The 71625-nt window shown below is 42.9% G+C and overlaps 3 protein-coding genes across 5 annotated transcripts in view; 1 reads left to right on the plus strand and 2 right to left on the minus strand.

The window, feature by feature from the left end:
- Positions 1–3944: 3944 nt before the first annotated feature.
- Positions 3945–23882, minus strand: DECR1 (2,4-dienoyl-CoA reductase 1, mitochondrial). Its single transcript, XM_015406063.1, has 10 exons — positions 23544–23882; positions 19985–20184; positions 15920–15977; positions 15387–15473; positions 14559–14706; positions 12491–12590; positions 10456–10528; positions 5325–5471; positions 4606–4668; positions 3945–4503 (listed from the first exon to the last, which is right to left on the minus strand). The coding sequence occupies exons 1-10, from the start codon at positions 23619–23621 to the stop codon at positions 4444–4446; spliced, it is 1014 nt and encodes a 337-aa protein (XP_015261549.1). The 5' UTR covers positions 23622–23882; the 3' UTR covers positions 3945–4443.
- A 401-nt stretch (positions 23883–24283) lies between these two features.
- NBN (nibrin) lies at positions 24284–41261 on the plus strand. The gene is made up of 5 exons (XM_015406059.1): positions 24284–24444; positions 27365–27498; positions 34213–34361; positions 38563–38572; positions 41097–41261. Exons 1-5 carry the CDS (start codon positions 24408–24410, stop codon positions 41259–41261), a joined length of 495 nt encoding a protein of 164 aa, XP_015261545.1. The 5' UTR covers positions 24284–24407.
- A 19821-nt stretch (positions 41262–61082) lies between these two features.
- Positions 61083–71625, minus strand: part of TXLNB (taxilin beta) — a 41296-nt gene continuing 30753 nt past the window's right edge. For all 3 annotated transcript variants that reach the window (XM_015406069.1, XM_015406067.1, XM_015406068.1), the window contains 4 exons: positions 71047–71121; positions 66349–66441; positions 63817–63912; positions 61083–62422 (listed from right to left, as the gene is read on the minus strand). In XM_015406069.1, coding sequence (XP_015261555.1) covers positions 61841–62422; positions 63817–63912; positions 66349–66441; positions 71047–71121 — 846 coding nt within the window. In that variant the 3' untranslated portion in view covers positions 61083–61840. The remainder of the gene's footprint in view (positions 62423–63816; positions 63913–66348; positions 66442–71046; positions 71122–71625) is intronic.

The following is a 71625-nucleotide window of genomic DNA, read 5'->3' on the forward strand; positions in this document are numbered from 1 at the left end:
CCAGTGCTATGAATCTTTGGAAATCAGGCCAGTGCAGAACAACAACCATTTCAGGTTACTGCATTTACAAGTCACCTATTAAACTGCAAAGACAGAAGTCACAGAACGCTCAACAGTGGCTCCAGCTCATACAACCAAGTGGAAATTCCCTCTCGAGGAACACAGTTCATTTAGAATGCAATGTGTCACAGGAAGCCTCGTCATTCTAATAGGGTCTCTTGTTACTGTAGGCGGGAGATGGGGCAGATTTAGTTCCCAACACAATGATATCTCAAAGGCATTGCTTTACTTTTGTCCTTTAGAGGTGAATAGCAGCCTTTCAGTTTGCTAAGAAACACAAAATGAGCACACTTGAGTATTCTAGTGAGATGGGATCTAAATGTGCTTAGGTGTCTCCTGCCCAGCTGAGTCCCAGATCACAGTCCATTTGCCTTCACAGGTATAATGGAGGTTGTTGAGTCTACCCCTAGCTACCCAGTTCACATTAGGCTTTCCCATTCCTGGTCATGTTACACAGCAACAAAGCCAGCACACAGGAGGGTCCCACTAAAACAGAGATCATCCACAGGGCCCAATTAACTCAGCAGGAGCCGATTCCCAATTGACATGCATCTTCAAAACCATCTTCGCCATTGACTTGTGCATATCTTACTTTCTGCCACAACAGAACACCTTCCCATCAAAGATATATGCCACAGATTGTTCCATGGCATTATCCAACGTGCAATCCATGAGGATGCCTGAATCAAAATGGGCTACTTTTGTTCCAGTAAATAATCTTGCACTCTCCCCTCCCCCCAGGAATGGCACTTGAAAGACACACAGTTTAGAAGATGCTTCGAGCAGATCGATTTCCCCTTCCGCGTTTTACTTTCTGAGCCTCATGAAGTGCAATGAACCCTTCTCTATGCTTGCCCAGAAGTGGGGAAGACTTTTTATATGTACAAGCAGAGGTCATTTCGGGGGGGGATCACGGGGGGTCGCAGTTCCCCCGAGTGAGGTATGGGGGGCGGGGCACATGACGAAGCCCCACCCCCCTGCTTCCGGCCACCCCGCCTCCGGCCCTCATTCAGCCAGGAGGAGGCAGGAGAAGAGGGAGGGTAAGTTGCTTCCTCCCTGCCTCTCCCCACCCCTGCCTGCCTGGGGCCAGGGAGGGCCTTCGCGGGGCTTCCTTGCACTCCCGCCGGCCGCAAATGCTAATGCGTTATGCTAATGAGTTCCCCTAGCTCTTTTTCTACGAAACGACCCGTGTACAAGCATTGTGATTAGGAAATGAGCACCTTAAAGCATGCATCCACAGTCCTAACTTTGCCTTTGATTACATGATACAAATGGTCTTCTCCCCCTTCTCAGTTTCAGGGAAGTTTTTGTGTGAATTTCTTCTGCCCCGCACACTATTTAATGTATTTGAGACCTTAAAAACGAAACATTTTCTGGCCTGAGGAAATTAGGATTAGGAAATGCACACCCCACATCTGTAGTCTGTTGTGGCTTCAACAATCCTCCTCCTCCTCCTTTTCTAAGAGCAAAAAGCCTGCTCTGTCCTCGTCAGGTTGCTTTGGGGAATATCTTCTTTAGTGTATGAAACTAATATCCAGCAAACCCCAGCTATGCAAAAATCTGTTATCTGGTCTGCAAGTGGTTCCATTTCATTGCCTTACTGGTAGGCCTGGGATCATCAAGTCTGTGTGGAAGCGATGATGCTGGAATAATTGGTGTGATGGCACCACCAGGTGGGCACATAAAAGATAACAGCACCTGCTCTGAACATTTTAAGTATGACTGAAAAAAACAAGTTGCCACCCTCATTTTGAAGATTACAGCACAGTTTGAGCTGCAGTCTCCTTCTAAATATTTGCACTCTGTGCACACGAATTTCATGCGTGCTTGGATCTGTGATCTGGGACATTAATCCAATACAGATGTCAAATGACAAGCAGAAGATAATCTGTTCAATGCCTCCTTTAAAGCAGATGAAGGCAAACAGTAGAACAGCTCTTCCTAGGATGCTGGGGCAAAGGGAGTATAGTTGCCTCCAAGAAAGCAAGCAAATCAATAAATGCCCTAATTTGAGGATGTTCAAGCAACCCAGTTCTCTTCTCCCTGTCTTGCGTTCATTTAATCCAGAATCTCTCTCGGGCTAAATATCACTGCGTGTTCTACTAAAAAGCCCAGTATGATGAACTTCAATGAAAGCCTGTTTCAAAGGCAAAGCTCTGGAGCAAGGGAATGAAGTGTGTTAGAACCGAGGATGAGTGATTGTCCAGCAAATCCATTTGGTTTGGAGACAGGAATGTGGTTATAATGGCACACTAGCATAACACTGTATTTTGTATGCCAGAATAACAGTGTATTTTGCTCAGCACTCAAGGAACAATTTGATCTCTGGACAGATGTCTGCATTACATCAAAAGGCACTTTCAGAAAGTCAGTGAACTTCCCTCGCCCATCCTAAGGCAAAAACATTATCAATTTATTTATTCAAAAATGTATACACCACTTCTCCTTCTGGCTCAAGATCCAATACATATTTTGGCATCTAATTCACACCAAGCTTCCTTGTACTAATCACCTGTAACTACAGATATGCTGATCAGCTCAACTTGGTAATTTAAGAGATATAATATTGCCTACACATTTCCCTTTAGTCCCACTATCCTTGGCTGTTCAGCCCTTTGCTCAACCATCGACTTCTCTTGCCTTTCTTTTTTTTAGGGAAGGGTGTTTCCTGCTACTCAGAACAATGCCAAGTTTCCTGCAGCCTCTATCACTGGCCTTTCCTTTCCTTAAGGTCATTCTGCCTTCACTTAGGTCATGCCTGCTGCTCACCTTCCTTTAGGTATCTGCCTCCGAGATCTCTTCCCACTTAGCTTTCTAGTACTCACAGCGGCAATCCTAAACTGGACAATCCTAAATCCTTTTGAGTCCACTGCTTTGGACTGTATTATTAGACTTCCTGTCTATCTCTCTCTCTCTCCCTGTATTCTTGTTTCGAGGTTCAGCATACAGTATTTCTGGCCAAGTTCACCTTTCCCTTTCTTTCAAGAAGGTGTGCTAGTGTTAGCATTCTTTTGCTGATGCCATCAGTTTCATGGAAACTCCATCAATGGTTGTGCAAGAGCCACAGGAAAGTTTAGGATTGTGTGCTGTATTATCAACAATAGTGTGTGTGTGTGTGGGGGCTGTGCTGTATTTTTTGCCTGCTATAACTCAGGGATGCAAAATGAGTTTATTGCATGTGCTTCCACGTACCCATCTGTGAGGATGCTTCCTCAGGGACACTGAAAAAGGCATGACATTGTGATACTTCTCTAGGGTGCACCCCCCCCCCTCAACCATCTGTACTGGCCAGACAAGGTATTTTATATTCTAAATGCAGAACGGAATGCTAACATTAGTTATACGGTACTGTGGAATAATATTTTTAAAAGCCCTTCATGAGCACATGAAGAGCTGTTTACATAATTGTATTACATTTATTATTTATAAATTACCAACCTTTGTGTTTCATGAAGGAAGAAGAGGAGGAGGAGATTGGATGTATACCCTGCCCTTCACTACCTGAAGGTGTCTCAGAGTGGCTTACAATTTCCTTTCCCTTCCCCTCCCCACAACAGACATCCTGTGAGGTAGGTGGGGCTGAAAGAGCTCTCCCAAGAACTATCCTTGAGAGAACAGGTCTGAAATAAATTGTGACTGATCCAAGGTCACACCAGCAGCTGCAAGTGAAGAAGTGGGAGGGAAATCAAACCTGGTTCTCCCAGAGTCCACGCTCCTAACCACTACACCAAACTGGCTCTCAGTGATTAAAATCACTTGTTTTATTTTTGCAAACCTACAGATACTAAAGTCTTCTTATTGCAGTTGCAGGGTTTAGTAAGAAGAGGTCTTAGAGAAGTCCACAAAAAAACGCCACACAACATTTTGGAATCAAACCAGGCCACTGTTTTTATTGAATATAGACCAAGGAGCACTGACAAAGCATGGGGCTGGATCCTGGAGAATCAAGCGACCTGCCTGCCGCTCAATCACAACGTCCTGCAACCCGCCTGCTGAGGAAAACCCAGGGGTGACAAATATTATTGGTATCACAAGGAGATGGTGGGTGGGGATCCAACAAGAATCACACTGCCGGACCCTACCAGCAACATGGCTTAAATCACTCCAGGCAGGCTCTACGTCACCGCTTTTCAGCGCCTGCTGAAATTCAAACTGGCCAACTGGGCTGATTCCAGATGACACGGGGCCAGCCAATGTAGTCGCCCAAGGCTCCCGCCTTTGCCGTCCATTAGGCAAAAAGAGCAGGGGGGAGCCTCCTCCAGCCCTCTCCGGCCCGCACACGTAAGTCTTGACCATGTTTAGTTTCATTTCTGTATTGAATTAACTGATTACAGTACTTTTGAAAAAAAATGGGCAAAAAGTAGTAACCCCATCCCCTCCAAACTATGAGCCTTTGGTTTTCCTTATCATCTCTTCCATCACATTCCACTGCTCTTTGGTAACCTAGAGCACAAAAAAGGAATTTTTAGTAGCAGGAATTAAGCATATTCTGAGCGATTGAAATCTTGGCAGGATTGAGTGCAAAGCATCAGATCAATTTTTTACCTTGTGTAGGTCATTGAACTCCCCAGCCATGAAGACATATTCGCCACCATCCATTCTAATGACCTGCAATAGAAATGTACAAGATTACTAGCGGCAAGATTAGTGTTGAGAACCAGGGTGGTACAGTGGTTAGAGTGCTGGACTAAGATTCCAAAGACCCAGGTTCAAATCCCCACTTCTGCCCTGGTAGCTTGCTGGGTAAACTTAGGTCAGTCACACACTCTCAGCCTAACCTACCTCACAGGGTCGTTGTGAGGATAAAATGGAGAAGGGGAGAACAACATAAGCGGCTTGTGTCCCTACCAGGGAGAAATTTAAGGTATAAAGGCAATAAACAAAGAAATATGTTTCCATATTTTAGGACTGCACTGCATGTTCCACTTATCTTAACCCCGGTAACAATTCCAACTGATTTTGTTCAACATCTCTGATACGAATTTTAATCAACAGTGCTAAAAAATTATGATCAAATTAAAAAAAATACCTTTGAAGGGACTAAGTTCTCTATTAAGTAAAACAGAATCCAAGGCATTAGCTGAACTAACATTTGTCCCAAAATATTTCATAACAACTTAAAGAATCTGCATTAGCTCCACTTGGCCTCATGGAAATCATTTCTATTAAGCGACATTGCATGCTCATAACTGGGATGAAATTAATTCCTGCCTTCTAGAATCAGCCAACAGCTGATGCACGTATCAACTAGAGCTAGAACTTACTGCTCCGTTAACCCAGCTCGCATAATCACTGCAGAGATAGGTGGCGAGATTGGCAATTTCTTCTACAGTTCCCAGGCGGCCACAAGGAATCCTCTGAATCATCCCTTTCTCAAATGAGCCAGTTGGGTCAAGACGAGAGAAAGCTCCCTAAGGAAGAAAAATGTTCAGCCGGTCATTGCTTCTGGAACTCCTCTAGAGAGCAGAGGCCCTCTAGAGAACTCCTCTAGAGAACAGAGGCATCATATAGCAGTCAAGGTAAATTCAGCTTAAATGACAGTATATGACACACTTGGGATGGGTGGGATTTATGTGATTCTGGTGCATCTAACAGGCTGAAAAAACCATCACTTAACAGCATTCATGAGCAAAAAATTCAAAAAAAAATCAAAAATTGTTTTGAAAAGACAAAGCAATGTGTGCACAGGAGATACAACTTGATACACTGTTCTAACTGAGCAGAACTTAGCACCACAAATAGGAAGAAAGTAAAATACACAGGAGAAAAGTTGAAGGAGAATTACATCCTCCAAGCTGAAGGAGAATTACATCCTCCAAGCACCACCGACCCATGCAAAAAGGATCCATCCCAGGGGTGGAAGGACCAAGCTTGTAGCTTCCTTCATGGCTTTGGGCTGAAATGTGTGTGTATGAGGGAGGGGATCTGAACTCGGTCACCTCTCATTTTAACCCGGAAGCCTTTGCCAGAGCTTATACCAAGCCAAAGCAGAAAGGGAGCCCCTCGCTTCCTGTCAGCCATGACAATTCTAAGTCCCACCTGGGTAAGGGTTGGTGCCTCTGTGGTAGTCTATGCTGATAGGACATTCCCTGGTGGCATAAAGAAAAGTGAATGACTCTTTGGCTCCACCCATGGTAGGGGTCTGAGATACAGGCAGGAGATTGTTCCTATCCTGATATTTTTCTAAAAGGGTAGGATGTGTCTAACATGGGTAGAATAGGCATCTGGAGTTGGTAATTGGACGTTGTGGGGCCAATAAACTGAAGCTCAATCCAGACAAAGACTGAGGTGCTGCTCATCAATGACAAAGCTGCTTGAGGACTGAGGAATCAGCCTGTTTTGGAGGAGGTTGCACTCCCTGTGAAGAAACAGGTTTTGTATCTTGGAAGCAGGGGTCATTTGGGGCCAGAGCGGGCCGGACCATCGCTCCGGCAGCCCAGGAGTGAGCACAAATGGCCGTGGCGGCAAGCCCCACCCCCACGTGGAGGGACTAGGAGGGAGGAATTCCCCAGGCTACCCGTGGGGGCCAAGCCAGCTGGCTGAGTGCTCTCTGGCCTGGACGTGGCGCCTCCCTTGGGCAGAGGTGAGAGACTCAGGACCAGAGCTTCCCGCCACCCGCACCCCGCTGGGCCCCCACGGCCTGTGCAGCGGCCGGGCACACCCCCGGCAGCTACCCTCCCGTCGCCAAAACAGATTCCCATGGGCTAGCCCCCCCGGGTGCTGGAGCGCTAAAGCTGCCCCCCTGCCCTGGGGCCAGACCCCACGCCACCGCTGCCTCCTCTCGTGGTGAGTCCCACTGCGCCTCTGGCATGAGCTTCCCGCGGCCCCTGTGCCGCTCCGTCAGCCTGCGCTCAGCCCGGACCCTCCGCCTGGTGGTGGTGGGACAGAGCGCTGTCAGCAAAACAGGTACTGGGCACCGATCAGAGGGACCAAGCGAGGGAAGGAAGGAAAGGCGGGCTCTTTGGCCACCCGGTCGCCGCTTCCCAGGCCCCAAAGCACACCTCCCCCCACTTCCCTTTCTCCACATGCCTCCTTCCTCCCTTGGCCCCGGCGGAGACGCTCCATGGTGGACGGGGCTCCCAGGCGACATACCTACCTCCCAGGCCTGCCGTAAGTGGGCACCCTCTGTTGTAGCCAAGCCCCTTTGCACCTCCCCAGCCACTTCTTTCACCTCCAGCGCACCTGCCCCTGCCTCCTTCCCCCCTCCCTCCAGCCCATGACTGGGTTGCCAGCAGTTGTGAGAATGCAGCCTTGGCCTTGCTAGTTCCCATGGCCTGCAGGAACGGCAGCAGCAGAAGCATCAGCTGCAGGGTCAGAGCCCCAAGTGTCGTGCTTGCGCCCCGTTCCTTGGGCTGTGCCTATAAGGCAGGGCCGAGCAGGTGGAAGGATGGGAAATGCTCCTCCATTGCCCTGGCTCCCAGGAAAAGCGGCAGCAGAACTTTCTGACTCATGGTCACGGACTCACAGGTGGTGGTGGTGGGGAACAGTGGCTGGGCCAGTTGTCGTCGCTCAGCCGAGTTGCCAGCTCCCCGGACTCAGCCGCCTTTCTGCAAAGCACGGCCTGGGACAATGCACTCCAAACTGATGACCCTACAGCGCCAAGTACCTAGCAGACTGACTCAGTGTCCCATGGCAGACAGTATGGAACAGGCCTGGGGGGAGAGGTGCGTCCTTGGGCTCCTGCGAGGGAAGGAAGGGCCGCCCTGAAGAGCCCAAGCATAGAGTAGGGTAGGAGGTAGGGGTGCCCCATGACTTATTTCAAAGCCCCCCCGAGTACAAAAATCCTGGCAATGGGCCTGGCTGAAGTTGGATGATATCGAGGAATTCGAGGGTGCCAAGGAGCTCGAGGTAAAAGGCGTTGTGGATAAACGTGTGTTAGAATTGCCAACAGAGGCTTAATATGTGGAAATTGGGAGGTTTTTGTGAGAAGGCAAATAATACCCTGTTAAGCTTGTACTAAAGGGGCAGGGTACTTTTTCTCAAGTCAGTTAGTAGCCCTAATGTGAGTTGCTTGGAGACAGCGCTCTCGAGCATGTGCAAAGCACCCAAAGAGACCAGCGTGAATCCTTTTGCATGCAAAGCGGACTCTCTGCTAATGAGCCACAGCCTCGCTGTTGCATGAACCAAATAAAACAGGAAGCTGATGCTGGAATAAATTTTGTTGGTCTTTAAGGTGCCACTTGACTCCTGTCTTTCTTTGTATAGAAAAATGTTTTGCTGCTTCTCCCAGGGACCTACTCAAGGCAAGTTTTATTTTCCTGCTAAAGACTAATGTGTCTGCCCATCTGGCATTAATGAATTGTTTCGGCTTATATTCCACCCTCCCTGCAAACAGGTTCAGAGTGGATGACAGCAAAAGTTAAAACATTTCACAGATGGTTTTATCATGATGAGTTGGTTCTTCTTTTACTGACCTCATCATCTGGATGACAGTCCGGAGTTATAAGTACATTGATTTTATTCCATGTCTCTTAAGACCATTTGTTGAAAAACTTTGGACAACTTGACTGTATTAGAGTTTCCTTTGAAACTTACTTGGGCATGTTTCTTGAAGCATTTGTGGTGTTGTTCTTTTTTCCTTTTTGTTTTTTAATTTTTGTTAACCACAACAGGTTTTAAGTACTGAATATGTCAGGCAATGTGCGAGTTGTGCAAAGAGAGCAGAGTGCCATCCTGCACACTGCTGTCTCTGCATTACTGGCTGACATGAAGCTGCATTTGACTAAGTAAGACCCTTGGTCTGTCAGGGTCTGGATTGTCTCCTCTGAATGGCAGTGGGTCTCCAGGATTTCAGGGAAAGGTATTTTGCATCACCTCCTACCTGATCCTTCTAACTGATGGTGCCAGGGATTGAACCTGGGGCCTTCTGCATGCAAAGCAGATACTCTGTCATGGAGCTATGGCCTCTTCCTTAAAGAGGTTCAACAAAAGACTTAAAATTTCCAGGGGTGGAGCCTGAGCGGTGGGTGTTGCCTTCTGACACACTTCCGGTGATGTCAGGGGGTGTGGCATATGCAAATAAGTTATGTTAATGAACTCCTGCACCTCTTTTTCTACAAAATGACCCCTGCTTGGAAGTATTACTGGATTCTGGCCTACAATTGGAGGCCCAGATCTTTTGTGTGGCACACAGTGACTTTTATTAGCTTTGGCTGATACGCCAGCTGTGCTTGCTCCTCCAAAAAGCTATCTGGCCACAGTGATCCGTACTGTTTTCATCCATGTTAGATTACTATAATGTGCTTTATGTGGGGCTGCCTTTGGAAACACTCTGGAAACTTCCGCTTGTTTAAAATGTAGGAGCCAGGCTATTGTCCGAGGTAAAATACACAGATCGCATCATTCCAGTGCCGGAAGATCTGCAATGCCTGTATGGTTCCAGGCACAATTCAAAATGCTGGTGCTTACCTTTAAAGCCTTAAATGTCTTGGGGCCAGAGCCCTTGAAGAACCAGCACCTCCCATACTGTTCAGTCTGCTGGTTAAGGTCTGCCTCACAAGCCCTGCTGTCTGTGGCCCGACCTTCAGAAGTGAGGTGGGTGGCAGTCAGAGACAGGGCTGTTTTCATAGTGGCACCTCACTTAGTGAATGCTCTTTCTCATGGGGGTCACCAGACACCTAAGTTGCTTTCTTTTAGGTGCCAGGCCAGAATGCTTTTGTTCACCCAGGCTTTTACTCAAGGGGTTGAACTTTTAACACTATTTTAACCTGGAAACTGTCACTTCAAGCGGTCACTAGTCTGTTTTATGGTGTATGTTTTTATGCGGTCCTGTGTTTTTCAATGTTAGATTTTAATTAATATCTTTCAATCTTTTTGTTTTCATTATTTTTATATTGTTTTTATTATTTTTATAAACTGCCTCGGGGAGGTTCCTGGAGAGGTGACATAAAAATTCTCTTTACATTTGGCCACAAAAACGGGAGAGGAAATTCTGAAGATATGTGTTTAGAAAAAGCCATTAATTTAAACGGATCTGAGCTGTGACCAAGTGTCATCATATTTAGGCCTGTACAGCCAGTCTCGGAAGTGAATAATGTGTGCTGCTTCACGGAGTGCAGTATGATACCAGCAAAACTGATGGCAAAGCTAGTTCATTAAATCTGCCTTTGTCTTTAATAATAGCCCAGCCTATCCTGATCTCGTCAGATCTCCGAAGCTAAGCAGGGCCAGCCCTGGCTAGTATTTGGATGGGTGACCTCCAAAGAATACCAGGGGCGCGACGCAGAAGCAGAAAGTGGCAAACCACCTTTAAATGTCTCTTGCCTTGAAAACAAATCTAGTTCGCCATCTAGTGGCACATAATGCTAAAAGAACTTGAACTTCTGGCTGCCAGACAATCTTAGGATCTTCTGGCTATACTACACACACTGCCATAAGATTATTATTATTATTTACCTTTGTCTTTATTGGGCCTGGTTGGATTATGTTGAATCTCAAGCCGTATCTACCCCATTCAGCTGCAAGAGACCTACAAATTCATCAACAGACTTGGTAAATATTCAGCATGAACAGAGGGCAGATAAAACTAGAGAAAACAGGGTTTTTTGTGGGGTTTTTTTTTTAAGTTTTTGGGTTTATGCATAGTTTTCTTTTCACTTGTGGCTGCTGCCCCCTAGAAACATTGATAGATTTGATGTTTGTTTAGTTATGTGCAAATCTTCTCTGTTTTCCCCACCTCATTCCTTGCATGCATGAAGTCCTCTACCAAAATTCTACCAGTTGGAGAGTAATGGTTACTGACAATAACTCTTTCCAGGTGTTATGCTTCTGGGACTCCTATCACATATAACTAACGTGAGCTGTGCTATGTGTAATCTCAGTACACGAAACAGCCATTTTATCTGAAAAGGGGAACACATACCTTTGTAGCTTCGGTGTGCCTATACGTGTATCCCCCCAAATTCTGGTTTTCAAGTAGCATGTACTGAAACTGAAAATATGTGTTTTGCCCCTTTTCAGACAAAACAGTGGCCATACAGACTGGGTTGATTGCACGTAAAGCACTATCCCAGCACCCATAATAAGCAAAGTGTGCATGCACATGAAGAAGAATGTGCATGCACACGAAAGCTTATACTATGAATAAAATTTGGTGCCTCTACCTCAAAAAACAGACCTCCATATACCTCTGGATAGACTCCATATTATAGCCTATGGGGATCACTGACCATAATGGTCCCTGTAGGCTATAATGGAGTCAAAGGCATTTAAAGATGTTGCAGTCCCTTCAAATGTGTTTGTGAAGCTGCAGCTTCACTTGGAATAGCATTTAAAGGGAGTGCACTCTCTTTAAATGCTGCTTAACTATGGCTATCCTGTTTACCTGGGTGATCCCGAATTGGCTATTTTCAATAGCTTAAAATACACCCCCCTCTATATCCAGCTGAAAGAACAGCCAATAAGGTATTTTCTGGCTATTTTTCCAGCTTGGATAGAGCTGAATCACACCCCTAGTTGTCATATATATGTGATCATATGTTGTCATATATAAATGCAAAAATATAGAAGCTGTAATGATGTACAAAACACTTATAATCTCACAATAATGATACAAAAATAAACAGTCAAATTGAAAAATATTAATTCCCAACAGGTATCAGAAAGATGGACGAACTTCTCTGGAGTTTTGGCATTCGTTTCGTGAAGAACTTCTTCCAAACATCAAGATGTGCTATACAAAACATAATATACAAATGATATACAAAATGTGTACCATTGCACAGGCAGTGTCTAGGCAATAAATATCTCACCCTGAAGATTTTAAATTTCTGGTATTGGATAGTTTATGTAAGAACATGTTCAACATATAGGGTAAGCATGTTAATATTGTTGTAAATTTTAAAATATAAAATATTTAATAATGATTGAAGGTTATAATAATTGCTATTTTCATTTTAGATATTAGTATCTTTGTATTGGATTTACACATTACGGAATACGAAGCAACACTATATATAATTGTATTGGATTTACACATTACGGAATACGAAGCAACACTATATATAACAAGCTTTATACAAATATTTATTGCCCAGACACTGCCTGTACAATGGTACACATTTTGTATATCATGTTGTATATTATGTTTTGTATAGCACATCTTGATGTTTGGAAGAAGTTCTTCACGAAACGAATGCCTAAACTCTGGAGAAGTTCGTCCATCTTTCTGATACCTGTTGGGAATTAATATTTTTCAATTTGACTGTTTATTTTTGTATCATTACTATGAGATTATAACCGTTTTGTACATCATTATAGCTTCTATATTTCTGGTTTTCTACACTAGCTGTAACCCCTCAGTTTTGTTGGTCATATATAAATGAACTGCAAGCATCCTTTGAGATTAACCAGTCCATTGGAATGTGAGTAAATCACATGTTAACCCTAGCCTGGATTGTAATGACTGAGAGGGCTGACATACATTACTCACTTGCACAGTGCTTCTACGCCTGCTTTGGCAGAGGCGCTTGGTGATACAAATCCAGACCCGCTTTCTGCATAGATAGTTGTAATGGCTAGGAATGCTGCCCCTGAAAGAGGCAGGAAGACAAACATCAAGTACCTGCTGCATCCCTTACCCTACGGTTGACCTCCCCAGTCTGATTGTTCTCACTGAAACAGGAAATTAGGAGTGTTTATAATTCAGACCCTAAAAAACAAAACAAGATCTAACAGAAAATGGCATCACTGTTTGAAGATGGACCCTCTGCATCCTTTACACCCATGTAAGAAGCCTTCCTCCAGTGCAACAGGTAGAGAAGAGATTTCCATGGCTTCTTCTTCCTGCTGTTGTCTTTCTGGCTTTTTATCCACATGAATCCCCCAATCCATGGCTTCTGTTTATTGGCACTCACAGGTAGGAGCTGGGGGAAGGGGAGGAGGAAAGGAGAACAAGCCACCTCTGCTAGTACCTTTCACTGATGCTGCACGGAATCTAACCCCATATAATTATATCATATATGTTTTCTTTTGCAACCAGGGATTCATTTGCCATCTTGCTGAACAATGGGCTCAATCTCAGGTCTTTATTTGCAACACCGTCTTAATTGCACAATATGCAATTTCACTGTACGCAGTTTATAAGTAGGCTACCACGTGTATGCGGTGATTAAAAAGCTAATCAGTTTCCAGGTTTGCTTTTCACATTGCCAGTAATAACTCCACAAGGAACAGTAACTCCAAAGCTTGCATAATGTCCTCAGCCAATGGCTACCAAAATGATTCAGAAACAAAATAAGTGTAGTCTGTTTCCCACAGTTGTATCCAGCTTTGACTTAGTGCTTAAGTAACTATCGCTAAAGTGGCACAAACCCCATCCAAGGCTTCTGTCATGTTAAGTGATGGGGTTCCTGTACTACTTTGAAGGATTTGCAGAAACACAACACCTCATAAAGGCCCAAACTGGGACTTAATCCAAGTGCAGGGATGGCCGACATGGAGGCTGCCAAAAAATTCATATAGGTAATATGCAGGCAGTGTTCCATTTAGGAGGCTCCAGAGATATAGAGAACAGGATGCTTCATGGATGAGCCAGTGCACAAGCTAAGGACAGCCCTTTATGGCTCCTCTGCAGTGTTGCTCTTTCTTTCAAGGCTAGAACAGCTAGATTTGAGTCCAGTGGCACCAGAGAGACCAAGAAAATTATTGGGTTATACGCTTTCAAGAGCCAAAGCTCCCTTCACTGTATCTTGAAAGCTTATATCCCAAAACTCTTTTTTTTTGACAGTTTTTATTAGTATAATTTCAACAACATACACACATACGGATCCTTCAAAAAGTACATTATTAATTGCTCTGGCCAAAAACATAATATACCCAACATATTTTAACTATTTAACACAACTGTATTATTTTTCTCCAGCCACGTATAAAATTTTAACCAAATATTCTTAAAAGCATCATCCTCTCTCCCTTGTAACCTCATTGTCAAATTGTCCAATTCTGCTATTTCTGTAAATTTCATTATAAGATCCTTCGTTGATGGAATAGTTTCCTGTTTACAATATTTTGCCAAGATCATTCTTGCTGCAGTGAGCAAGTGACTAATCAGATGTTCATCTATTTTATCTAAATTATCAGGCATTATGTTTAATAAGAATATCTCAGGAGCATAAGGAATTGACCTATTGAGTATTTGTACAATGATACTATGCAGTTCTTTCCAAAACTTTTGAATTTTAGTACATGTCCACCAGGCATGAAAATAAGTACCTTTCTCGGTTTTACACTTCCCAAAACTCTTGTTGGTCTCTAAGGTGCCTGAATCTAGCTCTTCTACTGCAGACCAATATGGCAACCCTCTGAAATGGTTTTTAAGGCTAGGGCTCTGAAGAGGCAGCTCTCTCAAGGTCTTTGGCTCTTTAGGCTCGTGTTTAACAATAATGAAATCCACCATTTAAAATAGCTTTGAGGTCCCAATAAAAAGCAGCCAAACAGGCTCAGACAGCGATTGCTGCCCAGCCTGCAACGAAAGTTATGTCTGCATGAATTACACTTGCCTTTTTGTGCTTTAATCAGTTCTTTTCCTATTTCCAGAGTTACATAGGCTGTCCCGTTAAGGACGATATCAGTGATTGTCTTCCATGCATTTGCAGAAAGGCGTTCAGAAGGAGAAATAAAGTTTCCAGCTGCGTTATTTATAATAACCTGAAATGGAGAAAGAAAGCTTAAATTCATACTGAAATTGGGGCCCGGCACATTTATGAAACTTGACAGCATTCTGAGATTCCAGAAGACAAATGCCATTTATCAAGTGCAGCTTCTCCAAAAACACACCACCACCCATGTTGAGAAAACAGAAGCATAAAATCTTTCAAGTAATAATGTTTGTTTCTTGAGACTGTTTAGTACCTATTGCATGCCCATTGCAACATGTGAACAAAGCAGTCATACAAGTCGGTTGTAAGTAAGCCACAATATACTTCTTTGTATTGAATTCTGTGCTTGTTCTGCTTGAATGAAATTTCACCCCAGTTCTGCCCTCTTCCTGTAGGTCCCCCATTCTTTTCCTGTGGCCAACCCACAAGAGCAAGATTTGGGGGAGGCCACAGAAGGAAGGAGGAGAAGGGAACATTCTATTCCATGAGCGCAAATATTCTCACATTGCACAATATGCAACCCTCTATATCCCCTTCCAGAAATTTGGTTTTATGGCCGTTTTCAGTTGCTGTGAACATGACAGTGAAGACTATGTTTAAAAATGTAACATAATATAGCACTTTTTCTAAATGTTTGCTTTTCTAACGTTATAGAATTGTTTTCAATACAACACAAGTTATTTCCAGTAATGATTAATCAAATCCTTGCTTTACAAGTAGAATACTCACACTGGGATGTCCAGCCTCTTTAATTAACTGTGAAACTGCATTGCTAACAGAATTTGGGTCCCTCACATCACACTGAACTGCATGAACCTGTGCAAAGACAGAGCATCAATGTCACTACCAGCAACAATAACAAAAACAAAAAGCAGTAAAAAGCCCAGACCTGGATAGCCCAGGCAAGCCCAAATTCGTCAGATCATGGAAGCTAAGCAGGGCTGACCCTGGCAAGTATTTGAATGGGCAACCTCTAAAGAATACCAGGGCTGGGAGGCAGAGGCAGACTATCAAGCCACTTCTCTGAACTTCCTTCATGCCCCTGTAGGAGTCGCCAGAGGTCGCATGACTTCCAGGCACAGGCACACACATACAGACACAAATGCAAAAATACATATATATGTATGTATATTAAAAACAAACAAAAAGCAGTAAATAAAACTTCTAAAACATCTGAGGAGCTCAAAGTACATTCTTGCATACATAAAATTCCTAGATTTAAAGATCATGCTGAATATCAGGAACAATTGGTAAGCAAATACCTTATTTCCAGTTTTAGAAGAAATTTCTTCTGCAGTTTGTTTCAATACATCAAGTTTCCTACAAAAAAAAGGGCACACGTCATGCGCTTATGTATCACGTTTTGATCTAATGTAAGACGTTTGAAGATTTTGCACCTACAAACAACAAATAAGTTGTTTTATAACAAAAATGCTTAGCTGATCCTTGGTTTAGTTCCTTGTGAGTGGAATTACAATGTCCGTTTATAACACGGTAATCCAGTATTGCACTTCTATTGATCTCATCAAAGTGGCTTAAAAAAAAGACATCCCCTTCTGAGGCAGAGGAACCTCATTAATCAGGTTTTTTTTTTAAAGACTAAAACAAAACTGCACAAACTCCAACTGTAACATTTAAGACAGCACATGAAAATGGGAATTCAAGCAGGCATAGAACAAAATACCACATAAACTAGAACATCTGCAAAGGGAGAAAAAGAATTTTTACAGGTATCACCCCAACTACTCTGAAAAAAGGCAATACAAAAGAGAAGCCAACAAATTCTCCCTTATGTTAGTAAATGGAAGAATAAAGGAGCTGATGCTGCCTGCACTGAAATTTCCTCCATGATAACTGTAAAATTTGAATAAGGATAATTTAGGAGATGCCAGGATATTTTCTACCAGCTCTAGTTCCATCTGTCTCTGCCGCTCCATCTCCATGGATGGATAGAACATGTCTGAGTCATGGCTGTCAAAGTTTCTGGTCCATCAGATCGAAAAAATGAGTTATCCTGAGCCAGAGTTATTTATTTATTTATAAATTCAATTTATAGCCCGCCCTCCCCGCAAACGCGGGCTCAGGGCGGCTCACAAATAGGCATAAGCCAACACATAAAACATGTTAAAACCATATAAAATAATTACTACAATATTACAATGCAATAAGTGCTCTAGATGTTCCAGAATGATCTTCCATAAAGATGACGTCTCAAAGATGGTACACCCAATCAATGCTGTCAGTTCCATGTGACACTGTCGGTCTCTCTTCCCAGGGCCAGATGCTCATGATGGTAACGTAATGATGGTACAATGATAGAACGCCTGGCGGAAGAGCTCCATCTTGCAAGTCCTGCGGAACTGTGCAAGGTCCCCCAGGGCCCGGATCTCCTCCGGGAGCTCGTTCCACCAGGTAAGAGCCGCCACCGAAAAAGCTCTGGCCCTGGTAGCAGCCAGCCTGGTCTCCTTGGGGCCTGGCATCGTCAGGAGATGCCTCACTCAGATGCCTCACTTTGCTTAGCACTTTTCCCAATAGGAAGATACATGGAAATGCAAATAGCAAGCTGCTGGATCATTGCATTGACAGAGAATACATTACCACTAGTTTTCAGGAACTGATAAACATCTCAGATCACCCCCTGGCAATCTGCTTGGAGGTGACCACGCTAACAGTTGGCAGGTCCCTCGATCTACTACTACCTGCTAGAATGCACGGGATGGATTAACCACTCCTTCAGCACTTTTCCCGCTAAACCCTTCTAGAAGCCTTTCACCAATTCTGCCAAAATGGATGCCACCTTGGCTTCACACCCTTCTGGCAGCTGATGTACATCTTGTTGATAACGTTTTGTATGTGAATCAGAAACTGCTTGTCCTACAGAATGTGTGCAGTGGTGAATTGCTAACCCTGACACTCTGGGTTGAGTCAGTTTTGCAAGATGTTTTGGCTGCTGACCACTAATCTGGGAAGGACCACCAATCACAAAGATTGTTGAAACCAGAGTTCCCTCTAAGCCAAGTTAGCTCATAGTTTTTTAGCCTCTGGCTCACACATTTTTGTCTTACCACAGGAAGGATGGCTCCAGAGCAAACTAATTTATGCAGTAGCCAAACTGCTCACTCATAACTTTAATGCCAGCAGCTCACAAAGTAGAATTTTTGCCCACAAGACTCCACATCTTAGAGGGAGCATTGGCTGGAACTACAGAAAACAATGAGGCATATCAGAGATAAGTTGCTGAAATTGTGGAGCCCTTACTCTCATCCTCCTGAGAGCCAGTTTGGTTTAATGGTTAAGTGCACAGATTCCAATCTGGAACGGGTTTGATTCCCCACACCTCCACATGCAGCTGTTGGGTGACCTTGGGTCAATTACAAGTTCTTTCAGAGCTGTTCTCTCAAGGGCAGTTCTCTTTCAGTCCCACCTACCTCACAGGGTGTATGTTGTGGGGAGAGGAAAGGAAGGAGATTGTAAACCGCTCTGAGACTCCAAGTGAAGGGCAGGGTATAAATCCAGTCTCTTCTTCTTCTACTGACTGAGGCCATTCGCCTCTACTGACCCGGGGGGGGGGGGGATGACCTAACAGCCCAGCTTGCAATCTTTATTACTGGAAGGGAGCAAGAGTCCAGAAGCACCTTAATGACTAATAAAACTTATGGCAGGGCACGAGCTTTCACAAGTCATTGCTCACTTCTTCAGGCACAGCAAGAATGTGAGTCCATCTGTCCTTTTGTCTTGGAGAGTGAAGTGATTTCAGATGCCAAATGACAATAGCAAGCATTGGCAATGAGAGAAGAAACCTAGGTTTCAATTCAGTCCAGGAGGATGCACTGTCTTGAGCTTCATTATCAGTTGCAATTCAGCAGTCTCTCTAATCTCCCTCTGAAATTCCTTCGTAAGAGAACTTGTACTCTTAGATCAGCAACTGAATGTCCTGGAAGATTAAAATATTCCCCCACTGGTTTTTGAATCCTGTGGTTTCTAATAAAAGTAAAAAGAGTAAGAGGGCAGTAGCACCTTAAGGACTGACAAAATTTGTGGTAGGGTATGAGCTTTCAGGAGTCATTGCTCACTTCTTCAGACTTATTTCCATTTATTCTTTGCATCCTCCTGGACTGAATCCTCCTGGACCAAACTGAGACCAAGGTTTCTTGTCTCATTACCAATGCCAATATCTCCATGCCTTCTACCCCTCTGCATATCACACCTAGAGATGTAAAATTTCTGGAAATTTTGAAGCTCGGGAAAACCTAAAATAATCTTTATAAAGTTTGTATCTCTGGTACCTTGTGTTACATTTTATGGCTCATGAGGCCTGGCCCAACAAAGTGACATTTATGTCAGATCTGGCCCTCATGACAAATGAGTTCGACACCTCTGGGTTAACCCATTGCTGCCTGCTCTCCAGTCCCATGACCCAGAGTTAGCTGGATTCAAAAATCACATGACTAGTTTGCACATGCCCAGTAGTATTTTTGATGCTCTTCCAAACAGCATCTTTCCCCATATCATTCCCCATTTATTTTGAACTGAGGGAAGATTCTAAACCAGAGTTAGATATGCAATAGGGGAGAGAGAATCTACTGAACATACCGAGAATAGTTATTAGCCTGTATGTCTTGTCTCTAAACACTGGGTTGGATCAAGCCAGCTTTCCTGCTGGTGAAAAAGGTAGAAGAAGGTCCTACTGTGACTACCACCATAACTAGGGATCATAGGACCTGCAATGGATAAAAGCCATGTCCAACGAGGGGTGGAAAGAAATTAGGTGAGACTGAGAGAAAAAGCTGGCCAGGTCCAGTCCACTGTTCTGATATGATGAACTACTAGCCTAAACAAGAGCTATTTTAGTATTACCTAGCAAAAATAATCATTAAAACAAAATTATATTTGGAATAAAACTAGGACATTTAAAAAGCACTGTCAGAACAGTAAAAATCAAACACACTGCATGTATAACCTGAAATGGAGAAATCAGTCAACCACACTCTGAATTCAAAGCCTGGGCTATTTCTGGGGGTTTCAAGAAAGGTTAAAAATTACCTTTGCCCATTCAGGCTTCTACTCCCTAGTCCAGTGAAAATGCCATCAGTTCAAAGTTTATTTGACGTAGCAGCCAAGCAAATTACACTTCACATAAGCTGTAGATATCTCAAACATTGTGTGCAATACGCTAGCATCATCAAGTGACCCAGCCTATACACCAAAAAATTAAGAAGAACTGAATATACAGAATCAGAATAAAAACAACTCTACATCTTTATACCATGTTACAAAACTAGACTTGATTTTCATTGCAAAGTGAGTGTCTATAAAACGGAATTTACCGGCTTGCTATAACACATTCTGCTCCCAATTGAGAAAGAACAGTTGTAATTCCTTTGCCAATGCCTGTACCTCCACCTGTGATAAAGGCCACTTTCCCTTCAAAAGCATTTGGTGGCAACATTACTTTCTGAAGGGGTGAAAAGAAGGCAGCCCGAGGAGTATCGCTTTGATACATCACTTTTGTTCCATGGCTCAAAAGCTGAAAAGGAAAATATACATAGTGCTGATTATGTCTTATCTTGTATAGCATAGAAGCAATTTTCAACTACAGGACTACTAGAGACATAAAAAAATACTTCATAACCAACAAAGCAGGAAATAGATTCAGGTGGGTAAGCCGTGTTGGTCTGAAGCACCAGAACAAAGTTTGAGTCCAGTGGCACCTTTAAGATCGAAAAAGTTTTATTCCGGGGTATAAGCTTTTGTGTGCATGCACAATACCTGAAGAAGCATGCATGCACACGAAAGATTATTTTCGATCTTAAAGGTGCCACTGGACTCAAACTTTGTAAAGCAGGAAACAGTCTTATTTTCATGCACACATTAGAAATATAACTTTTGGCAACCCCATTTTTGTTAACAAATCTTTTGGAATTTCTGACTTGTTTTCCTTTGAACAGTTTCACCCTCTTGCCTCAAGCATGCCCTATCACAAACTGCATTTAACACTCTTATCAGCCCGTTATGAAGTTCAGCAGAGTAGGGCCTTTTGTTGTTCAGTCGCACAGTCGAGTCCGACTCTTCGCGACCCCAAGTGTGATCCCCTGGAGAAGGTAATGGCAACCCACTCCAGTATCTTTGCCAAGAAAACCCCATGGACAGTATCAAAAGAGTAGGGCCACTGTTCCAAAAAACCTTAAGACTAAAGTTGCCTTGGGCTTAAAATTGGTTTCATGGTTATTTGGCTGATCATCAAATATATTTAGGATTAGGGATGCAACATAGACTGTGAAGTATACCAATGTAGCAAGTATTTTCACTTGTTTTATATGTATATAATCTCATGAAAGCTGAGTTTCCTAACTTAATATGAACAACAAAACAAACAAGTTTGAGCAGGCAGCAAGGGAAGCTTTCGAAATGCCAGGGACTACAAAGGTTTTTCAGTTATGAATTGTCAGAATGCTTTTTCAGTCAAAGCTCTACCTCTTCAAAGTTTAACTGCAATGCAAAGCTGCACTTTGGACAAGAAGCTCTATCTGCATATGAATAGCTGGAGTTAACAACTGCCGCTCTGAATGCATAAAGTGAATATTTAGCCCAAACGTTTATTGTGGTTTATGGTACTGCAATTACAGAATACAAGGTATATATTGTACACTCATTAAATTAATGGTGGTGCCATTTAGGCCAATTTAATAAGAAACTTTCCAGACATTTTAAAAAGATTTTCTCTGAAGGCTAAAATGAAGCTTTGAGTCTGGACAAAGAAAGACTGTGTACTTTGCCAGTGAAGGAATGTTTGTACTGAACAGGAAAGGGGAGATATGAGACCGAATTAAAATAGGAAGGCTGAAAATATTGAGAAAGGCCAACATGAGTATCACTCGGGATCAGCAAAGCTGCTTGATTGCTAATATTTGCCAAAATTTTGATGAAAAGAATTCTGATGAACTCCAAGAGTATGACTTTATGGATTTAAAGTTTAACTCTTAAGATAAAGCAAAGCAATACAGGATTAAATGGTAACTGAGCAGGTTAGTGGAAGAGGATGAAGTTCAAAATTGCTTCATAATCAGAGAATACTATATGGGGGAAAGGTGAAGTTACAGATCTGAAGGGGATCTACAAGGAAAGCTTCAGACAGAGGTCTATTTTCTTGGTGGTTGACAAGCACTAATCCAATGCACTTGACCTCCTCAAACCCAGACACCTCCCCAATGGCAAATTCCTCCCGGATTATGCTCCAATTGACCCTTACAACTTGGTACCTCTACCCACCATCTTCACACACTTGTGGCAAATGATCCTGGGAGCTACGTATAATCTCGGCAGTACCGAGGAATCTGTGTACTGCTTTCTGAAAGAAACAGAACTACCAAATAATACTACACAATTCTGTGAAGTGATCTGCAGTCTTGATTGTACAAATATTCTCACACCACGATGACAACGCTTTTTAAGAAACTAATCTTTTTACTGATGACAGAGAACAACATGCTCAACATTATAAGCCCCTGGAAACAGTGATTCTTGAACCCATTTCCGCATCCTACACAAGGGACCACACTGGGGGCAGAAGAACTACTCTTGTTTTCTGTTTTTAACTTACTTTATTTATAGCCAGCCCTTTTTTTCTGAGAGTGAAGATGGATTACACAGTATAAGACAATGGAAATATGGCTCAAGGGCACCATACAGTGGCCACTAAGTTTTCTAGTGCCTGTTTGCTTCCTGAGTTTTGGAGATAAAATCCAACAGTGTTTTTCAGTTCCATTCAGGACTCTTTGAAATTTATCCCTGAGATTCTAACTACACTCAGATTTGTTGCTGTGTAAGGTGTGCAACAGTCCTATAAAGTCACATATTGCATAAAGCTGTTGTTAAGAAGAGATTGGGGTTATACCCCACCCTTCACTACCCAAAGGAGTCTCAGAGGGGTTTACAATCTCCTTTCCCTTCCCCTCCTCACAACAGACACCTTGTGAGGTAGGTGGGGCTGAGAGAGCTCTCTCGAGAACTGCCCTTGAGAGAACATCTCTGAATGAACTTGTAACTGACCCAAGGTCATACCAGCAGCTGCATGTGGAGGAGTGGGGAATCAAAACCAGTTCTTGAAGATCATTGGCCACGCTCCTAATCACTACACTAAACTGGCTCTCGTTTAGCATAAAGCTGTTACTTGACACTTGGCAAAAAGGGAAGAATGATAAAGTTTCCATGAGGAGAAACAGCAAATTACATCCTGGTGTATGCATGGTTCAACACAATGGGAAAAAATTAACAAGGTCTCTGTAGGCAAGTGAGGTACCTTATATTCTGTGAGAATTCAGATGGATCTAAACACACCGCAGAATTCTAAAGAACAGGCTGTGTGTCAAAGAGTATATATTCCCCTAACACACTGATAACTTCAGAACTAGCACGGTTATACTTTTGCATAGATTTTCGTGGAGTACAGCCCAGTTCTCAGCTGAAACTTCATATATCTGATTGTGTCTAGTCCGAAAAAGCATACACTAGAGGAAAAACTTATTCACCTTTAAGGCGCTGTGAAATCAGTGGGTTGAGACTCGAATGCACTATAATCAGAGCAATTTAACAATTAGCACAGCTAGAAGAGTGTTAGTTAGGGTTAGTTTTATAAGTTCCTTCCGGGGGGGGGGGGAGGAGAAAACGACATGAGAATGCTAACCCTTTGCAGTTTAAAGATGCACAGACCACCGTCTTACTGGGCTGCATACAGATACAGTCCACTTCGGACATAAGCGTCAAAAGAGAGAATGCGTTGCAGTCTGCACGACACACACACTCTACACGGATGTTTCTGAAGTTATACTCCTCCTCTTGCTGACTATGAATGCATGAAGCGTCAAGGCACGGTCGTGAGAACCTTACCCGTGTGGTAGTGGCCGAAAAAAACTGCGGAAACAATTTCATCCACGACCCGCTCCTCACTCCCAGAGCCGCCGCCATGTTTTGCCGGAGAGGGGCCAAAAAAGGGGATGTGTGCAGATTCCTAAACAGGCCCTACTCTGTGTACAAAAGGGTCGGTATTGGGCGGAGCCATTTGATGGTCTCATGAAGACACGCCTACTCAGAATTCCACCGTGAACGAGTGCAAACGGGCAATGCCTTCTTCCTCGGTTATTGTCGTCATTGTGTGGCGGCTGGATTTCTCGGTTACTTTTAATGCTCTCATCCCCGCTTGCAGCCGGGTAAAAGCAGCCGCTGCCCAATCCAGGTTTTTAGCCTGGCTATGACTGGCTTTCGAGCAAGGGAACCTTTACCTTTTTATGCTATACAACATATTAAGACAGATTTAATGTGCCTTTCGAGCAAGGGGACCTTTACCTTCACACGCTATACAACACATTAAAGACAGATTTCATGTGTCCTTTCTAAACCACGTCTTATTACTTAATTCGTGTGGAAAATATGACTTTCTGAAGTTTTAAAGCATTGCAACACCTGACATTTCAGCCATGGCAACTTACTCGTTTCCCCCTCTCCCCCGTCCTTTCCCTCCTCTCCCTTTCAGTAGGTGGGAAACGAAACCGGAAGCCAGGCAGTGTCTTGTGTCTCGATGGTCACGGGGGCGCCAGAAGGGTAAATGGCGCATGCGCGCTGGAGACGAAGACGAGGAAGACGGCGGGTTGTGTTGAGATTGGTCCCTGCCCTGACTCGAAGGGCGGCCAGGAATCCGCGCCGTGAGAGGGCGGAAAGGGAGCGAAGGAGACGGTTGTCGACGTTTCCCTCAGGATGTGGAAACTGGTTCCAGTCGCCGAGCCCAGTCCAGGTGAGGGGGAGGAGATGGGAAGGGCGGTCGTGCGCGGTCTGACTCTGGTTTCACGCATGTTTGAAATGTGACCTTTGCTGCTCTGGGGAGATGAGGAAAGGAGCACCAGCCCCGTCCTGATGAGGGAAGAAGGTGTGTGCCTCGCTTACACGGAAGCATGATGCCTGTTGCATTTGTTTAAAATCCTTAGTTTAGCAGAGTGCGCAAAAGGCTTGCAACGCAGCAGAAACCTATCTGGTCAGTGCGTGCTGGTAAGAACAAAGTTATGCACGGAGCCTCTTTGTATTTTTCAAAACTAATATGAGCCCTTTATTTAAGGAACTCCATTTCTAGACAGTATAAAGAAGAGACAGTTTCTAATCTAGTCTACTAACTAGGATGGGTGGAGATTGCAAGACATGTCCTGCTCTTATGGCGCCAAAATGAAGAGATCATGGCATCGCCTCTTGTAAGCCGCCCTGAGCCCGCTTGCGCGGAGGGCGGGGTAAAAATACCTAAATAAAATAAATAAATAAATAAATAAAATTGTTTGTTGAGAGAGTGGGAAAGACGGAAGGAAGGACGTTTCTCAGAGACTAGCAATCTACACATCAGAGGGGTAGTAGCAGAATAGAAAGAGAAAGGATGCCCTGTGTCCTGCCCTCTCTACCTCTATAGTAGTCCCCCTCTGAAGTCTGAGGCATGAGACAGCATAAAACCCCATCACTTCCAACAATGTCAATGCAGACTGGGAGGATTCAATCAAGAAAATAAGTCAATCAAGAGTGTCATTGAGGTGGGGTGGGCCATGCATGCATCCTCTCATAAGCCCTGTTCCTATGTTACAGTGCATGTACACCTGCTTGCAAGAAAGAACAATCTGTGTTCACTTTACAAATGGAAGCCAGAGACCAGTACCTTTATAAATGTGGGGTTTAACTTATGTATTGAACATAACATGAAAACACTTGAATGTGTATATAAAGAAAAATTGCATGTGCACTGTATATGAGGTGTATATGTGTTTATGATTTCTTCATGCACACTGAGTGCCTGCATGGACTGGATGCATTGAGAAACTTGGGCCAATATCACAGTTTTGTCAGTACCTGTGTGTATCTGAGACCTGTGAAAATGCACTCAAGGCCTCTTGAGGCAGTAACCCTGTATTTAGGCTGTTCTACTTCATGTTGTAGGTGACACAATGTAATTGAAACAACCCCCACCCTTCCACCCCATGCATGTAGAAAATAAGAAATTATGGAGAAAATTTACATTTTATCTTCTTTACAATAAATAAATTCTTGACTTGAATTTTCTGCATGTGAAGATTCCCTTTGTATGGTGAAAAATCCACATAAGCTCTCACCTTTGGTCTGAAACAGTACAGACCAAATGGTACAAACCATACTTGAGAATAAGAACTAAATAATTCAGTTGGACTTAGTCAGAATAGTCTTGACCTGCCCAGAAAAAAATAATATTAAGGATGATGATGTGAGTAAAATCTGAATGGGGAAAATTTCTCGTGCTCTAAATAGACCATAATTTGGTTTAGTATGTTTGTTCTTACACAGTAAACAAAACCCATGTTAATTTTACGTTCAAATACTTGGACTTAAATGTTTAGTCACAGTAAACAAAACCCATGTTAATTTTATGTTCAAATAGCAACAAATACTTGGACTTAAATGTTTACTGTGGGGGAGTGGTTTTAAATGTTTAAACAAGTACAAAGCTTCATGGGAGAAGTATGAATAATATCTATAACAATTTAAATGCAATGTAGGATGTATTTCCCCTACATTGTTTAAAAGTACTGAAAACTGGTGATAAGCTAACTTTAGTATCCCAAAAGAACTGTATATGACATGCCTTGAATGTAGTTGTCTCTTTCAACACAATTAAACTCTTTTCCATGGAGGTCTTCCAGAGGGTACTTCAGATCCACTGTCATTCAGAACTGTTTGTTTACTTTCTTTACACCCCATCTCTGAGAACCCAAAGTGACTTATGTAATTCTCCACTCCTCCATGATAGATTCACAATCACCCTGTGAGTTAGGTTAGGTTAAGTGCATATGACTGGCCCAAGTCACACAGCAAACTTCCATGGCAGAGTGGGGATTTGTTGTTGTTAACTTTATGGAACAATCTAGGAGTGGGAAGTTTCCACTGCATGTTCCTGTGCTGCGCTTTCATTCTTCCCACCGAAGTCTATTGTCAGTTCCTCTGTAGTCTAAGGCATGTTCTGCCACGGCCCGTGCTTGGGCTTTTTCAGTGGCTGGCTCATGGTTCTGGAATAGCCTCCTGGAAGAGGTCTGGGGAGATTTTATTCTCCTAGCTTTCCAGTGAGGATGTAAAACAGAACTATTCCAGAGAGCTTTTGGGCAGCCTGGGTCAAAGGGTGGTGGTGGAATATGGGCATAAGCTGTTTTAGTTTTTAATTTTGTTATTTTTAATGTTGGTTTTATTACATAGTTTATATTGTTTTTACTTTGTTGGGTCTTGGGATGTTTGGAAGAAAGGTGAATTTGTAAATACAGCCAGGGTCGGAGGCGGCAGCTTCCTCTTCCCCAGTCTGGGACCTGATAAAAAGATTGTCCCAGCTGAGAGTGAAGAGGAAGTACCACAAGGCAAGGAGGCTGCCACAGGAAGAAGGGCTTGTGTGCAGGCAGCTCACACAAGGGAGAAGTGGAGACAGCGCTCAAGGAGTGGATAGGCCCTGGAGACCAAGAGGACCTGGCAGCTGAGAGCATGGACTGTCAGAACTGCTCCCTGGATGAGGCAGGTCCAGCAGCCACGCTCCAAAACTAGGAAAAGGACTGCAGATGGACAGCACTCTTCAGCTCTGTGTGTGTGTGGTTTCATTTGTTTAGCAGCATGGCTACTGTATTTTCTCAATTCAAGGTTTAGTAACTTTTCCATTTTAAACAATTCAGGTGAACCACATCGACTTTTAATTGGCATCGAGTATGTTGTTGGACGCAAGAACTGTGCCATTTTAATTCAAGATGATCAGTCAATCAGCCGAAGCCATGCAGTCCTTTCCGTTAGTCATCCTCCAGTTAACCTTGTAAGTACCAAATGGACAGCAGTATTAATCATGGGCATTGTATGGCTTTATAAAAGAGCTCTTGAATTTGAATGAGTGTTGCCTGAGTCAAATCATAAGACTAGTAAAAGGAATGTCCTTCCATTAGTGCAACCGAGTTCCCGCATTATTTCTGTGTAGCTCTATATAACAGTTTACTGGACCTGTGCTTCTGGTTTATCAAGATGATACTTTTAATATATTTCATTCAAGAATTTGTAATAAGCTGCTACCAGATTGATTACAATGTTATATGGGGAGTTACAGCTAGAAAAGGTAAGCAGTCTCTATATAACAGTTTACTGGACCTGTGCTTCTGGTTTATCAAGATGATACTTTTAATATATTTCATTCAAGAATTTGTAATAAGCTGCTACCAGATTGATTACAATGTTATATGGGGAGTTACTGCTAGAAAAGATAAGCAGTCTAGTCAAAGTCCCAGTATGTTCACTGGTGCTTGTAGACCAGTGTGGTCTAATGGTTAGAGCAGTGGTGTCAAACATAAGGCCCAGGGGCTGGAACAGGCCTGTTCATGCTCTTATCCGACATGCAAGCAACTTGTGCAAGGGAGGGAACAGGAGGCTGCTGGGGGAGGCGAGTGGGTGGAGCCACTCAATTACGGCTTCAGCACAGCAGACCAACCTTGTCTGCAGCCATCAAGCAGAACCCCTTTGCTTCAGTGTCAGCCTGACTGGTAAGTTGGGAGCCACTGCAGGTGCATTCATGCCAGCTTGAGGTTCCAAGGTGAAGTCACATGCCTCTCCGCTCAACCTGCAGCTCTGGGGATGTTGTCCCACATGACCACAAGGATCCGTGTTTGCAATAAAATGCACACATACAGAAATAAAACACATGTTAAAACATACATCCAAATAATGGAAACACAGAGGTGAGTGGGAATAATAGGAGGCTGTTGGGGCTTATAATTACCAGTCCAGAAGTAGGCTGTGAAGATGGAAAGGAACCCAAATGAATTTGGTAGGCGCCCAGGACAGACCCACGGCAATGGAGCTGCGTTTGTCCAGATATAGGCTAAAATGCTACCTGACGGCATGCTGATGAGAATGCCCACCTAAAACTATATTCTGCTGTCATTAGCTGAAAATAAAACTGACAGCGATCTGGAGTAACTCATGATATTGTACATAAATATAGCTGATGGGTGCTTGTTGGAAGGGGAAAGCGGGGGGTGGGTGGCTGAAAGGTGTTAAGTGGTCTCACAAGTATGGTAAACAAGTCAGGAAAGGTCAGGCCAGGTGGGGAAATGCTTAGTTAAGGTGAAACAGTGTATTTTCCTGGATACCCATTATTGCCATTGTGTATGGTTTTAAGGTGGGGACAGGATTGTTAGTGGACAAACCCATGACTTTACTTCTTTCAGAATCTCTGCCTAGGCATGTCTCTGGCCTGTGTTTGCTGGCATCTGTTTTGTGTGACACCAGAACCATTTTTCAGACCAGGCAGTGCCCAGAATGTGTGATTTTGGGGTGCTGTTAAGAGTGAAAGGTGCATGGACTTACTCTTGTCTGATGCCAAACTATTCCTTCATCAGAAGGAGGGGTCAGGAGGCTAACAGCGGTGCCAGTGATCTCTGGTTATGCTGGTTGCTGTGTGGGCTGAGGCCTCTGCCACATGTGCAGCCTTGTGCGCACTGTGCCCACTCCCATTAGATGATCTTTTGGCCTGGGGCAGCTGCTGCCACACGTGGGTGGCACAGCTTGCTGACAACCTCTGGCTTGAACTCTCAGCATCGCCCTTCTATGGATCACCTGGTGGTTGTGGTTGGAGGTAGCCACTGCAGCATGGACAACTTCAGCTTTATCAGGTTGTGCTTGGCCTGGGTCCTGCCATGCATGTAGCCTTGGACCTGGGCCGCCTCCTCCTCGCTTCTGCAGGGTTAGTTCAACTTGTCTTGCCAGTCCCCTTCCATGGTGGTTCGGGGGGAGGGGGAGCTCGCAATACCCAGCCGTTTCATGTTTTTACCCTGGGGCCTGGGCTTACAGCAGTGGTGGTGGGAGTGGGCTGGGGCATGGGAACATCTGCCCAGTGCTGCACCACTGGCTCCCCAGTCTGCCCATGCGGATTTTCCTCTCCCCCCCTCCCCAACCATGGGGCCTTGCAGTGAGGACAGACCAACTTGGAGCTTAGCAGCTTTGTTGTTGTTGTTCAGTCGCACAGTCAAGTCCAACTCTTCGCGACCCCATGGACCATATCACGCCAGGCCCTCCTGTCTTCTGCCGTCCTCTGAAGTTTGCTCAATTTCATGTTTGTTGCATCTGTGACACTGTCTAACCATCTCATCCTTTGCCGTTCCTGTCTTCTTTGACCTTCAGTCTTTCCCAGCATCAGGGTCTTCTCCAGTGAGTGCTCCCTTCTCATTTGGTGGCCGAAGTATTTGAGCTTCAGTTTCATTATCTGGCCTTCCAGGGAACAGTCAGGGTTGATTTCTTTTAGGATTGACTGATTTGATCTTCTTGCAGTCCAAGGGACTCTCAAGAGTCTTCTCCAGCACCATAGTTCAAAAGAATCTATTCTTCGGCGCTCGGCCTTCCTTATAAGTCCAACTCTCACAGCCATAGATGACTACTGGGAGTACCATTGCTTTGACCATGCGGATTTTTGTTGGCAGGGTGATGTCTCTACCTTTTATTGTGCTGTTTAGGTTTGCCATCACTTTCCTCCCAAGGAACAGGCGTCTTGATATTGCGCTTCAAGCCCACTTTTGCACTCTTCTCTTTCACTCTGAGCAAGAGGGTCTTGGGGTCCTCTTCACTTTCTGTCATTAGAGTGGTATCGTCTGCATATCTGAAGTTGTTGATCTTTTTCCCAGCAATCTTAATTCTCGCTTGTGATTCATCCAGGCCAGCATTTCGCATGATGTACTCTGCATATATATTAAATAAGCAAGGTGACAATATACATTCTTGTCGTACTCCTTTTCCTATGCTAAACCAATCAGTTGTTCCATATCCGGTTTAACTGTCGCTTCTTGACCCTTATACAGGTTGCTCAAGAGACATGTGAGGTGGTCTGGTACTCCCATCTCTTTAAGGACCTGCCATAGTTTGTTGTGATTCACATAGTCAAAGGCTTTAGCATAATCAATGAAGCAGAAGTAGATGTTTTTCTGGTACTCTCTTGCTTTCTCCGTAATCCAGCGAATGTTGGCAATTTGATCTCTAGTTCCTCTACCTCTTCGAAACCCAGCTTGTACTTCTGGCAGTTCTCTATCCAGTTCTCTATCCAGCAGCTACTGTCCTTTATAAGTTTATATTTCTGGGGCCTGGCATTATGTTTTATGGCATACATGGCTTGGCCTGTCAACATATCTATGTCAGATCCGGCCCTTGTAATAAATGAGTTCAACACCTCTACGTTAGAGTGTAGACTAAGATCTGAGAGACCTAGGTTCAAATGCCCGCAGCTATGAAGCGCATTAAGTAACTTTGAGTCAGCGACATTCTCTCAGAGTAACCTACCTTACAGCATTGTTGTGAGGATAAAATAGGGAAGGGGGTGTCACGTATACTGCTCTGAACTGTTTGGAAGGAGGGCAGGGCAGAAACTGGGCAAATAACCTTGATATAATATAGTATAAACTTTCATAGGAAATATGCAAGAATGTAGCAAAACCAAAAAGCATTTTGCTGTAGTGTCATTCTCCTTAATGCATTTAAGAGGTTTGCATGTGATATAGAAGCAATTTGAAAATTGTATGGTCGAAGTAAGCGTTCAACCATGTTTTTTGCTGACAGCTTTCTTTCCAGCTAGCAGTAAGGGGGAATTTTAGACAGTGTCCTCCAGTATTATTTCCAATAGTTCACTAGCCCATGAAAGTATGATTTCTGGGGTGCAGCGGGATGCAGTTTCAAGAAAGTTGTCTTCTGCTTGGGAAGAACTCTTCTTCTGTGCTGTGCTTGCACAAGGTAGGATAAAACTCATCGTGTACGCTGCTCAATAAATTTTGTAAAATTCAGAAATAAAAGGTGATGTGGCTAGTGTAATATGACTGAGATCACTAACATCCTGTGATCTTAGGCAGATCATGAGAGGAAGGGCAGGAAGGGTTGCATCAGTGTTTCATTCTTTTGGCCCTTCCTTTCATGCCCAGGGAAATGCTGATCGCCACTTTGGGGTCAGAAAGCAATTTTTCTCCAGGCCAATTTGGCCAGAGTTTTTGGAGGGTTTTTTTTGTCATCTGGGCATGGAACAGGGGTCACTGGGGGTGCAGGGGGGAAGTATTTATGAATTTCCTGCATTGTGCAGGGGGTTGGACTAAATGACCATGGAGGTCCCTTCTAACTATGATTCTGCTGCACAAATCTGTGCCCCGTGCATCTCCAAGGCCCAATGGAAGACACACAGGAGAAGTCTAATGAGTTGTTTATTGCAGTAACAGGAGATGCAGTATGTAGTTCCTAAGCACTTGCTTTTCCAACCTGCTCTCTGCCAAAATCAAGAAGGGCAGAGGGTCTTATACCCCAAATGGCATCACACAGGTTTACAGTCCCCAAAAGGTATCTTTGGTCATAGGTACACTGGCATCATGTGAGCTGGCAGGCTTCCATTGGTATACCCCAATTTGGGATACAATTACATTCATTTACATTGTTTATTTGAACTAGGAACATTATAGTCTTCATCTGGAGATCTTCTTTTCTTTTCTTTTTAATACTACATAAACTACCAAGAAAAAATGGGGATAGGGGGACTACAATTTTAGGGAGAAAGAAAAGATAACCCACACTAAGCTAAAAACCCAAGGTTAGGCGATCATTCCCTGTTAAAATGCTGTTAGTAAATGAAAAGGCTGTTAATAAACAACATAATTTGTGAGATCCTGTCTTTCTAAGCTTATATGTTAGATTGTTACTTGTTATGAGAAGATTTCCCGAGCATCTCCTCCAGCTCGTTTCATAAAGGCAGTTTGCAAAGTCCTTCCGCCTTTACATCTATACTAAAACTCTCTAAATTCTTGATGTCTTCTTAGATGTTCACTGCAGCCCAATCTTCTTCCATCCAAAGGAATAGAACCGCTAGTCTTAAGCCTCTTTCTCTCTGGTCTCGGGGGTCCAGTGGCTTCTCAAAGGTTTCTTGATTATGAAGGGTACCTCCAGCTCCTTTTTCTCAGCAGACTTTAAGATGACACTTTCTAAGCACACACGCAGAGAAGAAGTCAAATCCTTATAAATTTCTCTTGTTTCTCTTGTGCTTTTTCTTCTTTTCTCATTGAGATCGCTGCTTAATTTAGTGTCTATCTCATTCTCTTTGGGAACCCTCAATTCCATTTTTTCTCCACTCGCCTCCTGGAGCTGCCGAGATCCAAATTGTTGATTTATCTTGGCCAGCTGCTGGTTAATACCAACAAGTTGCTCCAAGATCGGCTTGATGGCTTCTGCTACTAGTGCAGTGACGTCAGCTTCCATTCTTCTCCTCAGATTTTTCGCCATCTTTTTTTTTTTAATCTGCTGTTGCTCATGGAAATCTCCCACAACAGGCTTATACGCTTGCAATACTTTCAGAAGTATCCGTTTACAACTGTCTTTCTCCCCCCCTTCCGTTTATGTAAACGTGTCAAAGAGGCACCCCCTCCAACCGCTTAAGGGGTTTCGGGGGGGGATTTCGTTTCATGTATCCGTTTACAATCGTTTCTCTCCCCCCCCCTTGTTTATGCAAATGCATTGAGAGGCGTCCCTCTCTCAGCATGCTATCGCTCAGAAAGTTTTTCCTTTGAGGGGGAGGGGATTTTCTCTTCTGAAGACAAATCACTCATTTTCACTCACAGTTCGCTCCTTAACTCACATTCATTATTGGTCTTATCTTGACCTCGCTCTTAATCGCTCCTCCGCTAGATCTCGTGTGCTTGATTGGATCGACACAGCTTGTAGCCTCGCTAAGAGGACGCAGTCAGCGAGAGGGACCGTCAGGGCAGGGGGGAGCCTCCATTCCCCTGCCGTTAGCAGGAAAAGAGGCTCACCCTAAAAGCCCTATGGCTTGGAAGTTCTCCCTGAACTCCCATGGAAGCGCAGAGCCAATTGCGCCTCTCCCCCTTGCTGGGCGGTACGCCTCCGCAGAGAGCTGGGAAAGGCGTCCGCCATTGTGTCGTTGACCCCGCCCCTCATCTGGAGATCTTCAAGGTCTTCTGCATATGTATGGAGAGGCAGCTTCACATATAAGGTGTGAATCACAGCCTAATGTTTGGTTCTTGTCAGACTTTCTGGAGCCCACTTACACAAAGAAGATGATGTTCCAGGAGGATGCAGGGCTGTTGCTGTGTTATTCTAATGCAAAATGTTAGGCCATAAATCCTCTTCCAGAGATACAACAACAAAGGAGAATGCAGTTGACCAAATGGTTTCAGTTTTAGGCACATTCCTGGTTTCTAAGTTAACTAAAGGCCTATTTATCTAAGCACACAGACATTTTATTTTCTCTTCCTCTAACACCTATAACTGTTACACATTTCTGCTCTCATGACTAATATAGATATAGATGATAATTCATTACATGGTATACTATTTGTCCTTTAAAGTATAAGCATGCATACATATAAAGCTAACATCTAAGATCTACCATCTTCTGCCTTGTCCCACAGTTCTGTGATCCTCAGCATAACACCACCTCATGTTTTCTTGATATACAAGAAATTATTGTTTTGGGTATCTGAAACTTTTAACACATGTTTGTTTTCAGAGTGAATCATCTACATTTCCTGTGTTAACACTGAAGGACACCTCTAAATATGGTACCTTTGTTAATGGAGAAAAACTACCAAGTGGCAGTTCCAGAAATTTGCAGTCTGGTGACAGAATCACTTTTGGAGTCTTTGAAAGCAAATATAGGTAAGATCAGTTACAAAAAGGAGAACTATGTTTGGGTTGTACATTGAAAGCTGCTGAACATGCATAATGATACACTAAAAGGGAACAAAAACCAGGACCCTTACATTTAAGGTTTCCAAAAACTCTTGTATATTTTGTGTGTGAGCAAAACACTTCAGATGTGTTAAGGCCTTTTAGATACATTGGATTATTGAGGATGCGGGTTTAAGAGTAGCATAAGCAGGGGTCCTTTTGTAGAAAAAGAGCTGCAGGAGCTCATTAGCATAACTCATTAGCATATGCCACACCCCCTGACATCACTGGAAGTGTGTCATAAGGCCACACCCCCTGACATCAGCGGAAGTGTGTCAGAAGGCCACACCCCCTAACATAAGCCTTCTGGAGGGTTATCAGTGTGCACAGAGAGACAGAGGAAGAGACAAGGGACTGTTCTATGCAGTAAAAGCCAGAAGCCTCCTTTAAATAAAATCTAGCTCTGAGCCTCTGGCCTAAGATTAATTTTAATAAAACTTGGAAAGCATCAAATTTAGTAAAATATTAATCAATAAGGTCCCGGATCAAGTTACCAGCCATAAATGAATTTTGAAGACTGGTGGTTTAATATATAGTAGATGTGTCCAACAGGTAGATCGCGATCCACCATTAGATCGCGGAGGGGTCAGAGGTAGATCACCAGCCCCAAGGCATCTCTTGAAAACAAAATATTAACCCTTAAAAATGACATTTTTCTGAAGACCTGTGCTGAGCAAGAATCGTTTTGGAAGCTAGTGCCTAGAGACAAATTTCCCAAAGTTAAAGAAAGTTATTGAGACAGTTAAAGAAAGTTATAACTCAATAAAAAATTTAAAATGTTCCCAGTTCTTTCTGGATCTTTGTCTCTCTGTTTTGTTTTTGCTTATTTTGCTTACCAGTAAATGACTGAAGGTGCATTATAAATGGGGGTGGGGCAGTGGAACCCAACTTTAGTGGGTTAAAATCTAATTTGAAACTAATTTGAAGCTTTATTTTCATGGTGGTAGATCACCGGCACTTTTGGCCGGAAAAAATAGATCCACCAGCAGGAACAGCAGGAAAAAGCCCAGCAGGAACAGGCCACACCCAACAGCAGAAACTAATTAGGCCACACCCTGACAGCACAGCTCATTAGCATATCAGACCACACCCCATGCCTTCCCTTGGCTTGCCTAGGCGCCCCACAGCTGTGGGGCGCCTGGGCAAGCCCCCCCCTTGAAGGGAAGGCAGTTTAAACTGCCTTCCCTTGTCTTGCCCGGGTGCCTCGTGGCTGCGTTGAGCCTGGACAACCTGGCCCTTGGACAGCCAGGGAAGGCATGGGGAGGCATTTAAATGCCTCCCCAATCCTTCCAGGGGGGCCCCTGGCCAGCCCGCCTCAGAGTCGCCGGGGGGGTTTGCTCTCCAGGCCTTCCCTCTGTAGCTACGCACACAGAGGTTTTGGCTGTAGTGGGCATGGCCAACTCTGAAGCCAGCCGGAACTCCGCTCCTGTGTGTTCCTGCCCAAAAATAGCCCTGGGCATACCTAAGGGTGTGCCTTTCCCCATATGTTCCCCAGAGAGTACTGCATTCAGGGGCCCAAAACTGGCTGGCCCTCCTAGGCCCCAAAGACGCCAGGCTGGTGAATAACCAGGGCCAGGGCCTTCTCAGTGGTGGCTCTGCACTGGTGGAATGAGTTCCTGGAAGAGAACAGGGCCCTGCAGGACCTCTTACAGTTCCGCAGGGCCTGCAAGACAGAGCTCTTCCACCAGGCCTTCGATAAGGAGCCGCATCAAATACCTGAGAGCGATCCTGTGCCCTGGACTTACCATCTTCAGCCTGTCCTCGATGCACAAATAAGTTGATCAAACTGAGCTGGTGTGGGAGCACCATCATGATTGTCACCTGACTTGTTTATGTTTGTTTTATGAATGATTTTAATTGTATTTATATGTACTTTTATGTAAGATGCCCTGAGCCTGCCTTGGTGGGGAGGGTGGGGTATAAATTGAATAAATAAGTAAATAATAATAAATCTTCCAAAGCTCTGCTGCCAGTGGCTGAGTCTGATATGAGTCCTGGCAGAAATGCTGGTTACTCTCTTTCCTTCCTAACAGGGTTGATGTGGAATAAAATGAAGAAGCACGTACACTACCCTGAAGTCTTTTGGAGAAAAAGTGTAATAAATGCATGATAAATCCCTGAGCCTTGGTCAGGTGTTGCTCAAGACAACTGGCCCACCTGTCCTTCATTCTCCCTGGTAGTGGCCGTCAGGTGTAATCAGATGTAATTCTTTGTCTTGGGTTCCCGCTGGGAGATGTGCTCTGACCCTCTGTGTCTTTATCTTGACTGCAGAATCCTGGCTTTTCAACCAAAACGGTGGGAGCCATTTCATACTTTACATTTTTAGCTATACATCTAATGAGTGTGTTACCTAAAAAACTTAAAATGGTGTTTGCGTTCACATGATGTAAATGTTGGCCTCAGATGTGATGCTTATCAAGAAGGCAAAATTATGCACAGACAAATCCAAAATATGCCAGTGTGCCAACTGTCCATGGGATCTTTGTACAGCCGGTTGCTCAATACTTGTGTAGGTTAATAAAGCTAAAAAATAAATGTTGTAAAATTTTTAGTTATAACTGACATGAGATTCTTGTGTTTTATTTTGAGGAAAGAGAAAATAGTGCAGATTTACTCTGCAGTGCAGTCCTAACAAGTAAATAATAAAGTACATAAATAAATAAAAAGTACAGAAGGAAAGCCCTGCTGGATCAGACCACTGGGCCATCTTGTCCAATATCCTGTCACACAGCCACCAACCAGTTCTGAGGGGTCAACAAACTGGGCCTCTCAGCAATGGTATTCAGAGGTTTGCTGCCTCTGCAGATGGATGCTCCCTTCAGTCAACATGGCCAATAGTCATTGATGGACCTATCCTCCATGAATCTGTCTAACCCCCTTTTAGAGTCGTCTTTGCTTGTGGCTGTCACTATTTCCACTGGCAGAGGATTCCACAATTTGATTACTTGTTGAGTAAAGAAATGTTCTGTACCTATTGCCCATCAACCTCATTGGGTGCCCCTGAGTTCTAGAATTGTGCCCCTGAGTTTTGTGGGAGAGAGAGAAAAATTTGCTCTGTCCACTTCTCCATCCTAGAGTAGGTGGATCTTACTTCAGAAAATATGAGAGCCTCTGTCATAGAATGATTTGTCTGTTGCCTTCCCTCTCTTCAAGTAAATTTACAGTTAGGAGAAGATAGTTTAGATGTGCACCAAGAGAACACAACTGAAGGAAATTGTACTGTTGGTCTACCCTGGTTAGATAGGATTGAGTTGCCTGTCAGAGTTCCCACAACTGCTGATTTTACCTTCTTCAAAGTTTAGAAGCAAAATTCTGGTTTAATTTGTCTACCGTTAGTTACTGCTCCTCAGTTTAAGGGTACCTCTATCATACAGTCGTAACCTTTCATCCTAGCCATATGTGTTGATTCTGGTAAAATTACAGAGGTGATGGTGGTTTTTAAAGTTATTTATGAGATGTAACCCTGCTGAAGATCTGTAGGAAAATGTTATAAATATTACAAATGTGTCTTTATTGCAAAGGTTATAAAGCTGAAAGTGTTTATGGTATTATGTCGTATTTTACTGAGAAACTGTGATAGTAAAAATTGAATTGTACTAGCCAGAATTTTCATGACTTACAGTGTGAAAGAAAAATATTTAAATACAAAATATCTTAGCAACCACACATTGTACTTCATAGATGCTTAATACTTCATTTCTTACATTCTTTATAGTCCAGAGTTACACACCTTTAAGCCCATTAACTTCAGTGGACATAGAAAGGGTGTAACACTTTTTAGGATTGCATGGTTACTGATCTAAGGGGAAAAAATTGTCTCACAAGGTCAGTTATTACACCATTAAACTATTATATATAGTTGGTATTTGGCCTGTTAGCTATTCTGAATTTGTGCTGTACTTCCATCAAACCTGCTGGCTAATCATGAAATCTGTTTTTTCCTTATGAGGGCAAATAGTAGTTTGGTGGTGGCATTTACAAAGGGAAAGTAGTGTATGGGAGTGAAAGGGACTAACTGCTATCTCCACGTGCCAAACCAATTTGGGACACCCCACAACTGCGATTTATAGACATTTAGAGAAATGAAAAATGTCATTTAGTCATGTCCTAAATCTATTTGATTCTAAAGGTACTTCCAGGTAAGTAGTTTAGGATTACAGCTGCAGTCAGCAGGCCTCTCGCCCCATTAAATTTGATAGAACACATTCTGAATGTAGCCTATTAAATTTCAGTGATATGTTGGTCTCCTGATTCAATAAGTATTAAATCCTGTTGCAGGTTGCTTGTTTGGAATGGGAATTGGATTTGGAATGGAAATTGCACCAATTCCTGTCTTTTTCAGTACCTGTTTTAGGGATCTGGGGGTTTGGAGCATTGTGCAACTTTCAGTGCATTCCTAAAGAGAACTGCACTGTTCTGAGTAGCTTACAGTAGTATAACTCTGTTTAGGATTGCACTCTTTGTGCTCTAAATGAACGATTAGCACTTGCAGTTAATAGAATTTACCATTTCACTTAGCCAGTAGTTCCCATCATTGATGCTGCTTTCAAAGCCAAATGGGTGTAGGGCAAAATGTATTCATTTACATTCGTGCCAATTAAGAGAACTTGCATTTACTTTAGCAGCCAATTTATCCTAGAGTGTGTGGGTCATACGCTTACAAAGAAATGTGTCTGTTACCACTTTCCGTGTTGACAAAAGTCTAGGTCTAACTGAATTAGTAAACCTGTGTTTTGGCTTTATCACTGCAGATTGGGCTCACACAATTGAATGTTCCTTCATACAAACAACCCTTCCATAGAAAAAACTAGATGCTGAATACAAGGGTTCTGATCAGACACAGGAGTGCCTTGGTTGAAGTAGGATTGAGGTTAAGATGGAATATACATAAAAAAAAACACCTCAAGTGTCTCTGGGCTTTGGTCTGGTTATCCCTTTACTTATGGGACCTTGGGGGTGAATATGTGCATACAAATTGCATGCACTCCTCAGCAGGTATGAAAGATACACATGCATTGAAGCAGGATTGTATCAAAACACACAAACACTCTTGAGAAGCAACATCCGAGTGGTTTGCTTCTTTAGAGCAGAGGTGTTGAACTCATTTGTTACGAGGGCCGGATCTGACATAAATGTCACTTTGTCAGGCCGGGCCTTGTGTGCCATAAAATGTAACATAAGGTACCAGAGATATAAGTTTATAAAGATGATTTCAGATGCCGAATGCCAATAGCAGGCTTGATTGGATTATGATATACAGAGGGGTAGTGTGTGTGGGGTTATCAGCATTGGTAATGAAACAGGAAACCAAGGTCTCAGTTTGATCCAGGAGGATTCAGTCCAGGGGGATGTAAAGGATAAATGAAAATAGGTCAACATCCGTAAGTAGTGACTCATGAAAGCTCATCCCCTGCGACAAATTTTGTTAGTCTTTAAGATGCTATTGGACTCTTGCTTTTTTCTACTGCTACAGAAAGACTAACATGGCTAGCCATCTTTACCTATATCTAAAGAAGTGAGCAGTGACTCATGGAAGCTCATACCTTACCACAGATTTTGTTAGTCTTTAAGGTGCTACTGGACTCTTATTGTTTCTACTGCTGTTAGAAACCACAACATTCAAAAACCAGTGGTGAACCATTTTAACCCTGCAGGACATTCAGTTGCTGACCTAAGAGTAGCATTTCTCTTATGAAGGAATTTCAAAGGGAGACTGCTGAATTGCAACTGATCGTGAAGACAAAGAAAATGCATTCTCCTTACCTAAATTGAGGCCTAGGTCTCTTCTCTCTTAATCAATGCCTACTATTGTCATTTGGGGTCTGAAATCACTTCACTCTCCAAGATATAAGGACAGATGGACTCACATTCTAGCTGTGTCTGAAGAAGTGAGCAGTGACTAATGAAAGCTCATTCCCTGCCACACAGTTGTTAAGGTGCTACTGGACTCTTGCTCCTTTCCACTAATAAAGGTTGCAGGCTGTGCTGTTAGGTTCCCCCCCCCCCAATCTGTTAGAACTGAAAAGGGAGATCTCTCTCCTGCTCTCTCTGGCTCTTTCACTCCCCCTCCCTCCCTCTCTGAAGAAGTGTGTACACACACGAAAGCTTATACCTGGAATAAAACTTCGTTGGTCCACACGGGCGTCCATCTCTCTCTGTGGCTCTCTCCCTCCCTTTCCTCCCAAAGTTGGAAGGAAAGAAGCCCTCAGCCGATCAAGGGAAGGGAGGATTGGCTTTCTTCTCTTGTCTGTGAAACAGAAAGCAAGAGAGGAGAGAACTGGGCAAAAGCAAGCTGTGATGCATGAACAAGGAAGCAGAAGCAAGAAGTAGAAAGCAGACAAGAGTCAGTTGCTTGCGGGCCAGATAGGAGCCCTGCAGGGACTGGTTCCAGCCCACGGGCTGCATGTTTGATACCTCTGCTTTAGCGACTTGTTTGTTTAAATTTTAAAGAGATATATGCCTATTGTCATCCTTGGATGTCCCACTTGATGCAGTATGCATGCATTCTCAAGTGCAAAATGTACAGTGAGAATCTGACTTCTATTCCCTGGCTGATTGCAAGCTGCAAGTGAGAGTGACTAAAATGTCTTTGTGATACAGTTTTGATGAGCAACAGAAACAAATAACGATGAAGTCTCTGTTTTCTCTCTCCTCTTTTTTTAGGCACGACTGAACTGTAAGCACTGTGGGAAACCTGTTATAGATGTACGCATTGGGATGCAGTATTTCTCAGAATACAGCAATGTTCAACAGTGTCCACACTGTGGAAACTTGGACTACCATTTTGTGAAGCCATTCTCTTCGTTTAAAGTTTTGGAAGCTTATTGACAAAAGCTTTGCCATAGTAATAGCTATTTTATGAGTATTGTTTCTTTATTTTACATATCTTTTATAAGATCTGTTCTGTGACAGGAGGGAGGGGGGAAAACCCCTGATTTCTAACTGAAAGGAAGTGCAGCAGCTTTGTGTGTTTGTGTACATGTGTTCCTATGTAGATGCGTGTCAATAAGACCATGGTCCTCTTGCCACAGTTTCAGTGAAGGTGGGGGTTGAGGCAGCCAACATTTGCCCAAGCAACAACAAAAAAAGTCCATTCTGTCTTTGTTTAAAAATTTATTTATGACAGAGAAGCTGCAAGGTTTGGGGAATCTATGGCCTAACTAATACCTGGTTTTGAAATCAAAAATATCATGGAGAGAGGAAAACCCTTCATAAATGTCTCAACGCAGCTGGTTGGGATCTCTTGCAGCTGTATGTCCAGATAGATGGCATCTCAGTGGATTGCACTGATTGGCTCCCCACGTAAGAGCATTCATCCTTATGTTTGCCCTTGATCCACAGAAGTTGATTCCACAGTTCAGTGTAATGTAGAGGGTAGTGAGGGGATGAGATAATCTGGAGGATGGAAGCTGGGGTGATCTGTCCATTGTCTGATCCACAAGCTGGTCTTACAGTTCATGATGAGAACCTCTCCATGCATTCGGGTTTGCACTGTGCTTGGATGAGGTAAGGGATCAGGCTGAGTGGTTGTGGTGCCAGCTGTTCTGTGGCATCGCTACTTTTCAGCAAGCCTCTGTGTTTGACCTCTCTTGTATGATAAACCCCAAGTTGTTGTTCCACGATGAACTTGCCATTGTCATCACTTGGGAGCAAAGTCAGGTCTTGATAGCATAAGTAGTAGTAGCAGATATACTTTGAGAGTCTGTCTGTTGAGGTAAACCTAACCATTATGACAAATGAATGTAATGCTATGTCAGAAAATGCACTGGTTTCCCCCCCCCTAAAAAAACTTATTTTTGGATAGCGTCTTCCTGGAATATATATTTGATAATTAGAACTACCCTCACTGACAGATCATACTGTTTCCGCTAATATTTTAATCCTAGCAGGGAAGTTGCTTTTACCAAAACAAGCTTGAGAACTTACAACTGTGTTATTTCAGATGCTTTGTAGGTGTTGTTGATGCTCTGAAGGACTGTGTAGCTAATTGCAGACCAGCTGTTAAAGGGTGTCTGAACTGGAGCACTTCTGTTGCAGCCTTTTATGTTTGGGTGACCCTCATCTCTCATTGCAGTTTCAGTAAGCAGTGAGCAAAGCAAATGGGTTATGTTTCAAGTGGCTACCTGGAGTGAATAGATTTACCCGTTGTTAGGAATGCCACCGTTTCACTTGCAAAATGGGAGAGATAATTCCTTTATCATGTGTGAGTGCTAGTCTAGAACAGAAACTTCTTAAAGAATAAAACTTGTAGCTGGCGCTTTCATCATGGAGTCAACTTGGGATGTGTCAGCTGTTTAAAAGTAGAAGGAACATCCCCCCCTCCCCAGAAGCTTGCAGCTTCAAACAAACCCTGCACACGTGTGTGTGTGTGTGTGTGTGTGTGGACTTCATTCATAAACTGACCTAATGGATTCAATGCTGATGCCTTAGAATGGCAGATTAAAGGGATGGACTGGGATCCAAGGGTTTTTTTACATTTATGGAAGAGTTGTCTTAATCCAGTGGGCTTGCAGAACTCCTTTCCTTTTAACGCCACATTGCATCCTACTTTTGAAATTCCCCTGGCTTTGAAAGCAGTTTGCTGTGCAAATGTAGGGAGGGCTGCTGTGCTGAGGAAGAGGGTCAGAATTCCTCTTGGTCTCACGAAACTAGTTACATGTAAGGTGGTGCCCACCCCACCCCACCCCTTTTTGGATCTAGTTAATCTTCAAGAAAGTTGTGGGATATTTTAAGACAATTTGGCTCCTTCTGTCCTGTACCTGTTTTGAAATGGCACTTTTTACTGAAGTTGTAAACCATAAATTTAACTTGGGGTTGGTAGACTAAAAATGATTGAACAAATTTATTTTTGAGCCCCCAAGAAATTGTAAGGTTGTTACTGCTCTGATATAGTTTCCATATTAATATTTACATGCATGAAACTAAAGTAAAACTGAGGGACATATCATACTATCTTGGAGGACCTAAGTATATTCCAGCACAGATCCCTCGGCATCAGGAGAGATGAGAGATCTACCTGGACAGTGATTTCAGTTTTGGGGGGCAACAGCCATTAAAATGAATCTCTGAGGGGAATGATTGAAATAATTTTCTATAGACTAAATTAGGACACTGGCCACAATCCAATGTATAAGCACTTAAGCCACATTGGAATGATTAGGTTTAATTGCCCCTAGCTCTTTGCTGGATCATGCCCATTATGTAGCTTTGCGAAACATCATTTGCTAAAAGAAGAATACTCCATTGTACTCATTGCAAGTAGGGCTCTAAAATGAGTTGTACATTCTCAAAAGAATGCAACCCCCCAAAAACTCATAATGCACTTAGTGTTTAATGTTATAAAGTCCCATCCCTGCAAGATCTTTAACTGCTTGCTAAGCTTATAGAGAACCATGTGTTTGCAATAAAAATGCAGCTGCTTAGAATTTTATCTTCTAAACTTCTAAAATTCTTTTTTTAAAAAGTTCAAAACAGGTCACCTGTACACTCAGCAACTATATATTTAGTTGTGTTCAGCTGAACTTGATATTTATGCAAAAGCATTTTTAGGTTCCCTTGATCTTTTAATTTGCATACTTCGCACAATTAGGCATTGTGCATGAATTTCAAATCATGTTGCACTAACATTTTTACATAGGAGGAGAGAGTTCTGGGAAGTTCTGGATTTGTACTTTTCACTGCTTGTGGTCTGCAGTTCCTTCTGGCTTGGCATCTCTTTTAATAAGGTGCTCCTCTTAAGCATTTGTGTGTTAAAGAATAGTATAAGTTCACAGATATTTATGGTGCATGCTTGATGCACTGCAGATGCTCCCCCCTGCTGGGCTGTTAGTAAGGTCAAGGCTCTGGTAAGCAGCCATGTTCCTGAGAATACCACTTGAGAACTGGCGGCCAAGCATGCCCTCTCTCATACTCCAAAGTAGACCTTGGGTCCTGTTGCCGTAGCCATCTGCACACTTGTGGTGTTCTGGGGTTTGCAACAGATTTGGCTGCAGGGCCTCTAGAAGCTAAGCCTTACTTTAAAGTAATTTAAACCCTAAACAGAGTTACATTCTTCTAAGTCCATTGGTTTTAGAAGGGTATAAGACTGCTTAGAATGGTGCTATAAATAAGGGTAGCAGAAGTGTTCTCTGCTTCTCAAGCTACCAATGTCAATTGTGGGGGAGCTTCAGGCCAGGGTTGAGGTATTAGCACTTGAGTTTATTCTGCCTTTATTAAAAAGCATATATGGATCTGGCCTAGAATTTAAAGACTGACAGGGTGGAGAAATCTATATATGCTTTGGAGCTGTCACATTATAGCCTGAGGGCTGGGGTGCTTATGTAAAAGCCAAGATATCTCTGCATAATTATGTTGCTGTATGTGCATTTAAAGAGTATTGGCAGGACGACTTCCAGTGGTTCTTAAAGGATGCATTATAAAAAGATGGAGACCTAACCAGGAGTATTATACAACAAAGGATATTAAAAATTTTTTTGCAAAAAAGTATATAGGGGCTTTGTGTACAACAGATATGAAAAAATTGCACCTAAAGTATTCCATTATTGTCTAAAGAATATATATATGCCGTTGCTTAAATTCATTTTTCATTATATTGATTTTTGAAAAACATGCGTAGCATTCTATTGTGTTAGCATCAAGAGAAAACAATTGCTTTGAAATTAGCTGAGCTTTAAAACATAAATGAGTCTCCAAAGAAAATTACCCTTTATCTGTACCTGTTTGAATTCAACTGGCTTCCAAATTATATCACTTCATGTAATACTTAGGCAGGGATGCCTGGCTTGTAGTAGTCTGTGAACTGCATCCAGACTGAATACATGGTATAATATAGTTTCTTAGCTCTGTCTTCATTCAACATCTCTTTTCCTGATGAAAAACGACTTTCAATCACTTCATGTAATACTTAGGCAGGGATGCCCAGCTAGTAGCCTGTGAACTGCATCCAGACTGAGCATCTGGCATGATGTAGTTTCTCGGTCTTCATTCAACATTTCATTTCCTGATGGGAAAAAAGAGAGAGACCTGCCAGGTAAGGAGCCTGTCATTTGCATGCTACCTTTGGCCTCAGCAGTGCTGCTTCCTGAGCATTTTTGTGCAGGAGGCAGTGCCACTAAGGTGAAAAAGAGCACAAGGTAGAGTTGCATACGGCATTTCGCCTAGCAAGACTTCTTCTGTGGGAAGTAGTCATTCTGTAACTCCGAGGATTCAGAGCCCTCTGGGCTGATCTCTAATTTGCCAGGTGTGGGTGTGGTGGTTATATGCAGGTTCCTTAGCTTGGAGGCATGGTCTTATTCTAGCCAAGCCACTTTGGAATGGATGTAGTTCATTGGGAAGGTCCAAAGCATCCTAATATGGGCAGTGCTGGTGCTCAAGCTAGATCTATTCTGAAAGTCTTTCTGCTCCCCGATTTATTCGTTTTAATGTGTAGTAGAAAACAACAACAGAAGTTTCAATTTCTCTCTTGTACCTTTTTCTCCAGACACTATGATGCTTTTATTTATTGAGGCATTTGTGTAGAACCATTTAAAGATAATAGGATGACAGAATATTGAACTTTTTGCACACGCACATCTCCCAACAAAATGGAATAGAACTTTATCCTGTCTGTCTGCTAAAACGTATATTTAAAATGCAGGTAAATTTATAATGCAGTCCCTTTTGAGGAAAAAGTGGAGTGAAACTAATAAGCAGTTCAAACTGTGAGCCCTGGGGAACCTGAAGTAGTGGAGTCCAGGCAACTTGGTGTCCTCTAGGACTGCATTTTGTAGCCACAATACCACATGGAGTTTAAACCATTTAAGGACCTGTTTGCAGGGTTGGGGTGCTGGTCTATTGATAACTAACATCTAAATGTGTGGGGTTTTGAGAGAGCAAGGTTTGAGGCAACATGTGATTCTGTCAGTGTGTTCTGTTGATAGGAAGACATGTACTAAGTTTATTTTCATTTAACTCTGATTTTATTGTACGAGGTATTCAAGGGCAAAGTGTTGTGAGGTTTTGTTTGAAGCCTGCCCCACTACGTTTGTCAGAAAAAGCCTTTTATTAAGAAAGACAGAAAAAGAGGGTTTGGATTGCACTTTTGCAGAGGAGAGAATATGTACATAGCAAATGAATGTTGATGAAATTTAAAATAATTGGTTATGATGCCATTTTGTGTGGTGTATTTTGGTTGTGATTTATCTGTATTAAAATAATTGAGATCATTGTGTCTGTGGTTATTTCAGATCTAAGAATAAAGTCTCTTATGGTGGTTGTGCAGTATTAGGAAAATTATAAGCCCAGTATTTCCATTGCTTTCTGCTTATTTTTATTGTTAACAATATTTTAATTATTTATATCACACAAGAGCTCAGGATAGTACTGTCCCATTTTATCATCATAAAGATTGTGAAATCGATTAGGCACTGGCTCAAAGTTATGCATCACTGTGTGAGGATTTGATCATATAAGTTTCTGTACTGGGAGCCAGTTCCTTGGAATTCAGTCACAAATTGGAGCATTTGCTGTAGTAGCCATTGTAAATGCTCAGACCCTCATAGGCAGAACTTCAAAACTCATCTCTCTGTGTTATGAATGCACCTTAACTAGTTGACTGCAGGAGTGCCCCAAGGACTTGTAGATTCCATGAGTTGGTGTCACGGCTCAGGTGGGGTGTCACCTGACGCTGCCACCACTCTGGATTTAGGATCCCTTGAGAAGGCCCAGAGCACCCTCCCAAGACCTTCAGACCTCCCTTTTGGCCAAATAATAGGCATGAGGACCAGGCAGAGTACAACAAGGAAAAGGTTTATTTTATAGGAGGTCAAACAACAAGGTGCAGAATAACAGTAAGTGGGTGAAAAGAAATCAAATGCCGTAACATGTCTGAATATATACTGTCCCTAGCTCACTATTGCAAGTGGCACTAGACCACTCACCCTTCGCTCAGGATGAGGGTTTCTTCCCTGCAGCAGCCTTCCTTCTGGCTCTGCCTTCTGGGAAGAAGAACAGCTTTTCCTGCTACTCCAGTTCTTTTATTCCAAGCCCTCCTCTTTTCCTATTGGTCAATTTTGGCTCCAAATCCTCTCAGGGGCTTCTGGGAGCTGTAGGCCCAGCCTCACCTACTGCTAGCCAGGCTCCCTAGGCCTAGTAGGCCTCTAGTGGCACAGCCCAGATCATGACAGTTGGAATGCTCATATTATTATTTAATAGTAATAGTATCATTTGAGGATGTATAAGTTAAATATCCTTCTGATTTGAAGTATTGTTCCAAAATAACTATTGGACACCTTCGATTTTAATTAGGTACTTTGAATACCCACATAGTACATTTTTGTGCCAACTGATGGTATGGATAGGTTCATACATGGATGTGGGGACATCATACTCGATATGGTCACTTCTGCTTAAAAATTGATTCCTTTCAGAGTGTGGTTTAGCATTATGAATCTGAAGAACATAAAACAACTCTTTGGTACAGGGGCTACTCTCTTGAATTACCATGGCTACCTCCCCCATGTCTATTAACAAGCAATCACTGTGATTTAAGGCTACTGTATTTTATAGTTAATGAAAATACCAATGGTTCTTACATGTGACATAGATAACAGAAAAATATCACAACTGATGATATGATGCTGTATCACAAAATATAGAAAAGTCCCATCCTTATGATATTGTAGAGCAGCTTCTGTAATAAGTCACAGTAAATTGCTGAGCATCTAGATGTAAGCCCATTTTGTAGCTGATCTTCCAAATTGCTGATTCACAGTAGATCTTCCTCAGAAATTATCTCCCTAAAATTACTTCCCACATGTCTGCATGTTCAGATTGGGGTGTTTTATCTGCAGATTAATTTAAAGCTAGTATTTTAAAAAATTCCAATGTAATTCTGAGAGCTGTAGATGAAATCTGAGGGAGTTACTGAAGGTTAAACTTTAAAGTTAGTTTTCAAGTAAGGCAGTCTCCTGGTAGTATTTGAGGCAAGTAATATGTTTCTGAAAATGGAAACTTTGGGGTACAGGGAAAAAATAACTCAATGTTTGTCCAGCTGTCAAAATGCATATATAGTGAGGGGGCGGGAGAGTGGTCAAAACTAGAGCTGCTATTTGTCTTTTTTAGAGGAATAATCAAGGTGTCTGAGTGTTATCTATATGTGTTTTGGACAGATGCTTAAATTTGTATCCCAGTTGTACTTATTGGTATTAAGACTTTATTTTTATTCTGACAGCGTTTAGAGAAACATCTGTTCATTGTGATACTTGTAAACTTGTCTAAATTAAATTTAAAAATCAGATTTTCATAACGTTTTGCTTCTACATCAGCTTCCATTGTTATTGGCTCCCGTGGAAGCTTAACGCAGGGTTCCCCAACCTTTTTGAGCCTGCAGGCGCCATTTGGAATTCTGACACAGTAGGTGGAGTCAGCCATTGAATGACTGTTGCAGCTTGTTTTCAGACTGAAGTATTCACTCAGTGAAGATTCTTGTGTTGTGGTGGCAGTTCCTGCCAAAGCAACATTTTTTTATTGTTTTTTTTTAAAGAAAGGAGGGAAATAGAGGAAGTAGGGAAGGGGTACAAAATAAGAAAAAAAATGTTTACAATTATTTCTACATACCCTATTACATTGCGTTAACACTTCTACAATTTGGTAATCCTTTATATTAAATCTAGTCCCTTAAATCCATATATTTCTTGACATCTGCAAAAAAAATCAAATTATTGTCCTTACAACATAAAAGCATTCTATAATTTCTTTAAAAAGAATGATACCATCTTAATACTTTTCCCCCATAGTCATGTTTCAGTTGTATTAACTTCATATCCATGGATTCTCATAATCCAATCTTTTATAATCTCTTATACTTCAAAGTCAATCTATACACATATATAATTCTACTGCTTATAAATAGCCATTCTATAACCAAGACATTCCAAAAGTTTTATATTAACCCTTAAAAAGAGACATAATACTAATTTCAGTCTCACATTTTTTACAAAAGTTTCCGTGTCTGCTTATACATAATCATTCTATAATCAAAACTTTCTAAATAACAGCATACCTAATACTAAATGACTTCACATTTCTAGTGTTGATAATATTTACCTTTAAGATTTTCTGAAATACTACATTATCTTAAGGCAGATATTTCTTTAACATTTAATTTGATTTCAAGTTTAATTAATAAATGTCACATACTTTTATAGTATTTGATTTTTAAAACATATTATAAAAATTTAATTTTTTCCATATAGCTATTATTAGTATTTATTTTTGAATCTCATTATAAGGTTTTGGACTTTATGAAATTATGTATAAAAACTATCATACCATTATTTCTTTGACATTTAACGTGAGCCCTCCGTTGTGCCGTTCTCTTTCATGAATGCTGCAGGGCCAGGCAACTGCATGATTACAATAAGCCACTGCCAAATGCAAGGAACCATTGTATGTGACCAGTGGCTGTAGATTAATGTGCAGATCCACATCAGGTGCAACAGTACAGTTCAATGAGTACTTGGGAGAGCATGGTGCTGCATCCTTTCTGGGCTGGGGTAATGGCACTGGGGTTCCTTCCTGTTAAGTTGGTGAGATGGAACTCCTGTGTAATGGCTGTAAACTAGAACTAAACTAAAGCCCTTCGAGGCTTCTCATGATTGGTGTTTGGCACATTTGTAGTGGGGTGAATCCAATCTTCCTCCAAGTAGCCTTCAATGTAAATGGCTCTTCCTCTAATGGAAGAGCTACTTAAGTTGGAGTAAAGGCCTTTGAAATTGAAGGAGGGCTTGAGACTGGAACCAATAGGAAATGTGGGGTGTAAATACTGAAATCAGTAATTTGTTCAGTGGAGTGGTAGGATAGGGATAGGATCCACCTCAGTGATTTCCTGTTACAACCATGGTACACCCCCCTATTTGCAAAAGAGTTTTGGGGTGCACTGTACAAGGGGATGTTCCATGCTCATGTTATAGCATTTGAATGACATCCAATGTGTTCATATCAGGACGCCGGAATGTTTGGAATAGCATTCAAGCGAGTTTCTAATCTACTGTATGTCCAGTATAAGAACAGGTATGGTCAGACAGCAGAGTAATTAACATATGGAATTCACTGCTGCAGGAAGTGGTGGCAGCTACAAGCATAGACAGCTTCAAGAGGGGCTTGGATAAGCATGCAAAGCAGAGATCCATCAGTGGCTATTAGCCACAAGGTATAGATGAAACACTCTGTCTGGGGCAGTGTTGCTCTGTATTCTTGGTGCTTGGGGGGCAACACTGGGAGGGCTTCTGGAGTCCTGGCCCCGCTGAAGTTCTGGCCTGATGGCACCTGGGTTTTGGTCACTGTGTGATACACAGTGTTGAACTGGATGGTCCATTGGCCTGATCTAATATGGCTTATGTTCTTAGGAGCAGTTGCATGAATATGTCAGAAACCTGATTTTAGTAATTTAATAAGGTGCCAAGGAAGGAAGTATTTTGCAATTACAAAATACATTTCACAGACTCTAGGCTGCTCTATTAATGCAGGGTACGGCAAAGGAAACTTCTGCATGTTGATGCATGACGTGAATGTGAGGCTCAGGGAGCTGAAGATACTTTTGATCTATTCAGCAGCAGGGTGGTGTCCTCAGCACAGTATTATGGGTGGGTACAGGCAGCTAAGCTATATAATGAGGATAGAGGCTTCAGAGGTGCCAAATGGCAGAGATAGGCAATCCTCTGGCATGCGTTGCACATCGCAGCATGTAGACCGTTTACTGTACCAGTAAACCATGCAGATCACTACATCAGTCTCAGTGGTTTCTACAGGCGTCTAACCCACTATACTTCAGTCAGTATACAGGTCTGGGACTAAAAAGAGCTGAGGCGATGGGATTGCCACTCGGGCTCTGTTTGCTCCCAGTCTATCTGCCTTGAGTACATCCCCTGTTATTCCCCCTCCCCTTTTTTACAAGTATGTCAACATCTTTGCAGGTGGACTTGCTGGGCACTCTGGCAAAAAAAAAAAGTTGCCTATCAGTCAGTTACAGCATACAAAGAGAGGGCCTCTCCAGGGTTCATGATTTTTGGTTGTTCAATTATGGGTTCACTGAGGAAACAAATGCTTGCTCTCACTCAAATCCCGATGCATGTTTGAGAAACAGTGCCGCCCTTGAAAGTGCGTGGTTCTTCAAGAAAATGAATACTAAGCCTTGTTCTTTTTTCTTTTTCTTTTTTAAGCCATTCACCTCTTTAAGTGAAGGGCTTATATTTGAACCTAAGCAGCTAGCACATGCTGCCTTTGCAGACTGCTTGTCTGCAAATTCTGGATGGTTTAAAAGCTGTACACACACACAGGGGGCATTCATTATGTTTCCTTGCCCAGCTTCCAACTATAGCGTCTGCTAATGCTAGTAATGATACACCCTTTTGTTGAAACCAAGAAAATAGCAGCTTTATGACATCCAGCGTGTGACTCACTTGACTGCTAGGCTCAAAATATAAAGCCTGCTTCAACTGCCTCTTTTGTTAAAGAGGGAACGCTAGTTCAGTGGGTGGGTCAGGTTCCCTGTGAGTGGGTCACTAGCTCCAGGTGGCAAGTGTTTGGTACACCAAAGGGCAACCGTTTTTGTTTCCGTGGCAGGGATCAGAACTGACATTCAGATGAGGCATGAATGAAGAGATGTTCCAGCATGAACAACTGTTGTCTTTGCACAGTTCAAGAATGGTTGCAGTACATGGGAAATAGCATCCCCCGCCCCCATGGGGTTTATGATTACAAACTGGGCGTGCACAAAAATGCAGTGATTAATGCTGAAAGTAAACAAGAGGGGTGGTGGAGTTTAATAGGCATTCCTCTGTCCAGGCAACCCTGTGTTTTATAAAAGGTGGTGGAATAATTAATGGGGCATTGTCAACACTCAAACCAAGCTGCAGAATTCTTGGATGCTGCCATGATGGTTAAGCAGGTAAAAAAAAATGTCTATTGTGAAGACACCGTTCAGAAGTTTGGAGCATATAGAAGATAACACCCCTGGTTGTGTATGTAGTACTTCACAGTTAAGAGCAGGTTCCTGTGAGGCAATTGGGGGGTCCAGTTATAGCTGTTTTTCTTTGCCAGTCCAGGATCAATTTCTGCCGCTTTAATTGAGGTTCCGAGACAGGCAGCAAGGGAGGAAATATGGCCAATATGTTCATGGGGTTATTTTTTAACCTTGTTTGACACGGGTGAACTCCAGTGGAGTGTAGGGTTGCCAAGTCTGAAGCGGCGCTGGAGTGGGGGACTGCAGCGCCGCTTCAGGAGTGTGTGTGCGCGCCGTAACCACGTCACCCAGAAGTGACGCGACCACGCCGGGCACGCTGAGGGCGGGGCCATGACCATCTGAGGGGAAACCATAGAGTTTTCCCTTGGATGACCGTGGCCCCGCCCCCAGCGTGCCCGGCGTGGTCGCGTCACTTCCGGGTGACGTGCACGTCGTGTGCTTTGGTGGTGGGGTTCCCCCCAGGGCCCGATCCGCCGGTGGCAGGGAACGGGCCTCTGGGGCGGGGTTTTCCCCACCCCCTGGGGGGACTTGGCAAGCCTAGTGGAGTGTCAGGATAGATAAGCAGAGCCTTAACCCACATATCTGCAAGTCAGAAAAATGACAGGCCCCAGGAACAAATAAATGCCCCTGGGGGTATCAGAAGCACTCTGTGATGGAAAGGACAGCCCTTGGGAGTAGCGCAATGATTCTGGGAATGGAATGATGGCGCCCAGACCTTCCCATCCTTTGGTACCCCTTACTTATGCAAGGAATAGTGGTAACATTTCTTCCTTAAAGGTTGTTTTCGGTTTTCAAGGGCCATCATTACTCCTGCTTTTCCCTCAGATCCAGCAAAGTGAGTACCTAGGCATAAAGCTAAGGCAGAGTCTCTACTACACAACAGTACTCCAGCTTTGTTTCCAGTCACGCTGGAGCAGCCTCCAACAAAACATGGGGAAGAAGGTTTTGTAAGGAAGCACTTGGTGTACCCCAATGTAAATCCCTATGCCAGTTTCATTCCTCAGACAACCTTCTGGTAGTATGCTCACCTAGGATGGTCTGTTTGGCAACCATCTAGGCATGGCCATTCTCTGTGGTAGGTTCATTCCCGTGGAATCGCCTACCAGGGTGTGCGGTGGGCATCTTCAATTGCCACATTCACAAAACCATGCTGTTCTGTTCCGGAGGACATTTGGGGGAGGAGTTGTGTTAATTCTGTATAGGGGCTTTTAACTCTGTGTTTTAATTCTGCACTTGTTTTAACTGATTGGGCATGTACAATGTCTGTGTCCTACAGCTTTTGCTGTTTTGTTAGCTGTCTTGAGTTTGCAGACATAAGGTGGGTGATTAAATGTGTTAAATAAAGTACATTAAATAAATTACTGTCTGTTTTCTGTGCTTTCCCACCTGCCTGTTGTTTTGTCATTCCTGTTTCCTGGCTTAATCTACGCTCATAGCATAGTATCTAGGTTCAGCATACAGAATCAAAAGCAAAAAGCATTACAGAGAAGAGACATCATAAGGAACATTGAGGAGGTGCTTACGCTTTGTAAATGCAATAAAGAGAAATTTGGCAACATTCCTTGGTATTACAGTGGATTTGTCCTCCAATAGATGCTTCAGCAAAAGTTCCTCAGAGTGGATTACTAATTGTCCTTGGTGCCTGAATGACCATATTATAGGTGTAATTAAAAGGGCTCTTTCTTCTGCATAATAGGAACAATGGAATAATATATGGAAAAGGGTCTCGATTGACTCGGAGGGGCATGAGCAAAATCTCAAATGCCTAGGGATGCGTTGAAATCTTCTGACAAGAACTGCCGATGGAAAAGTGTCAAATCTAGCTCTGGAAAAAGCCCATCTATGATTTGGGTTGGGAATATTAGCTAAATATAAAGGAGCAGTCATATAAAATTTGGGTTTCAAAGATTTGTAAAGAGGCGAGAGTACAGCATGGGACGTTTGCTGCTCAATATCTCTGAGACGTTGGTGAACGATATTTTTTGCCCTATCGTATCCACTTTCCAGAAGTTGGTTCGGGTCCAATCCTAATGTTCTCAATTTGTGAATGGCTCTGGTGGACCACTGAGGGTAAGGGGATGCGGCCAATAGAAAAGGAAATAACCCAACGGGAAAAAGGTGAACTTTAAGCCAAAAGCCGAGAGAATGCAACCAGATATTCAATTCGACTGTACTGAGACCAGCTTCTTGTCTCAACATGACATTAGAGGTACATCTTGGCGTATTAAATAAAGATCTCAGAAATTTTGATTGGACCAGTTCTAGTGCCTGAAGGTTTGTAAATTGCAAAATTTGTGTCTTATATCTCATTTGGGCTAAAACATTAGCAGAGAATAGTTTCAAGGCAGCTGGAATAAAGCGTGCACCATCCTTCCTAAAGAATCTTAGTATAGCAGAAGCGGTTCTTTCCGCAGAAACAGCCACTGATTTGATGTGAGCTGCAGGGTTACCATTGAATGCAAATGTAACCCCCAAGTATCTAGGTTGTTTGGGGCCTTAAGGATTTGCTGCTACCTTCCCCATCAGCATAACACATACATCCTTGAGGCAGCTGGATTCCTGGCCAATTGATGTTGCCAACAACTGCTATTGCCAGTTTTCCTGTTGTTGAGCATTCTTTGCTTCCTGGTAGCTTCAGGTCCTCTATATTTTAAAATTCCACCCCCACAGGAGACAGCCCCGGCATGCCTCCTGGGGACCGCGTTTGCCTCCTTGTGAGGAGGAAGGAAGGAAGGGCTGCGGTGCAGCCTAAACTCCAAGAGGGGGAGCGGAGCCTACGCAAGTTTAAAGGCTGGCTCCGCTCTCCCATCTCAGTTGTCGTCTCGGCAGGCGGAGTTTCGGGGCCGCTGCGGGATGTGAGGCTACAGGTAGGGCTGCCAAGTGGGGGCGGGGGGTGGGTAAACCCCCGCTTTGGAGGCCCGATTTCCGCCGCCGCGGAATCGGGCCCCGGGGGGAACCCCACCCCCACGTGCACGTCACCAGGAAGTGACATGGGCACGTCGGGCACGCTGGGGGCGGGGCCACAGCCATACAAGGGAAAACTCTATGGTTTTCCCTTGTATGGCCGTGGCCCTGCCCCCAGCGTGCCTGGCGTCCTCCCGTCACTTCCAGGTGACGTGAGTGCTGCGCGCGTGCAAGACGCCGGCCGGGAGCCCGCGTAGCTAATTCGTAGCTAATTTACGAATAAGGCGATTCTGTGTTGTTTTTAAAAAATAATTCTCATTATTATTTGCTATTAATGTTGCAATAGTTACACTGGCCATTTTTGTAGCAACATCAGAAAATATTTCACAGTGTGGTAGGTCACTGGTTCATATATTCCCCAGTACTATCTGCTCAGGGAGGGAAGGTGACATGGTAAAGCCTGAAGCTAAGTAAGATTGGTACTTGGATGAGAAACCACCAAGGAAGGCTCTGCAGAGGAAGGTAACAGTAAACTACTTCTGCTTCTCACTTGTCTTGAAAGCCCCCTGCTGGGGTTGCCAGACGTTTGCTGCTACTTAATGGTACATGTATGTACTATCTGCTCTGGCAGTAGAAGTCTGAGGTAGCACACATGTCTGTTTCCTACCCCTTGGACTTTTTAACTGTAGTGAGATCTGGGACCAGCTGCATGCACATTTATTTACTGAGTTTTCTGTCTTGCCTTTTGCTTGTGGCTGAAAGCCATGACTACCTGTGCATGCAGTCCTGAAAACAAAATGCACCCTTCCTGCCCCGTGAAGGTGAGCTGGACTGAAGTTGCATGAGAATTCTTTATTCTGGCATTTTGTAGTTTTGGTGGATCCATCCATGTGCATTTTTACATGGAGTGTTAACATGGTTTCTGAAAACGAGAGTTTATGAGGAAACAGTGCAATCTCGTGCAAGTTTACTCCAGTTTAAGCCCAATGAAATGAACGGGTGTAGACTGAAGTAACTCCACAAAGGAATGCACAGTAAGAAACTTAAAAAAAAATGTAGCTAGAGCACTTTTCATTTGCAGAGGCATCCTGCAACTTCTAGCTGTTCTTCTGGCCCTGTGCCCAGTTTTCAAAACTTCTCAGTGTTATATGTTTGTGCATCATTGTGCTTACTAATGCAGATTTTCATTAATTTTACCTCACAGGTGTGTCAGTTGAATTGCAGACCACAGGTAGAGACTTGCAGCAATTAATCATCTGCTTGGCTTGTCATGTGGACTCTTCCTGGGTGTTGTGGTGGGTGGAGATACTAAAAAAAAAAGTGAACAATCAAAAGCCTGACCTGTCATAGCCTAAATATGGCACATTTTTGGCATAGCCTGTTATGCAGAATTACCAATTCTCATACGCCCAGAAATGGCCTCTAAAAATTAGCAGTGAGAGTACATACTTTAGACAATACATATGTCTGCACCAGAAATCGAAACTAGTTTAGCTGTTTGGATTTGTCCCAAGTGAACTCTGGGGGACACAACTCATTTCAGCATATACAATTAAGAACTGTTTAAAAGGTAAAGGTTCCCTTGCTCGAAAGCCAGTCGAATCCGACTCTAGGGTTGCGGTGCTCATCTCCGTTTCAAAGCCGAAGAGCCAGCGCTGTCCGAAGACGTTTCCGTGGTCATGTGGCCGGCATGACTAAACACCAAGGTGCACGGAACGCTGTTACCTTCCCACCAAAGTGGTACCTATTTATCTACTTGCAATTTCTTGCTTTCAAACTGCTAGGTTGGCAGGAGCTGGAACTAGAGACAGGAGCTCACTCCGTCATGCGGCACCTGGGTCACATGTCACCTTTACCATAATCTTGTTCAGGGGTCATTTCGTAGAAAAAGAGGTGCAGGAGCTCATTAGCATCACTCATTAGCATAACTTATTTGCATATGCCACACCCCCTGACATCGCCGGAAGCTACCCTACAACAAGCATGAAAATACAGATCAAGTTAGTATTGCTATTTATTTTTGTGATAGTTGCTATACAAAGTCTCCTGGGTTCAGCTTTTTAAAGTCCAGTTTTCTTAGAAGGGCAAATTAGCTTTTGCTATATATGAGTGGGATTGGTTTGTTTTGTAAAAGAAAGTTACATTCTTATCACACCAATGTACTGTATAGTTACATGAAAAATAAATAATTGGAAAAGCCCTGTCCAAATAAATGGCCTACTTGTATGAACAGTGTGACATTAGAGAATGGGACTTGTGCAAGATCACAGCTTTTTTTATGTGCTCAGCAACAACTTTTAATAATGGAAGAAGAGCCACAATCTCATGCAAGTTTCTCTTTCAGTCACTTCCAAACACTCCAGCGAGTGGTACACATTCTGCATGCTCCATGTTTCACAGGGCTGGCAGATCTACTATCTGGAAAAGGTATCCTCCCTTCTCCAGTAAATTAGGAATAACCTGACCCCTTGAAAGAGAGGTGTGCCTTAAACAGAGTTACACACATGACACATATAATAACATTTTTGTTGTTGTTGTTGTTCAGTCGCACAGTCGAGTCCGACTCTTCGTGACCCCATGGACCAGATCCTGCCAGGCCCTCCTGTCTTCCGCCGTCCTCTGAAGTTGGCTCAATTTCATGTTCGTTGCGTCGATGACACTGTCTAACCATCTCATCCTTTGCCATCCCCGTCTTCTTTGACCTTCAATCTTTCCCAGCATCAGGGTCTTCTCCAGGGAGTGCGCCCTTCTCATTTGGTGGCCAAAGTATTTGAGCTTCAGTTTCATTATCTGGCCTTCCAGGGAACAGTCAGGGTTGATTTCTTTATAATAACATTGAATAATATTAAATACATAACCAAGTTGCCTTCTTCAAGTGCATACAAGCTAAGCTTTGCCTGTTGCTGTGAGCAAAACAATTCCCAGGGCTTTTTTTTCTGGGGGAACATGCCAGAACAGAGTTCTGGAACCTCTTTGACAAAATTCTTTTTAAAGGACCCGTTGAAGACATCATTAACCTGACCCCCTGACCCCCTGAAATGCAGTGGTCATCCCAATTAAGTGGTACTTAAAGTGCCAGCATTCTGCTGTTGCCCTGGCCTGGATGGTCCAGGCTAGCCCGATCTCGTCAGACCCTCTGAAGCGAAGCAGGGTCAGCCCTGGTTAGTACTTGGCTGGGAGACCACCAAGGAAGCCCAGGGAAGGCAATGGCAAACCACCTCTGAACATCTCAGGCCTTAAAAATCACTATGAGGTCGCCATCGGTCAGCTGTGACTTGATGGCACTTTCCACCAACAATTTTGTTGTTGTGTAAGAAAAAGGCCTGACAAAACCCTCGTGGGTGCGCACTTTGCACTCTCTGGATCCTTAAGTCATGTTGCCCTCATTCAGCCTCATCTACAGACAACAACTACATGGCCCCAGCCACAGAAAGTCACTTAAATCCACACAAAAAGGTCTGAATTTTACCATAAAGTCCAAATATTTCACACCATGGGAGGGCAGAAGGAGAAAATAATACTGTCTGTCTAACACATTTTGACTCCAGTGGCACCTTTAAGACCAATAAAGTTTTATTCATGGTATAAGCTTTCGTGTGCAAGCACACTTCCTCAGATACCTCAGGTGTCACTGGACTCAAACTTTGTTCTGAAACAAGGATGTCAGTCTTCTGGTGGCTACTGTTCAGTAAGGAATATTCTTTTGCTTGCATGCATATGGGATATACATGAGATCTAATGCAAAGTGGCATGAGAATAGTCCATTACTGTTTGATTTTTTTAAAATGGAAGAAAAATAGCTTTGCTTCAGTCCAAAGTAATCTGAACACTTCTCGACCCCCATAAGCAAAACAGTACTGCCTGTTCCATATACATCTTCTACATAACAATGAGGTTCCCTTCTTGGTGAAATAAGAATACTATTCCCCCTCCCTTCTTCTTCTTTTTTTGAAAGACTGGTTTATTCATTTCTCTGTAAACAGAAATTGCAGCATGAGCTTCTTTGCTCAGAACTAAGCCCCATGGAGTTCAATGGGTTTTACGGAGGTAAGTGACTTTAGGACTGCAGCCATCCAGCCCATTTCTAATGATGCTTACCAAATTCAGTGGAACTTACTCTCAAGTAAGTATCATAGGATTGTGGCTTTGGTTGCCTAATGCTTGTGAAGATTTTGAAAATCAAAACTATGCTATATTCAAGGAACCCTTTAATGTGTCTCCCCTTTGTCTACTTTTGACTCCCTCCCTTCCTACCATCCCTCATGAAATGCTTCCAATTTTTTTCCTGTGAACTTTTTATTATATTAAAAAAATCTATTTGTATCATTCTTAACCAATTTTGGGGATATATTAAGCTATTTTTGTATATAACAGAGAAATGTATAGACCTGTTTTGTACAAATGTTTTTAAATGTGTATATCTCAATACTTTTTAAAAAAAATCTGAACACTTTTGTGTTTTCAAGAGAAAAGAGCAAGAGTCCAGTAGGATCTTAAAGACTAACCAAATTTGTAGCAGGGTAAGAGCTTTCTTGACTCACCAGTCCTTGATTGGTCACTTCTTCAGATATTCTTCATGAGAGAGCAAGAGCAGGGAGCGCACCCAGCCCAGCAGCCTGTCACACCAAGAGATGCACCAGCCCTAGGAGGCTAGGCGAGTAGCCGGATGGCCAGCCTCCCCCTCCCCACCGCGGGGCTGCGTCCCCAGCACCCTCGCCCAGCCGCTTCGCCAGGGATCCCTGGGTGAGGCAGCCAGCCCGCCCACCTGCTCCTGCCCAGCCTGCGTCTCCACGGCAATAAATGTTTAAATAATGGCAGTGTAGTTTGTTGATAGTATAGCTATAATAGGTGAAACAAGGTACATACATTATCAGTTTGGTTTTTAGGGGAGCTACTTATTGTATGCTGAATATGAATGTAAGCAACAGGTTTCAAAGGAATATCCACTAAAAGATAAAGATGACTACAATTCTAAGGATTGCCAGTTTCTATTAAGCTACTTATTGTATGCTGAATATGAATGCAAGCAACATGGCTACAGGTTTCAAAGAAATATCCACTAAAAGATAAAGATTACTACAATTCTGCCAGTTTCTAGCATATTTATTTGGATCAGTGTTGAATCTTAGAATCTTAGATTATTATATTTTAGTAATTTAATATGTTATTTTTTTTCTGGGTGTGACTAATAACTTGATCCCAAGAGCACATTCATTGGTTCCGAAGAAATCCATGAACAAGTTCTTGCCCATATTAGTTCTTGCAAAGTTCTTGCCCATCAGAAAGCACATGAAGGACCATTTCTTTGAAGGTGATGCCACCTCAAAAGCTCCTTGCATACGGAAAGCTGATATGACAGGGAGCACTGATTTTAGAAGTCAAAAATATTTTCAAACATACAACTGGGGAGGGGTACAGAATTACAGGCTGCACCTCTTGTCAAATCAACATGTTCTGCATCTCACATGTTAACATTTTTATGAATGAGGATCCAGACTTAGGATCTAACACCCCAGTGCTGAGTACATTTATTTGGAAAGAAGTTCGCTTGAATTTGAATTAACTTGCATATGTGTGTACTTCTAGCCTCAGTAAGAACTGCACAGTAATCAGTCTTTTCTCTGAAATGCAGCTAACTTCCCATTTTGTCTGGTAACATAATTTATGAGGCAATCCTAAATGGAATTATACCATTTTGAGGTCCATTGAAGTCAGTGGGACTAGAAGAGTGTAAGACTGCATACTCATGTATCAATACAAATTTTTATTGGACAATATTATTTATTTTCATATAATACTCTTGGAAACCAACAAACAAAAGATCACCTACACTGAACAGTCTGTCTTCCCTGTGAACAAGGGCTTACTGCATTTAGTGTAGTCAAGCTACAAGTATCCCAGGGCTGTTTCTGGCTGTAGTCTTGGGAATTGTTTAGGACAAAGTGGCTTGAAAATTGTAGTTCAGCTGGAAGTGATAATGTTGGCAGTACACATGTAGACAGAGGTTTTAACAGCTTTGTGTTTGTTGCACCACTCCTTTTATTTTATGATTGATTCAGACCTCTTCATTATTGTTTAACCCCTTTTACTTCCACCACTCCACTCTCCTAAGTTCATGCTACTTCTCATATTTCAAATGGCACTGTTTTACATAAAACCAAAGTAATATTCAAGATCTGGTGGTGGTTGTTTGAGAGTATGCTGAATGTCAAGGGCTTTTAGGGCTTCCTACTTTATCATTGCTGAAGGCAGATAGTAGCATAGGGAAGATCATGTGTTTTGCTCTACTTCAGGAAAGAACTTTGTCTTGATTAGATGAGGCAAACTTCAAGCCCATTGCTACTCATTCAACTTGATGGCATATTAGCAAGATGACTCTCACAGTCTTGAAGGGTAAAACTCTGAATGGTTAGGAAGCCTCATAATTTCTTTTGTAAAAATAATCAGAGGAGAAGAATGAGAAGATGGAATTGTAGAAAGAAAGTTTCTTCTACATGCTACACTAATCAACTCCTTCCATGTCAGCATCAAGCAACTGAAGCTCTGGGTAATTTTCAGCAGGTTGCTCTTCAGGTTTTCCTTCTTGTTGCTCAGCTTTTGGGACAGGTGCTATTGGCTCCACAGAAGGGCTTGCTGTGTCTTGGTGCATAGGAGATGGTAATGTTGGCTCAGGGAAACAGAGCGGGCTGCATGTTTGTAGGTCATGTGACTCTTTGCTGGCTTCCTGATTGGTGTCTATGAGGGGCATTTCCAGGTGATGGGTCACTATGAAAGCTGTAGCCAGTTCTTTCAAGGCATTCTCATTAGCAACAGCCAAATCCTTCACGACCAGTTCATTAGCAACTGATAACTCATCAGCCTGGTCTGTAACAGAAGAGCTTGGACCAGCCTCATTTCCTAGGCTGTCCTCCTCTCTGGTCTGCTCTTCTTCCTCGTCTTCTTCTTCCCTTTTCTCCTCAGGGAATTGTGCTTCTTTTATTTTTTTGTACAGTACATTCCTTTCCTCCTGCAGTGCTCTACAGAGGTTCTCCAGCCTCTGAATTTTTGCCACAAAACACTCATATTCCTTGGCCCTCATGGATTTCTGTGACAGAGAAAAAAATGAACACATTTATTATTACCAATATAAAAAACAGAACTGGATAGGCTAAGGGGGGGCACATGACCTCTCTGTCTGTCTGTGTCTGTCTGTCTCTCTCTCTCACACACACACTCACACACACACACACACCAATTAAACTGCTTTACGTGACATCATACCACTGATTTGACCTCTACTGTCTAGTGTACACTTCTTCTCTTAGAGAAGAGCCCTTCTGGATCAGACTGGTGGCCCATCTAGTTCAGCATCCTGTCTCTCACGATGGCCAACCAATTCCTCTGGAGGGCCAACAACAGAGCATAGAGGCCGAGACCATCCCCTGATGTTGCCTCCTGGCGCTGGGATTCAGAAAATTTTGCCTCTGAATGTGGAGGTTCCCCTCATTTACCATGGCTAGTAGCCACTGATAGGCCTATCCTCCATAAATCTGTCTAATTCCCTTTTAAACCTGGTTTTTTCCTGTGGCCACCACTGTGTCCTCTGGCAGCAAATTCCACATTTTAATCACTCTCTGTGTCATAGTTCTCTAGAGATGTCATAGTTTGCTGGACTTCTGAAACCTTGCAATCTTCATTGCGACCTTGCAATCTTCATTGTGTGTGTATATATATATATATACACACACACACACACACACACACACACACACACACACACAATATATATATTCCATATTGTCATGCTAACTCTATTGGTTTTCAAGACTTGTGTTTGTCAGAAGCAAAAATCTCCCCCAAAATATTTTGTGAGAGGGGAATAATAACTCTTTACCTCTCTTCAGTCACCAATTGTCTAGCCAGGGCTCTTTTTGTAGATAAAGCCCAGCAGGAACTCATTAGCATAATAGGCCTCACCCAACAGCAGAAACTCATTAGCATATTAGGCCACACCCATGACAGCACAGCTCATTGGCATATTAGGCCACACCCCCATGTTACCAGAAGTGTGCTCATCCAGCCACACCCACCTTTTGCTTCTTATTCTGCTTACCTTGTTTGTTGTCAAAACCCAGGGCTTTTTTGTAGTAGGAACTCCTTTGCATGTTAGGCCACACACCCCTAATGTAGCCAGTCCTGATGAGTTTCTGCTGTTGGGTGTGGCCTATTATGCTAATGAGTTCCTGCTAGGCGTGGCCAACTTGGGAGCCATCCGGAACTCCATTCCTGTGCGTTCCTGCCCAAAAATAGCCCTGGGACAAAAAGATGGCTAAAGCATGGTAGAGGGTAGCCTGCATACTTATGAAGTATCCTCTCAATAGTTGCTGTTTCAGAGACTGGCTGTTAATAACATTAAACGTTCTTGGGTTACATCTTTTGGATTAATTAATTTCAGATGATGCTCTCAAACAACAAAATGTTCAAGAACTTGTTTCTCACCTCTTCAATCATGTCCAATAAAGCTTTATTGCAATTCTCAAACCTTGATTTCCACGTAGCTGTATCCTTTTCCAACTTTTTCATCTTCTTTGTCATCTAGAGAAATAAAATGCGTAGATCACAGTAGGAATGACAAAACATTATCTGGAGTTATACAAGAACTTCAGCTTGCTTTCCTTAAGGCTGTGGGTATTAAGGCTGCCCACATGATATGTTAATGGGTCTTGTATGAAAACACCACATAATTGCCTGTACCCAGTAGCTGCAGTGAAAAGATATTAATAATCAAGCACATGATAGCTGAATATAGCAGTAGTATGGAAAGATGAGTGCACGGCATGAATTATGAGCTGTGTCCAGATGGTACCATAAGCACTGAACATGTTGCCATAAGGATCCCTTCTTCTGATTAATTGGCTCCATTCTAGATTTGTAATCTGTATGTAATGACTGAATGCCAATTGATCTGTCAGCCCATTAGAGCCATAGCAGCTGTAGTGGAGCAAGTGAGTTTTAACATAGGATTTGAGACTGCCATATGACCGCACCACTCTCTGCAAGTTGTAAAATACATTACTCAGGCTGCGGAGTAATCCTTACTGCCGTGCCTACAAGGGTCCTCTGCTCAAAATGCAATGCCGGGGTCCTGTACATTGTGTAGTACCTGTTGATTAGGGAGACAGCAAGACCACACTGGCCATATTGCTACATTAGCAGAGGACCATTTGTGGGTTGTGTATGTGGCAGCATTTCCAGTGTATCGATCCTGCTTGTTGAACTCAACTCGTTTCAGGGAGCTCATGTTTTACAGTTATGTCATGATCCTTCCTTCCAATGTATTTGAAAAAGTCTGCATGAATAAGACTTTGTTGGTCTTAAAGGTGCCACTGGACTCTAAATATGTTCATAATCTGTTCCTCCAACCCATTTGCATCCTGTCCTCCAAATGAAATAGATTTTAGGAGGAAGAATGATTCAAAGGACCATTAGTAGACCATCCACGTGGTTGCCGTGGCCATTCTGCTTTCTTAGAAGTAATGCTATGACAACAATGGCAGAATGAATCATATCCAAACTCATATGCATTCCTAAGCAGATGTACATACTTCCATGACATTGACTTCAAGGGACTTAGAAGAGTGCAACTCTGCTTAGGATGGGCCTGTCAGTTGCTGTTAGCTTGGCAGCATATTTCCTACTGTCCTTAATGGTTGTGAGTTATGCATGCTGTTGGACACAAGCCTTGAATGTAGTGGCAATTTGTGTCCATTTTACACTACACTAAAGATAGGAGCTGCGGTGGCTCAAGTGGTTAAGACGCTGAACTGCAGGCTGTCGAAGGTCAGTAGTTCAGCAGTTCGAGACCTGAGTTGCCACATGACGGAGTGAGCTCCCGTCTCTAGTTCCAGCTCCTGCCAACCTAGCAGTTCGAAAGCAAGAAATTGCAAGTAGATAAATAGGTACCACTTTGGTGGGAAGGTAACAGCGTTCTGTGCGCCTTGGTGTTTAGTCATGCCGGCCACATGACCACGGAAAACGTCTTCGGACAGCGCTGGCTCTTCGGCTTTGAAACGGAGATGAGCACCACAACCCTAGAGTTGGACTCGACTGGCTTTCGAGTAAGGGAACCTTTGTTGTAAAATAGTCAAAAATTGTTTAATACTTAAGACTATTAGATGGATCTTGCTCTATTGGAAAGAAGAGATTTCTTTGCTTTTAAAAATACTTTATTCTAAGGGAAAAGGGTTCACGGGATCACTACAAATTAACATAACACTAAGAGCTACATTTCTATGCTGCCTACAGACAAAACAAGCACACACATAATGGAGATTCTCTCCTTCTTCTTGACCCCTAGGAAGGAAGTCACCTGAAACAAATGACCAATCTGTATCACAGTAGAAGCTACTTTTCCCGGGCTAATTCCCCATTGGCTCAGTGCCAGGTATCCCTTCCAGGTCAGTCTAAACAATAGCAAACTAGGAATACAAGTTAACCCTATAATGACTGAATCAGACCTTGTAAACACATACATTTCCAACAACCTTTACCTTTACCTCTTTAAAGAGAGTTAGGCTCATTCGAAAGCTGGCATAGAAATGGGAAGGTTTATTTATAAAAATAAAACTCAAACATACAATCTTTCTCCCTTCACATACAAGGTGAAGTGGTGTAGCCCAAAAGTGGCTCAAACCATATGCTATTTCTGCCCATTTGGAAAGCCTCAGCTGCATCTCAGCCCCCTTGAGTGTGCAAGAAATGCCTTCACCATAGGTTCTTGACTCAGTTTTGTCGCTAAAAATTAAGGATAAAAAAGTAGAAAACATCAACATATTATTTTTTGGGTTTGGGTCTTGATAATGCCCTTGAACATTGTGGAGAAACAGTAACTGATTTTTATCTGGTTCTGCAAGGCATGCAAAAGAGTCTTGATAAAAGGAGGGCAAAGGAAGCTGAAGGAAGTGCCGGTTCACCCTCTACCCAAATATCAGCATCCAAAAATGGGTTTCAGGGAGGTGTCGTGCAACTCACTTTATCCATCTCCTGCTTGAAGCTGGCAAACACTTCATTGCTTTTTGTCAGGGTTTTCTGAAATTCCTCAAACCGTTCTGAATAGAGAGTAAGCTAAATTCAAAGGAGGAAAAAAACCATCACATCAGTTTCGTAGACCCCAGGATGGCTTCATGATAAAGATAATCACAAAACCCTTCAAATAATTACTTTTATTGTGCAAGATGAAAATACAATAACTACAAAGTTTTAGCCCTACAGAATAATTTTTGTCGGAGTCAAACCCAACAATGAACATACAGAACTAACTTATGAGTCAGATAACGGTTATAAAGTCTTTATATGGAGTGAAGTAAGATCAGTCACAGAGAAGTGACTAGTGAGAACTGAAGCTGTTTGGCACAAGTGTTTTACAGGTCCAAAAATGTTTGGCTTTACCGTAGGTGATTATATAGCCAAGGGAGCAGATGCTGTTTTTTCTGGTATTTTCCTATTACTGTGCTGGAGAACAATTTGGATTGGTTGCATCCAACTTAAATTTGGCAAAGAACAACTACCTTGGGACTGTGTATTCTGAGAAGGGAGCACTCCCTGGAGAAGACCCTGATGCTGGGAAAGATTTAAGGTCAAAGAAGGCGGGGACTGCAAATGATGAGATGGTTAGACAGTGTCATAGATGCAATGAACATGAAGTTGAGCAAACTTCAGAGGACGGCGGAAGACCGGAAGTTTCCCTGCCTCCCGGGGGGACTTGGCAAGCCTAAGCAACCTGGGCCCCCATGGAAAGTGAGGCATCGAAGATCACGCCCAGGCTCCTCACCTTCTGAGTTGACACCAATGGTGCTCCATCCAGGGTAGGGAGCCTAATCCCCAAATCCACTCCCCCCCAATGTTCCCTCTAAGCTGTGGAGTCTTGTGAGCAAAAATTCTACTTTGTGAGCTGCTGGCATTAAAGCTGTGAGCGAGCGATTTGGCTACTGCATAAATTAGTTTGCCCTGGAGCCGTCCTTCCTGAGCTAAGACAAAAACGTGTGAGCTGGAGGCTAAAAAACTGTGAGCTAGCTCACACTAACTCAGCTTAGAGGGAACTTTGCTCCCCCCTCCCCAGCTCAGGTACAGAACCTCCGTCTTCACAGGATTTAACTTCAGCTGGCTCTGTTGCAACCACCCAGCCATGGCCTCTAGTGCACTGTCCAGGTTCTCAGGGGCGGAATCCGGGCAGCCGTCCAACATCAGATAGAGCTGGGTGTCAACAGCATACTGATGACACCCCAGCCCAAACCCCTGGACCAACTGGGCAAGGGGGCGCATGTAAATGTTAAACAGTATTGGTGTTCACACCATCTGTGTGGTATTGACCTGTACTGCTCAAGGTAGCTACATGTTTTCTTACTACCTTATCTCAAGCTGTCTTCCCCAGTCTTTGGGAGTGCAACACTGAACATGGGCTCAGTGCTGTATAAATGCTGACTTCGAATTTGGTTACCTATTGACAGAGAACATCCACTGGAAGGAACAGATGTCACAGCAAAGCAATTTGGAAAAAACCCAAAAAGCTTTAAAAAGCAAGGGAAACTGAAGCTCTCTGGATTCGAAGCTGTAAGGAAGCATTAGCCAGTCTATGCATGGCTCCCATGGCACAGAAATTAAGATGGCAACCTTTGCTTACAATTCCTATGTATGAAGAACAAGTGATTTTGCAAGTATCTTGAATCTTTTCTTAAACTGAATAATTTAATTTTTTAAAATTATAAACTGTGTGTATATGTATAGCAGTACTTTCTACCATTTTGTTCTATCCTGCCTCTGTGGTTGAAACTGCATTTGCATTTTTAAATCAGTTTCATGTTGCTGTGACGCTGTCTTTCTCTATGCTTGTTTGAACGTTCTTTGGAGAAGATTCATTTAAAGCTGTGCGGAGGTGCAATGACAGTGGAGCCGCCACAAGAGGGCGATAAACATATGCAGACATGTAGAAGTATGCTAGCACTGTTAAGGTGTGAAAATGAAACCAAATGTAGACAGTTTTTTTGAAGATGGAATCAGAAGGCTGGGACACCGGTGGGAAAGACAAATGCAGATTCAACCTATGTCCCAGATTCTTGATCTTCTAAGCTCCCAGTTAACATATCTGGTTTATTCAGATGATGGCCAAGGTTTTTAGAGCAGTATGCTGTAAGAATCCTACTAATTCATGTACACTCATATTTCTTTTGCCCCACTGTTACCTCTGCTCAAACAGGTTTTGTGTGTGAGTTAAGTGCTGTTAAGTTGCTTCCAACTGACAGCAACCCTATGAATTAGCAGCCTTGCTCAGGTTTTGTAAACTGAGGGCCATGATTTCCTTGATTGAACCAGTCCATCTTATTTTGGATCTTCCTCTTTTCCTGATGCCTTCAACTGTTCTTAGCATTATTGTCTTCTCCAGTGCCTCTTGTCTTCTCATAGTGTGACCAAAGTACGATAGCTTCAGCTTGGTCATTTTAGCTTCTAGGGAGAGTTCAGGCTTGATATTTGCCTATTTACCAGAGGTAAAAGTAGGAGGCCAGCACATCTTGACCTTTCAAACTGCCTCAGCTCTCTGAAAAAGGGATTGTCTCCTGAGTGCATTTCTCATTCCATCAAAGGGTAAACATGGCCTTCTGTGTGTACAAACAATTCAAAACAGTCACGTAGCCTTTTCTTGGGCTGGTTATTTGTTGATGGTTGTTGCTTCTTTTTCTTGCCTGGCTCTGTTGCTTTTCATTTTGATACTCATACTGGTTTCTTCTATCTTCATTTGTCTCACATTTCATACTTTCCAATAATACTTACCTCAGTCAGTGTTTCATACTTTCCAATAATACTTACCTCAGTGCTCTGTTTTTGCTTTCCCTGTTTATCTTTCTTTCCCGTTTTCCCTCACAGGCACTCTTTCTTTGCTTCCTTGCCCCTTCTTCCTTTGGCTTCTCTGTCTGTGAGTGCTTTTTCCAGTCACTCCACCTATTACTACTACTCTGGGTCCACAGGGTTGTGTTTTGATCTAATCTTATAAACCCTTTGTATATGAAACTTGCATAATACTACACAGGAATTCTGTGTTCAGCTTGCTCTATGTAAGATGGATGGGGGGAGGGATTGAGGGTGGGGTTGCTGAAGAAGCAGCCGCCAGAGAATGAGGTAGGAATGCTAATTTACTGCATAGCTGCAGTCATGCAGATCACAGAGTTCACCTTACAGCAAGATATTTCATGCGACCATCAGTTTCCTTCCTGAGAAGCCCAACTTTTATTTTTAAAATGGAGCAAGTCTCTGGCTGTCAAGCTGGCATTGCTTAAACAAGAGAGGGCAACATCTGCCCGGGGAGAGATGGACAGTAGCTAGGATCAGAAACATTTGTTTTTATCGTGAGCCCCTTTCTCCTGATGAACGGACCACGTTGTCAATTCCCCTTACCTCTTTTTACTGTCCGATGATAAACTGTAGATCCAGTTCATTTTTCACTTTGCCATAAGGACAGTATCTTACCTAGAATAGGTGGCATTTTCTTAAAGCAATTGCTGTTACTGTGGGTGATGAACTGTGGATCAATGGTAGCGTACATTCTAGGCATTCAGGTGGTCCCAGGCTTGATCAGGACCAAAACAGAGATGACAAAGATCATGTCTTTTTTCCCTTTAAAATGGTAGTAGCAGTATGGGGAGTCTGGTTTCAGTAGGAGAAACTCAGCTTTTCTGCTCTGAGTTTTTGCTGGAGTTATGCTTCTTAATTGCATCACACACACACACACCCCCAGCATCTTTTGCCATTCATTGCGTTCCTGCTTTTTTGCTTTTGAATTTTCCCTGTGTGTGTATTCAGATCACCTTTGCTGTGGTTTGGATAAAACTTGAGGGGGACCCCCCCCCAATGCAATGTGTAGAGAAAGGGAACAACCTATTCAGTTAACAAGCCAAGTTGCAGCAAAGACGTGATGTGGAAAAGCCCTGAATGGGCTGAATCCTATGACAGTTTCCTCCTCTCCCCTCCCTGAATCATGCAATACAAAGTTTACTTTATAGATGGAGATCTGTGATCTTTGTCATGCCTGCTTTGATTCTCACGGCCAGGTACTGGGAAGGCTTTTCTCTCCTTGACAGCAATACTGAGGTAGAAGAACTGATGATCTTACTAGGTAGAAGCCATCTTTGCATGTTTACGTTGATGCTAAACATGGGTATATTCCTAGGCAATCAATATTGGAATGGTTTATTAAAGGAGAGTGTCTATATTTGCATAATCCATTTGATTAACTATACGTTTTTTCCCAATTATAGAATTATGTTATGGACTTGCTGCAAATTAAGGTCACTGCAAAGCACATGCAACTGAAGTAGTCTGCACTAAATCAAGGTAGCACAAGAATGGGTGGATGCTGGGATTAGGAACAATGTAAGAAACTGATTGGCTGAAGGTGAAAATCAACAAACATATAAAATGTGATGCTGCTAACAATTAATCCTCCCTCCCTTATCATGTGGTCACAAATACATCCCCTCTGACAGACATTATAAACTGGCTCCATGCAAATACTGCTGGTGTTAAACATGGTGCACGCTTCTGTTGTAAGTGTTGCATTGATCTATATTAATGGGGTGAGAGAAAGAAGCATACGTGACTACAGGAACCCATGTTTATGTGTCTGTTGTATTAAATATGGAAAAATAAAGGCACACCATGCTATTTCCTCTCCTAATTCACCTGGGCTTGGAGAACTGTTTCCTGTTCCTTCAGCATTTTTGCCTGGAGCTTCCACTCAGCAGCTTGGGTGAGTAGCTGGGTTTGGAATAAACAAACATTGCACTTCATTTCAATTAAAACTCCTTGGAATTAATTGAGTCTTTATATTGTCTAGTACCTTTCAAAATCACAACAGTAAATCCTAAAGCAATGCAGGTAAGCTATATAGATAAAAGGGCTTTTCATGTGGTTTTGAAAATGTTACAGTTTTTTCTTCCTTCTTTCCTTCATCAGAGGAAAAACAACAGAGATTAAAATGAAATCCTGTGAGGGAATTACAAGTTGGCTGTGTTTAATGGTATGAAACAAAACTCTGAATAGCCTCAAGGCCAAGTCAGTTTTCAAGCTAGTCATTAATCCAGCAAACTGCCTGGGTTTTAGTATCACTTAAAATTTCACCCAGGCTGTGTTGTCGCATATTCCAGCTGGGACCCTGTGGAGGTCTCATGTCAGATACAAAAGGCCTCTGCCATAACCAAACAGAACTGATGAGGCAGAAATCATTTACGCATGTAATCCATTGTGGCTTATTAATGAGTT

The sequence above is a fragment of the Gekko japonicus genome, unplaced genomic scaffold, assembly GCF_001447785.1.
Source record: "Gekko japonicus isolate JY-2015 unplaced genomic scaffold, Gekko_japonicus_V1.1 scaffold531, whole genome shotgun sequence".
In the NCBI taxonomy this organism is placed as follows: Eukaryota; Metazoa; Chordata; class Lepidosauria; order Squamata; family Gekkonidae; genus Gekko; species Gekko japonicus.

Excerpts from the sequence above, each read along its gene's own strand:
- NBN (XM_015406059.1), top strand. The coding sequence starts at position 24,408 with ATGTGGAAACTGGTTCCAGTCGCCGAGCCCAGTCCAG. Across the intron at positions 24,445-27,364 it reads AGTCGCCGAGCCCAGTCCAG|GTGAACCACATCGACTTTTA; the intron begins GTGAGGGGGAGG and ends TAAACAATTCAG. Across the intron at positions 27,499-34,212 it reads GTCATCCTCCAGTTAACCTT|AGTGAATCATCTACATTTCC; the intron begins GTAAGTACCAAA and ends GTTTGTTTTCAG.
- DECR1 (XM_015406063.1), bottom strand. The coding sequence starts at position 23,621 with ATGGCGGCGGCTCTGGGAGTGAGGAGCGGGTCGTGGATGAAATTGTTT. Across the intron at positions 20,185-23,543 it reads TTTCGGCCACTACCACACGG|CTTTTGAGCCATGGAACAAA; the intron begins GTAAGGTTCTCA and ends TTTCCTTTTCAG. Across the intron at positions 4,504-4,605 it reads AGTTCAATGACCTACACAAG|GTTACCAAAGAGCAGTGGAA; the intron begins GTAAAAAATTGA and ends TTTGTGCTCTAG.